The 72,089-nt window shown below is 42.7% G+C and overlaps 4 protein-coding genes across 5 annotated transcripts in view; all 4 read right to left on the bottom strand.

Annotated features, from left to right (window-relative positions):
- Positions 1-15,451: 15,451 nt before the first annotated feature.
- LOC311491969 (butyrophilin-like protein 2) lies at positions 15,452-17,027 on the bottom strand (the record flags this gene model as incomplete). Its single annotated transcript, XM_084550061.1, has 3 exons — positions 15,452-15,801; positions 16,318-16,665; positions 16,991-17,027. 3 exons carry the CDS (start codon positions 17,025-17,027, stop codon positions 15,452-15,454), a joined length of 735 nt encoding a protein of 244 aa, XP_084406187.1.
- Positions 17,028-31,887: 14,860 nt separating this feature from the next.
- Positions 31,888-34,975, bottom strand: LOC311491960 (uncharacterized protein; the record flags this gene model as incomplete). The annotated part of the gene is made up of 3 exons (XM_084550048.1): positions 31,888-33,807; positions 33,890-34,219; positions 34,627-34,975. 3 exons carry the CDS (start codon positions 34,973-34,975, stop codon positions 33,752-33,754), a joined length of 735 nt encoding a protein of 244 aa, XP_084406174.1. The 3' UTR covers positions 31,888-33,751.
- Positions 34,976-36,461: 1,486 nt separating this feature from the next.
- On the bottom strand, positions 36,462-57,126 carry LOC311489724 (butyrophilin-like protein 2). Of its 2 annotated transcripts, XM_084546945.1 has the most exons (7): positions 56,230-57,126; positions 53,209-53,556; positions 52,378-52,716; positions 51,742-51,855; positions 42,950-43,276; positions 41,417-41,743; positions 36,462-37,352 (listed from the first exon to the last, which is right to left on the bottom strand). In XM_084546945.1, exons 1-7 carry the CDS (start codon positions 56,264-56,266, stop codon positions 37,342-37,344), a joined length of 1,503 nt encoding a protein of 500 aa, XP_084403071.1. In that variant the 5' UTR covers positions 56,267-57,126; the 3' UTR covers positions 36,462-37,341. The 2 variants fall into 2 exon arrangements, with proteins under 2 accessions (XP_084403071.1, XP_084403070.1); XM_084546944.1 differs by lacking the exon at positions 36,462-37,352 and having other exon boundaries at positions 39,818-41,743.
- A 12,114-nt stretch (positions 57,127-69,240) lies between these two features.
- Positions 69,241-72,089, bottom strand: part of LOC311489745 (uncharacterized protein) — a 3,361-nt gene continuing 512 nt past the window's right edge. The window contains exons 2-4 of the mRNA XM_084546975.1: positions 72,042-72,089; positions 71,367-71,474; positions 69,241-70,703 (exon numbers count right to left, since the gene is read on the bottom strand). The exon at positions 72,042-72,089 is cut by the window's right edge and continues 36 nt beyond it. Coding sequence (XP_084403101.1) covers positions 70,315-70,703; positions 71,367-71,373 — 396 coding nt within the window. The 5' untranslated portion in view covers positions 71,374-71,474; positions 72,042-72,089 and the 3' untranslated portion in view covers positions 69,241-70,314. The remainder of the gene's footprint in view (positions 70,704-71,366; positions 71,475-72,041) is intronic.

The following is a 72,089-nucleotide window of genomic DNA, read 5'->3' as shown; positions in this document are numbered from 1 at the left end:
TTAGCTGGAGGGCAAGGAAGCTGGGGACGGTTACTGTTAGCTGGGAGGCTAGGAAGCAAGGAAGAGCTACTATATGATGGGAAGCTAAGAATCTAGGAAGCTACGAAATGAGGTTCAGAGCTGTCCTGTCCTGAATCACCTGATCACTTCTCTGTAGTCTCAGTGTCTCAGTGTCCTCCTGATGAGGTCCAGTACTCTGTCTCTTTTGGCTCTATGTTTGGTCTCCACCAGCTAAACACTCCCACCATCAGCTGATCTCTGACTGCAGCAGGTAGAGAGTTTCTTTTTCTCACCTGTAGAAACGTTTCATTTCTCACCAACTAAATAGAATCCAGTCGTAAACTGAAGTGATGTCTGTTGATTTTATTTTAAATACGATCTTGTTAGAATGAACCGAAGAAGAGTTGGATAGTTATCACATGAAGGAAAGAGCTCAGCTCCACCCACACTGTTCACACTGTTTGAAGGTTATTTTCATATTTTCGATATGTAAAATGTAAAAGTTAAAAAAAACAAAAAACATCTGATGACACACACACAGGTGGGTGGAGCAGCCAGGAAGCTGACTGCTACTTTACTGTGAGTTCAACCGATTCCTCAGTTTCTAGACGCTCAGTCTGAACATGTGATTTATCACTGAGTAAAGGATGTGTGTGGTTTCCTCATTAACCCTGTAATTATAACAGTAACCTCTTCACTCTCTCCTCTGCAGTCTTCTGCCTCCTGCTGGTGACCACGGCTCATTGCACACTTCATGTCTTTTAAATGTTTGTTTTGAAAGGCTCATTTAAATCTGTCCTCCGTCATTCAGTCCTGGTTTCATCAACACATCAGAAGTCACAGAAATGTTAAAAACCTCATGTTAACTTGTGTCTTGTTGAAGGTTTCAGTCAGGACTGCCCTCTGCTGGACAACTGAATGAAGTTCATTAGTTCCCTCTTCCAAACGTGTTGACTGACTTTGAGGGTTTTACTTGAAGCAGGAGGAGGTCGCTGACATGAACTCTGATCCACCAGCAGCTTTATCTTCTTTTAATTCATCATCAGATCCTTCACTGATCAATAATCAAAGATCAACAACCTGATCAAACTGACTCTTCAGCCATCAGAGGAGACGTTACATCCTGGACCTGGACTCTGACTGCAGAGGAGACACAAGACAGTTAGAGACAAAGAAAGACAGGGAGAAAGAAAGAAAGAAAGAAAGAAAGAATGGAAGAGACAGAAAGAAAGAATGAAAGAAAAAATGAAAAATGAAAGAGAGTAAGAAAGCAAGAGAGAGAGCAATAGAGCAAAAGAAAGTCAGAAAGAAAGCAGACAGAAGGAAAAAAGAAAGAAAAATAAAAAAGGAAAAAATGAAAGAAGAAAGATTGAAAGAAAATAAACAAACAAACCTTTCACTTTCAGCTCCACTGTTTTCTCTCTCAGGGTCTTTCCCTCCTTGTCGTAGACTGTACAGATGTATCTTCCACTGTCTCTCTCTGTGGGGTATTTCAGGGTCAGACTGAGGTCTCCAGTTTTCAGCAGGTCTTCATTCATCTTTGTTCTGTTTCTGTAAAACTGGTCCTGGTCTTCAAGCTGGTCAGAGCCGTTCTGATACACATGGACCGTCCTGTATCTTCTGTCAATCCACTCCACTTTAGCGTCTTCAGGCAGCTCTGTGGTTCTGAAGGGCAGCTGGACAGACTCCACCCCTGAATCCACCTCCACCTGACAGACTGAGAGGACAACAAATCCCATCATCAGCTGTAGAGACAGCAGCAGCAGCAGCAGCAGCAGGTTTTCATGACTTTATTGAATGATTGTAGAGAAAGCTGAAGGACAGAAGCAGATGAGAGCAGAAGGAACAGGACAGAGATCTAGAAAGGTGTTGCAGATGATCAGAGTCTTGATGGTTGGTTGTTTGTCCATGTCCTGCTTCACAGTAATGTCTCCTGTCAGTGTGGAGCTGCTGTCTGCTGCTTTTCTATCTGTGGATCTAACATGACAGTGACAGTGAAGAGAAGAAGAGTTCAGATCCTAACATGTCTTCAGTCTCTTTGTCTCTCTGTGGTGTCAATGAATCTCAGCTCCACGCAGCATTTCAAACACAGAAAGAAAGAAAGAAAGAAAGAAAGAAAGAAAGAAAGAAATAAATCAAATAAGAACAGAGACAAGTTAAGAAGTGTAAACTACTGATGTATTAAATGTTAAATGTTAATCTCTGGTTGATACACCAGCAGAGCAGAGATTCCTCCGGGGCAAAGGAGAGCTCTGCTTTGTTTGAAAACCATTTACTAGACAGGAACCATGTAGAACCACACACTGCATCACAGGTTGCTTTAGACCAGGGGTCACCAACCTGTTTGAACCTGAGAGCTACTTCAAGGGTACCGAGTAATTCGAAGGGCTACCTTTGATACAAACTGACTGAATAACATAGTCACAAAGTTCACCTTTAATAATAAGAACAGTAATGATAATAATAAGGCTGTCTGCTCAGGTTAGTGGTTACTGTTATATCATATTGTTGTTAGTGAAGCCTCACAATAAATATTAGTAATGATTGACATGGTAGAAACCTAATTACTTAAACATACAACATTTTTTGTTCCTATAATTCAGTTTCAACATTTGAGCTATCACATGTCTCTCTGACTCATCTCTCTTTCTTCACTGCTCTGGATCAATGAGCACATTTGCAGAACTTCGTTTAAAGTCACCTGTTTTATTTTTGTTCAAATTAACACCTTTATGACATTTTTGAACAAATCATTAACTTTGTCCCACGTCTGTACAAACTGCCAGTAATGTAATATTTAAAAAAAATCATTCTTTCACATATTTAAATGAATCGTATCACATTTGTACAAATCTGTAGCATTTTAACAAAAAGATTACATCTGTTAGACTTAGGGTTGCCCCCTTTCAGAAATGAAAATAAGGGACGCCCACCACGGCTCCTCGGGGCCATGACCACCACGGGACGACTCCTGTGGGCCAGGGGGCCCGCAGCAGTGCCATGTTTTATTTAGTGCTGGTGTTTTTAGTAAAGGGGTGATCAAGAAAGAAATTAGTCACATTTAAAGCTTGAAATGTTTTATTAACAATAAACACATTCTCTTATAAAGTGCAGTTAATTAAATCTTAAATGAAATCTGTACCAATTAACTTTTTAACAAAATGTATTTATTTATTAATTTATTTATTAACTGTTAATCTATTAGTATGATTTGTTTTTTTAAATGACCATATATAATATTTATATTGTCTAATTCTACTGTATATTAAATAAATGATCATTCATAAACCACACATGTCAAACTCAAGGCCCATAACTGTATCAGGGTAGATAATATTTATATCTATCACAACTGACTCGCAGGTGTTTCACGTGCGTCAGGTAGGTACGTCAATTAGCTCCTCCTCCCAACTTTATTGACAAACTCGTCAGTCTCATGGTTGCCTTGGCAACCTCTCAGCATATCGGTACGGCAGCGCGTCGCTCTGCTACAAGCATTAGAGAACTAAATACTAAAATATGTTAACGGAGATCCTGACACAGAGACGCAGTAACGCTGTACCAGTTAGCAGACAGTTAGCACACACGGCTAACAGGAAACTGACTATAAATGACAACACCACTGCAGCTAAACACCAGTCTGTTAGCATACATGCTAACATACAGACACACTGAAAGTGACCGTTAGCCAAACAACAGCAACATGTTTAACACGGTATTAGCATTAGCATGCTAACTTAGCCCCGTGGTTAAAATAGGCTATGCCCATGAACTGTCATCTTCTGGCAAAACCATTGACCATTATTGTTAGATTTAGTGTTGATGTGTGTGAGACAGACATGTGTTTTGGACATTTATGGAAATACGGAACAAATCGCACATTTAATTGTCAAATAAGGGACGATTCCGTATTTTACGGGAGGGGTGGCAACCCTAGTTCAATATTTACGTTTAACGTCGCCATGGCGTTTCACTAAAAACATCCGTTTAGCTAAATGATGCTTCCCTTACGTCTTTTGACTTCTTCGCCGGCGTCATGTAAAGACACTGTCTTTAACTCACAGCCTTTTCCCGCCCGTAGTGCGCTGCCAGGCGGGGAGTTAGCAGTTAGCATGGAAGCTAGCGGGACACGTCCTGAACTGAAGTGTCTCTCCTCATTGTGCCGCTTTGCCGTTGCCACAGTAACCCCATAAATGAGATATTTATTTTACTGTGGTAAAAAATAACGCTTCTTCCCACTCACTGGGACGTTCTACAACATGGTTCGTTATCTTTATCTTTACCTCCATGTCTTTCTGTTGTTAGACCCTCATCTAGCTCCTCAACGGAGCCGCGGTCGCTTCCATACATCGGTAAAAACAAAGATGGCGGTTTGTCTTGCGCGTGATATTGAACTTTGACATCAGAGGAGGTCAGAGTTCATATATACATAAAACATAACTTATAATTTTATATTAAATAATACCATGTTCAACTCTACAGTAATGCAAGTGTTATTGATATAAAAAGAACAGCGACACAATTAAATAACATTTTAGAGGCGCTCGATAAGTGCTATTTTTAGAACATCCCCTGCACTCACATGGTCCCTGCGGGCGACCAGGTGCCATGTTGGCGAGCCCTGCTTTAAAACATGTACAGAAAACACATGAAGTGGTGGATGTGTGAGGAGAAGAAATGGAGACAGAAGACAATACTAGACTCACACTAGAGATAATGTTATTTCTCTGGCTAGGTTGGATCGGTTTTATTGTTTTAAACATCATTTTAATGTTTTTAAAGACTGCAGAATGATGCCTATTGGTTTTACTGATCACTTGTTAGTTACTAGTAATGTTTTCATTTCTAATTTAAAGTCTAAGAGTGTGTACTGGCATTTTAACACGGCTCTGTTGGATGATTTCCATTTTAAAGATGTTTTTAGATTCTTTTGGAGATGTTTTAAGAACAGAAAGTCAGACTTTAAAGGGGTCCTAGAATCAAAACCACATTTACGTTGTTCCTGTTGAATTTAGGCTCCGAGTGGTGTCTAAGGACCAAACCAAAAACTTCACCGCCTTCTCCAGCCTGCTTTCGTATGCAAATTCAAAACTAGAAACGGCCGTGTTGAAATGGGCAAATCTGAACAGAGCTCCGATATTACGTAATAGGCGCCCAGCCCTTTTGGATACACCCGCTCTCATTTGCATGTTCCAGCCCACTGTAAGGGCGGAGGCGTTAGCTAGCTAGCCCCAGCGACAGCTAACCGCAGTTTCTGACAAGAGGGATACGGTATGTCGGACTATGCGTGTAATGTTCCAGGATGTTTGGGGCAGGTCAAGACTCTACACAGACTTCCCCAAGAACTCAACTGTCAGCGGGAATGGTTGATGTTCATTTACAACCGCGTTCCACAGAGCTTCAACCCGAGGTTGGTAGTTTGTTCTGCCCACTTCACCCCGGAGTGTTTCTCCAACCTCGGACAGTATCAAGCTAGCTGTGTTGCCGGGATAGCTCAGTGGGTAGAGGTGGCGACCCATGTGCCAAGGATGAGTCCTTGCTGCAGCAGCCTAGGGTTCGAGTCCGACCTGTGGCTTTTTGCCACAGGTCGGATTAAGCCGGCTTTGGCTCTAGCTTCAGCCCGGTGGATTAGGCCAATCAGCTTTCAGGATATGTGGGCCAATCAGCCTTTGGGTAAACTGGCCAATCAGCACGCAGCTCATTTCATTATTCATGAACTTGCTGAGTGGGCGGGAAAAACAAACTATTTCATTGCAGGGCTTATTTATGACCTTGTATTAGGCTCTCTAGCAGTGCTCCTGGGGCGTTTTCAGCCCCACAAATTTACATATGCCATTATTTAGGCTCAAAGATCAATTCCTAATGGTCAAAAAATGTGTTCTAGGACCCCTTTAAATCTTTGAGGCAGTGGTGGGATTATGGGAAGGTGGAAATAAAGCAGCTCTGTCAACAGTACACTTTCAGTGTCACACGTGACATCACCAGATCTATGAATGATCTGGAGACTGAAACTGTGGAGTTACAAAGTTTAGCAGATTCCACTGGAAATCGAGGTCATCTGCTGATATGGAGGTCAGATGACAACGACATCAGGAGACGGGCAACAGGTTTTTATTCAGAGCTGTTTAGCTCTGAGTACAGAGAAGATGGAGAGCTGTTCAGTTCTTCTTTTGGCTTTTGACCGGGTTGAGCACCTTTACCTCTGGAAGATCCTGGAGAGGTTTGGTCTCAGCCCTGGTGTCATAGCTATGATCAAGGTGTTGTACCAAGACACTGAAAGTGTACTGAAGATTAAAGGAGGTCTAAGTGCCCCCTTCAGAGTGTGTAGAGGGGTGAGACAGGGCTGCTCTCTTTCAGGTATGTTGTACACGTTATCTATCGAAGCTTTACTGTGTAAAATAAGAACCACCATGGAGGGGTTGTTTTTACAAGGCTGTAATGAGAAACATGTTTTATCTGCTTATGCTGACGATCTTATTATTTTTATTCAGAACCAGGAAGAGGCCAGAAAACTGGAACACACTCTAAATGATTTTGGTGTGATATCATCTGCAAAAGTTAACTGGAAGAAAAGTGAAGCTCTGGCAGTTGGTAACTGGAAGAGAGGACTACCAAGTCTACCAGGGAAAGTAAAGTGGAAAAAGGATGGTTTTTAATATCTTGGAGTAAATCTGGGAGACGAGAACAAAAAAACTGGGACTGAATCCTAAATGATCTTTTAGAGGCCGGGTGCTAGTTATTACTAACTTGGTTGCATTGGCCCTCTGGCACCAGCTAGCTGTTATAGAGCCACCTAAAGGTCTAACAGCGAAGCTACAAGCTGTTGTTGTTGATTTGTTTTTTTCCAGAGGTGGTGCTATGAAGACGTGATATGCTTTGTGTCTGGAGATGTTCTAACCTTTAATACTGTTTAAGTAGGTTCTGTTGATGAAGTGATGAACGTTGTTATTTATTGTTCCAATAAGATTGTCTGTAAATAATTATTTTAAGGTTTTTTAAAAATCAATAAATAAAATCTCTCTGGTGGAACTCATTCTGGTGCTTTGGAAATTAAATGTCAGCAGTTTTGTGCAAATGATTTCAGCTGCACTTTTCCACATTTGATCAAATGTTTGTTTCAGCAAAGAAAGTTTAAAAGGAAAAATATTGTTGCAGATGAGTTAAATGGAACTGGTTAATAGTGTCATATGGAAGGATCAGCTCTTTGTTTTTATACATTTTCACTTGTGTAGCAGCAGGATGAGATGCCCCATCCTGGCTCTCATGTAGGCGAATGTGCTGCTTGGCTCCTCTCTCTCCATTAGTGCATGGGGTTACCCTATATAGGGGGGCAGTGTTCATCATTTTAGCCTCTAGCTCTTTTGCTCTGAGGTCCGCCCACTTCTGGTTTGCCTCACTTCCTCCGGCTCACCGTCACCTGTGCAGGTAATGTGGCGGTCCCTCAGTTACGCGGCTTCGCACCGTTCAGCTTCTTGTCACTCCGCTGTGATTCGGCCTCTGGACGTCCTGCCGAATTGCTCGCTTCAGCGTTGGGTTAACTCCTTCAGTTTTGTTAATATGACTTGATTTTGTTTGTTTTGTTAATTTTGATTTATCAAGTTGAAGTTTTTTTTTTTTTTTTTCTTTAGTTGGACATAGTTTAGTTTGTTTGTTCAGCTTCCTGCCGTACGTCAATTTACTGCAGCTGGTTTCTATCATTTTCAACTGTTATATGTGTATTGTCTATTTGTTTCCTTTTTGAATTATCTTTTTCATTATTGGCGGCTAAGGTTTGGTTTGTGAATTTGATTGCTGCCACCCCTAAGTTGTTTATGATTATTGATTATTTTGTTTATTGGTTTATTCTTTTGGGTTTTTTGGTTGATTTGAGTTCACCCCTTTTAACATTTTCCCCTCTCCTTGCAGGTGCTGGTAGTTTACGGTGGTGGCCCCGGTGTCCTGGTGGTGGTGTCCCCTTACTGTGTGCTGTGACCCTTGGGTTTTCATTTTGTCTTTTCCTGGGATCCTTCACTCCTCGTTACCCTAACCTCCCCACTGGTAAACTCCAGCCCTGCCGTTGCACACCCTTCCCTTAAGTCTGTGTTTTAAGATAGATATTGTTTTAGTAAGATTTGTAATAAAGTGTATTTTAACTGGAACCACGTCTCTTGCTCCTTAAGAGAAATGAACCTGAGTGCATTTTGTTTGGTACAAACACTAAAAACTATTTCCTTGGGCGAAACTCCCAAGGTGGCGTTGTCTGGCTTGTTTAGATATTTACATCTACCCACAGTACCCCTCCCACTCGAACGTGTGTCGCCACACTTGAAACATGTTTTATCACGTTATGATAAATGTAGGATTAAAAAGGATTCATGATCTGTCATTTAAGTTTAATATATTATTACTGTTAAAAGGACATGGAATTAAAAGTTTAGGACTGGAGGACCAAGACTTGGTCCCATCTCTGGTATCTACAGTACTGACCTCTGACCTGTATCTACAGTACTGACCTCTGACCTCTGTCCTGTATCTACAGTACTGACCTCTGACCTCTGACCTGTATCTACAGTACTGACCTCTGACCTCTGACCTGTATCTACAGTACTGACCTCTGACACTGAGCTTCACTTGTTTCTTCATCAGGATGTTTCTCCACCTGTTGTAGACGGTGCAGGTGTAGGTCTTGTTGTCTTCATCTGTGGGGTATTTCAGGGTCAGACTGAGGTCTCCAGTTTTCAGCAGGTCTTCATTAATCTTCGTTCTGTTTCTGTAAATCTGGTGCTGGTCTTTAAGCTGGTCAGAGCCGTTCTGATACACATGGACCTTCCTGTAACTGTCCTTCCACTCCACTTTAGCGTCTTTAGGCAGGTGAGCTGTGGTTTTGCAGGTCAGCTGGACAGACTCCACCCCTGAATCCACCTCCACCTGGGGGACTGAGAGGACAACACATCCCATCATCAGCTGTAGAGACAGCAGCAGCAGCTCTGAGCACATTGAAGAGAAATATTTGGAGTGAAACATGTTTGACTGGTTCCAGTCTGAAATATGTCCCATTCTCCATTGAACAGAGACAAGTTAAGAAGTGTAAACTACTGATGTGTTAAATGTTAAATGTTAAACTATCTATTTATGAAGTGAATGAATGATTTCAGAACATTTCTCTGTGTCTTAATCAGGTTCATTCCTTTTCATTCTTATTTCCCAGCACCAGCAGCAGATTGTCTTTCTTGTGTTCATGTATGGTCGAGGGTCTTCTTACCCAAGAACAAACAGGAGCTCTCTAATTATTCATTAATGCCACAAAAGTTCTTCAGTTGTGTGTACGATCAGTTTAGGATCTAATCTGTGATGATGTATGATTCATGTAAACAATGATCTTCAGTTATCATCCTGAACATCATTAATTACCAACAATAATTCATATTAGCCTTTACTGTCATTATACAGTGACCTATACAAAAACCAATAAATAACCATGACTGAAAGTGAATTGTTCTAAATCCATCCACAGGGAATCAGAAGCCAGTGTACTTCTTGTGCAGGTCCCAAGGCATTGTACTTTAACATCAGGCTTGTGCACAATTCAGAATTTCAGAATTGGCCGCCATTCAATTCATGAGTTGGAATTTGAATTGAATTGACTCCGCCCCACAGGAAGTTGAATTTGAATTGGAGTTGGAATGACAGGAAGTGGAATTAAATTCATGGGAATTCAAAGAAATTCCACACAGTCAAAGAATGTGTTGAATCTCATATACAATTACATTCATTTTGTAATTTAATAGCAACAAAATATAGATAATGATCAAATTCTTGAAATAAATTACTCCCTCAATGTTTGATTAGTTTTGTTCAAAATGTTATTTTCATTTCAAAGTAATCAAATAACACAAAGTCGTTGTAAATGCAGTTGTCATTTATTCCAATGCAAAACTCATTGAGCAACACTGTTGCATCTAATTCTCAGCTCCTCAAATGTTTTATCATTGAGTCTGCACCGTTCGGTCCGGTGTTAACCATCAAATTGTGTAGAAAAGAAGCTTTCAAACAAATGTCCACCTCAAATTGTTTGGCAACCATTTTAAATACTTGGTTAAAGCAAAGCATTCTGGGATATGGAGTCACGTTCCATTGTGTTCCACAAAATTCCAATTCCAATAAATCAAACTGAATTATGTGTTCTGTGACTAGAGCTTTTAACATTCATTGCTGGGGGGAAACATTTCCTGTTAATGTAATCTGTACAAGTAGTTCAAACTAATATAATTTATAGAATATGTAATGAAATCATATCTGACATATATTGTAAAGCTTCATTGTTAAACACTTCACTTATGTATATGAATTTCTTTGAATCTGTATTGAATTGCAATTCTGCTTCCTTTAATTCAAATTCGAATTGTAATTCTAGATCCTGTTTTTGACATCAGTTCAAATTCAATTCAAATTCAAGAATTGAATCGGAATTTAGGAGTCATTCTCAATTCAATTCTCAATTGTGCACAAGCCTGTTTAACATTGTACCAAGTTCTTCTGGTCACACATCAGCAAACCTAATTATTGAAAACCCTCTAAAAGCATCAGAAGAGTATATAAAGACCCACTAAAGACCCTCAGAAGACAGAGTCATCAATGCACCAGTCAGGAATCTCTTTTTATCATTATTATTATCTTTTAGTAATCCTGTTTTTAATGAGGTGCATTGGTTAACACTGTCACCTCACATCAAAAAGCTGTGAAAGAACAACTTCTGGTGGATGACCGACCTGACTGAACAACTTGTCTAAAGGTAAACTACAAGAGACTGAAGCTGGAAACTGGACGAGACGCTCTGCAGCAGTAGATCTGAGTGTAATCTGTAATGAACATTAATGTAACATCTAATCACCACAGATGAGATGGAAACTGGAAGAACTACAAATACATTGGTAGAAAAAATACATTTTAACAATCAGCCTGAATCGTTTGGACAGAAAGATGGAAAATCACTGACCTCTGACCTCTGACCTGTATCTACAGTACTGACCTCTGACCTCTGACCTGTATCTACAGTACTGACCTCTGACCTCTAACCTGTATCTACAGTACTGACCTCTGACCTCTGACCTGTATCTACAGTACTGACCTCTGACCTCTGACCTGTATCTACAGTACTGACCTCTGACCTCTGACCTGTATCTACAGTACTGACCTCCGACATTGACCTTCACTTGTTTCTTCATCAGGATCTTTCTCTCCTTGTTGTAGACGGTGCAGGTGTAGATCTCGGTATCTTTCTCTGTGGGGTATATCAGGGTCAGACTGAGGTCTCCAGTTTTCAGCAGGTCTTCATTCATCTTTGTTCTGTTTCTGTAAAACTGGTCCTGGTCTTCAAGCTGGTCAGAGCCGTTCTGATACACATGGACTGTCCAGTATCTTCTGTCCTTCCACACCACTTTAGCGTCTTCAGGCAGGTGAGCTGTGGTTTTGCAGGTCAGCTGGACAGACTCCACTCCTGAATCCACCTCCACCTGGGGGACTGAGAGGACAACAAATCACATCATCAGCTGTAGAGACAGCAGCAGCAGCTCTGAGCACATTGAAGAAAAATATTTGGAGTGAAAAATGTTTGACTGGTTTCAGTCAAGTTTCAGAAATTAGAAATTAAAGATAAAATGCCAGATAAACAGTCATTGTATCCAAAATCAGTTTCTGTGTAAATGTTAAACACTACCCTCCACTTCCTGTCCATCCTCTCCTCCATCCTGTTTCTAACCACCTTTGTGTCCCTTCCCTGGGTCTCGTCTCCTTAAACTTCTCTCACAAGGACTTGAATGACAGTTACAGTTTGCTGTGGTGTTACTCTGGCAGACCCAAATATTTCCTGAGGAAGGTACTGATCTTCATCTCTATGTTTAGTCAATCAAGACTGGCGCCTTTTAGACCAACCTTTTCACAGCCCCGTTCCCCTTCAGACATTTGACCTCCAGCCATGTACCCCCTACTCTCACGCACTCGTAGCAGCTAGAAAAAGAAATGTCTGTGAACCTGATTGGTGGTAGCAGTTGAGGTCTCTGGAAGAGCAATCAATTAGTCTACTTAATGTTCAGGGGAAAATTTTCTTCAGTGTTGTGGCACAGAGGTTGTCCAGTTACTTGGTGAAAAACAGGCCCGGCTTCTCTGGATGCTTAGAGCACACCAGTATGATTTGGCACCAAATTCAGCAACGTCAACCGCTCCTTGTACCAGAAGATTGCTGGATAAGCTAAACAGCAACCTGCAGTGGGCTAGGATGAAAGTGAAGCCTAATGAATCTAGGAGTATTTCCATTGTTAAAGGAAAAGTGGTAGATAAGAAGTTTGTTATAAGGTAGTATAAGGAGGTAGTTCCCACAGTGCTGGCCAGTGAAGAGCTTGGGAAGATGGTATGATGCAAGTCATAGTGATAAGGCGCAGTTTGAAGGGTTGAGGCAGGAAATGATTCAAGGCATTTCAAGCATAGACCGGTCAGGGCTACCCGGGAAGCAATTTGGTTTACTGCCCCGGCTAATGTGGCCGCTGACAGTGTATGAGGTTGCCCTCTCAAAGGTAGAAAAGTTGGAAAGAATGATTAATTCATTTATCAGAAAGTGGCTTGGTGTCCCACGCTGCTTAAGTGACACAGCCTTGTATGGGAAAGGCATTCTGGAGCTCCCAGTTACCAGCCTAACAGAGGAGTTTAAGTGCGCTAAAGTTAGACTGGAAATGACTCTTACTCAGTCGAAGGATCCAGTGGTTAGGAGTGTAGCGCTCACTGTTAAGACAGGGAGGAAGTGGAAGGGAAAAGAGGCAGTGCAGCAAGCACAGGCAGCTCTTACGGTGGCATAGGGATATCATAGGCAATGTACAGCAAGGACGTGGAGGCCTAGGGCTGTGTGCAGGGAAACCTCTGTGGAGCAAGGCATCAGCAGTAGAAAGGAGAAAGATGGTAGTGGAAGAGGTACAGAAACAAGAGGAAGCAGTAAGATGCACTAAGGCAGTATCGCAGGCTAAGCAGGGTCAATGGGTGAACTGGGAGAGTGTGGAGAAAAGGAAGTTGAAATGGAGAGAGCTTTGGAGCATGGAGGCCAGCAGGATTAGATTGATGATAGGGGCTACTTATGATGTGCTGCCAACTCCCCAGAACCTAAACCAGTGGGTAGGTGAGGATAATGCCTGTCCACTGTGCACTTGTGTCTGCACGCTTAGCCATATTCTGACAGGTTGTAAGGTTAGTCTGTCCCAAGGACGTTATACCTGGCGTCAAAATCAGGTACTGAAATGTTTAGCTGCCGCAATTGAGTAAAAACGGGTGAATGTATGGCCATTAACAGAGTGAATAGATGCATTAAATTTGTACGGGAGGGAGAAAAGGCTAGACCAGCAGGCATCAGGCATAACACGGGACAGCTAAGAGTAGGAGGAGCCTGGGAGATGAGAGCGGATTTAAATGGACAACTGGTTATTCTAGCCGAGATAGGTAGCACCCGACTACGGCCAGATCTGCTGTTGTGGTCTGAGCCAGAGAAAGAAGTCTATTTAATAGAACTCACTGTCCCGTGGGAAGATAGAGATAGATAGAGTTGAGGAGGCTAACGAACGCAAGAGAGCTAAGTATGCAGAGCTAGCAGCAGACGCAGAGCAGAATGGCTACAAGGCTTATGTCCGCCCGGTAGAAGTGGGCTGCCGTGGATTTGTGGCAAAGTCGGTGATTGCTCTGCTGAGTGAGCTGGGCATACGAGGAAGAAGCCAGAGGACTGCGGTTAGCAATATGTCCCGGGCAGCAGAGAGAGCGAGCGACTGGTTAAAGGTGCGCAGGAAGCATGCTAGCTAGGGAACTAGCTAAAGGTAAGGCTGGCCGCATATAGGCCACGGTCGATTTGTTTGTTTATTACGTGATTAGTTTGTTTGCTACGTGTTTCGGGCCACATCAATGAGGCGAATCACGGTAGATTTCTTTGTTTGTTACGTGTTTCAGCCCGCATCAACGGGGCAAATCATGGTAGATTTGTTTGTTTGGCTCGTGGGTATTAGTTGCTATATTAGTTGTTGATAGACATCGAATGGTGAGGAAAACAGGGTTGTGTGGCAGTGTAGAGGGGGGTGACTGCAGCACTGTTAAGCCTTCTCGAGGTGTCATGGGCCTAACTTGACGAAACATCGGTGAAAGGAGGTGCCCACTCGAAAACCCCAATGATATGCTGCATACTGCTGTTGTCTTCATGGTACTTGGTAGCTATGGTTAGCTGCTGAGCGGGCCATACAAGCCAGCAGCGTTTAGTTAGTTTATGTTTTACAATGTTTGAATTATGCTGCTCAATGGGCTTACAAGCCAGCAGCAATTACTTAGTTTATGTAGATTATAGGTTAATTGTCATATCACATGAACGGAGGATTGGTAGGGTTTCTTAGTTGAACAGGACCTCTAAATGTGTTTTGCCTGGGATCTTGGCACAAGGGATTATAACATCTTATCCTGTGTATTACTGAATGCTCCTTATTTATTTATTTATTTATTGATTTGTGTCTATTGTCTTCATCTACTAACACTGTGAGAGATTAACACACACAGCATACCTTTGTTGAAGAATCTTCTCAAATACACTCCAAGACCCACAAAGACACCACCAACGATCATGACAATGATGACAACCAGGAGAACCCAGGCCTCGAATGGAAAAATGTACGGTTCTGTGGGTTAAAAACAAAGAACAGAATGAGCTCCACATGAACACCACTACTCTGGTCCAAACTCCTGAATGTGTCAGAGTTCAAACAGGTCTGATATTTTTCCCTGGAGTCCGAGTCGACTGAGTCCATGTTGGCCAGTTCGTACTATAAAGAGGAACTGTCTCTCTCATTAAACAGAGCTAAGATGTGACCATCCTGACGTATTCTGGTAGTTTTATTATTGATTAGAGAAGGTTGATGCTGTTAATAGTTATTGGAATCATGCATGTGCTCAGTAATGTCATTGCTGTTTTACTTCTGCAGTGAGACTGTGAAACTGAAAAGTCTCAATAATAAAAACATTGACAAGACAGAAAAGTAGTTTTAACTTCAATGAATGGATCAGACTTCCACTGACAGTAAAATAAAAATAATAAAGGATTCAACCTCTTAGTCTGACTCAGGCCAAAAGGCTTAGAGATGGTAAATGGTAAATGGCCTTGCTTTTATATAGCGCTTTTCTACCTATTGGCACTCAAAGCGCTTTACAGTCATAGACACATCCACCCATTCGCTCACACAAGCACACACACATTCACACACCAGTGCCACGCACTGGGAGCAACTGGGGGTTCAGTGTCTTGCTCAAGGACACTTCGGCATGTGGCACATTCCGGGGATCGAACCGCTAACCCTCTGGTTCGTGGACAACCCGCTTTACCTACTGAGCCACAGCCGCCCCAACCCTACAAATGTCAACTGTGTGTGATCATACAGTATACTGCTGTATACAGTGTTAGTATTTATTGCTGACCTTTGACCTCCAGCTGCACGGCTGCCAGTCTGCGTTCGTTTCCAAACGCACTGATGGAGCAGATGTAGGTTGCGCTGTCAGAGAGGCGGGGTTTCCTTAGATTCAGGCTGAAGTCTCCAGTTGTCAAGGCGTCAGTCTTCATGGATGTTCGGTCGCTGTAACGCTGGTTTTGGTTTTTCAGTTGATCACCTGACGTCCGACGCTGATGGACGGTTGAAGGACTGAGGTCGTAGCGGATCCACTCCACCGTGGGACCCCTAGGAACAGAAGAGTCTTGACAGGGCAACAGGACTGACTCCGCCCCGTCCACCACCTCCACAGCCAGGGTAGGCTGGGAAACTGAGAGAACACAAGAGACAGAAACATCAATCATCTGGTTTAATAATAACTGTCACATGGAAGAACTGAAGCACCCTAACATGTTTAATACATGGTCCAGAGTTCCTGGTGGATTTTGTTAAATATCTGTAGATTGTTCTTCAGCTCAGGGGCAACGTTCTGATATGTGACGAGACTGAACCAGAACTCTTCATCAGCTCACTTAAAGACCACAACTCACCTTCTTATACAGTTCTGATTTGATTATTTCCTCTGACTGAAGCTGGGGGTTCACATTTTTATTCAACATAAGCCCAGATAGACACACTGAAGACTGATGTGTGTGTGTCCTTGAGACTTCCTCTTGGAGACAAGAATGAAGTCCTACTTGTTGGATGAGATCAGAAATGTGTCTGTGACTCCAACAATAAAACAGCTCCTGATCACCACTTTGATTTTCTACTGGAAAGACCAGAAACTGTTTGGCCTTGAGTCTTTGTTTTTCTCTGAAACCACATGTTGAGGTTTGTTTCTGACCTTTGACATGTAGATGTACGTCTGTCACTCTCCGTTCTTCTCTTCCATCACTGATGGAGCAGGTGTAGTTGCCGCTGTCAGAGAGGTGGGGTTTTCTCAGAGTGAGGCTGAAGTTTCCAGTGTCTAGAGCATCAGGCGTCATCGATGTCCTCCCCCTGTAAACCTGGTTCTGACCTTTAACTTCACCTGTTTCTCGTTGTTTGTGGACAGATTTGGGACTGAGATCGTTCCTGGTCCAAACCACTGTGGGGTTGTCCACAGGTAAAAAACCAGAGTAGTTGCAGGGTAGCAGGACAGACTCCGCCCCCTCATTCACCTGCACCATACCTGCCAGGGCATGCTGGGAAACTGAGAGGACACACAAAGAGAAACAGAAATCAGCTCCATGATGTGGGTTTGACTTCACACATGACTGACTGTAGGTCACATTATCAGCAGGGACCAGAGAAATCAGTTTAACTGTCAGTCAGTCAATGAAAAACTACATTTCATTCACAGACTGAAGTCAAAGAACAGATCATTGAATGTGTTTTGACAGTTTTCATAGATTTGGTTGAAAAACTTCCTAATCAAAGTTGAAACAGGTCATCACTGACTTTCTTTAAAGAGACAGACGTGAGAGAAATGATGTCAGACTGAAGAGATAATCAGATCCAGCAAGAAGATATCTTACCATGAACAAGGACCACAAACACCACCAACGTCTTCATCTTCCTGTCAAACTAAGGGTCACAGCAGCTGATCATCTACTGACTCTCTGACAACACTTCTCTGCAGCCACGTTTGCTTCTACAGTGTCAGCTTTCGTCTGACAGGTGAAGAGAGGGAGCAGCGAGGTGTGTCTCTCTCTACATTCAGCTTCACTCTCATAAAGATCTCTGGATGAAGTCCAGAACGCCACAGATCACTTCTGAGGAAAGAGGAAGACGTTCAGTTTCCTCATACTTTCTCACCTGTTCATCCAGTTTGTCTCAGGTTCAGCTGTTTCGCTCTGAAAGTAAACTAAACTAAATCTAAGGATTTATTTTCACTGTTGTGATGGCCCTGGGCCATTTTGTGTTTTGCTGGCTTCTGTGCTCCTCCCTTCCCAGGTTTTCTGTCTGCTTCCTCCCACCTCGTTATGGAGATCCACCTCACCTGTGGCCATCTATAAAGGCATGGCCCTTCCAAGATGGCGGTCTCTCCTTCCCGGCTGGCTGGTGCATCCAGGCACCTTGGTGTAGATTTGTTTATTTGATTTGGTTGTGTTCTGTTGACTCTTTTGTTTAATAAATTTCTGATTAAATTAAGTGGTCGCTGTGTGTTCTCCCCGTTTGGTTGTGCTCTCCAACGAGCTGGGCATAACAAGTGGGGGCTCGTCCGATTTTGAACTTGGGAGTGTCAATGTTTGGCACTTGCGTGGCAGTAAAATTGGGAGGCTCACAGTGGCTTGGTTTTGTGTGTAGTGTTAACCAGTGGGGTAAATGGTGTGGTGCTCTCTGTGTTGTTAACCTGCATTCAGAAGAGTGGTTGTTTTAAGTTACGGGTGTAGCTGTGGGGAGGTTGTAGCTGGAGCAGTTCTGTCCCTCGTGTAGGTTGTAGTGGCAATTCTCTCACAAGGAGGGGTTGCTCTGTTTTTTTTTTGCAGGGCTGTTTGTTGTTTTTGTGTGTTGTCCGTGCGGTTAGCAGCAATTGTCTCGGGAGCACCCTGGAGTATTGGCTGGGAGAAGTTGTCTTCCCCAATACAGATGGTTTTAAGGTGCATAAATACCCGCCGCCAGTACGCACATGAAGACTAGGGTGCAGTTAGTTTAGTTTGGGTTAAAAAGCTAGGAGGGGCGCTCTTTTGTCACTCAATCTCCCTGTGGCTGTGTACTGGTGACTTGTTGTTTTCTTTTCTAGAAGACATCCATGAAGTTTGCACTGGTTATGGGTTAGGTTGATGGTTAACATGAATACTGAGCACAGTAATACACTGGTTTCGGAGTTCCTCCAGCGACCATCTCGTAGCACTTTAGGTCAGTTTGCTAAATCAGACCTGGTGGACTTGGCAGTACATTTGGGTTGGTCTAAGGCCAAGGAGGTGCCAAAAAAGGCTGAGCTACGACAGATTGTTGAGGGGTTGGCTGTGTCTGCCTGTCTTTTGGAGGTGGCTCAGGATCCAGCAGCTCTTGCTGGCCCAGCGGTTGGGGATGGGGCTTGGTCATTTGAGCAGTGCCTGCAGTTGGAAAGGGAAAAAGCAAAACTGGAAAGGGAGAGATTTCAGTTTGAGTTGGAGCAGGAAAAGCTGAGGGGTGCAGCTGCGGTCGAAAAGGAAAGGGTTAAACTAGAACGGTTGAGGCTGAAGCTAACAAATGAAGGTATAAGTGGGCCTACTGGGCTGCATCATGGCTTTGATGTTTCTGAAGGGTTGCGGTTGTTGCCAAAATTTGATGAAAAAGACCCAGATACATTTTTTATATTGTTTGAACGGGTGGCAGGAATCAGGGGCTGGTCCGATGCCCACCAAACTTTAATGCTGCAGTGTATTTTCACAGGCAAGGCCCAGAGAGCTTTCTCTGCCCTTAGTTCTGCTGATAGCGCTAGTTATGGCAAAGTTAAAGCTGCAGTCCTTAAAGCGTATGAACTAGTGCCGGAAGCTTACAGACACAGGTTTAGAAGCTGGAGAAAAGACCATCAAACCCATGTTGACTTTGTTCAAGACATTTCAACTCATTTCAGTCGCTGGTGTTCATCCTCCAATGTGGAGTCGTATGAGGATTTGTGTGATCTGATTGTGTTAGAACAATTCAAGAGTTCATTGCCTGCCCAGCTGGCCACCTATATTTCTGAAAAGAAGGTTAAAACAGCAGCCGCAGCGGCAGTGTTGGCGGACGAATATGTTTTAACGCACGGCAGTGGCTCAAGTGGTGGCCAGGTCCAGAGAGAGGGACAACAAAGGGAGAGTTTTGGGTTTAGGACTAACAGCCCTCCAGTAGCTCATGAGGTTTCTCATCCTTCTGTTAGACATGTTCCAGGGACAGATGGGAGGTTTGATCCAAGCAGAACTTGTCATTCCTGTAGGAATAAGGGACATTGGAAAGGGGAGTGTCCACTGGGTAAAGCTGGTCAGAAATCGGCAGATGCCAGTGTGTATGTGAAGTCAGCTGGCCTGGTGATCTCTGCGCGTCATGCTAACATGTCTGAGTCTGTTCATCCACCAGGGATTGTGCCATCTAAGAATGTGGATGAATTGTATATACCTTTTGTCTCAGATGGTTTTGTGTCTTTAGATGGACAGGAGAAGGTACCGGTTAAGATTCTGAGGGACTCGGGAGCTAATCAGACTTTTATCTTGAGTAGCGTGTTGCCTTTTTCAGCCCATACAGCTACTGGTGGGAAAGTTCCTGTATTGGGTGTTGGGATGGTTACACTCTGGGTTCCTGTTCATCGATTCCATCTTGATTCTGATTTGGTGTGTGGTGAAGTTGATATGGCCATCCGTTCTCAGTTGCCAATACAGGGGGTTGATGTCATACTGGGTAATGATTTGGCAGGGTCAAAGGTGTGGAAAGAGGGTCCACCACTTGTGTATGTGGATTCAGTTTTGCAGGTGCCCAAAGAGCCTGAGGAGTGTGCTAAAGAGAGCCCTAAGGTGTCTTCTTCCTGTGCTGTGACCCGGGCCAGGAGTAAAGCTCTGTCAGAACAGTCTGATCTTTCTGAACATGGTCAGTCTTCTCAGGTAGGTCTCTCTGAGTCACAGGACTTATGTAATTTTTTTTCCATTCCTTTACCATTTTCTAGGGATGAGTGCATTAAAGAGCAAGCTGCAGATCTCACACTGAGGCCTTTATTTGAAATACTTGGTTCGAACAGTGATTTCAAGAGTGTCTCTAGTGGTTATTTTCTCAGCGATGGGTTACTTTTGAGGAAGTGGGCTCGTGTAGTGAGTGAGGTACAGGTTGACAGTGTGGTCCAGGTTGTGGTTCCCTCCAAGTTCAGAGAGATGGTGTTGAGCACTTCACATGATGGGGTGGCAGGCCATCTGGGTGTAAAGAAAACTTATGATAAAGTGCTTCGCCATTTTTTCTGGCCTCGACTGAAAAGGGATGTTGCTAACTATTGCAAAATCTGCAAGACATGTCAATTAACAGGAAAGCCCAATCAGACACTGAAGCCAGCTCCCCTGTACCCGATTCCTGTTGTGGAGAAGCCTTTTGAATATCTGTTGCTTGACTGTGTGGGCCCGCTTCCAAAGAGTAAGGGGGGTCACCAGTACCTATTAACAGTGATGTGTAAAAGTACACGCTATCCTGCTGCTTTTCCGTTGCGCTCTATAAAGGTCAAACCAGTGCTAAAAGCGCTTACTTCCTTTATTTCAACTTTTGGTGTTCCAAGAATAGTGCAAACAGACCAAGGCAGTAATTTTATGTCCCGGACTTTTTCCCAGGTGTTACAACAGCTTAGGGTTGAACATCATGTTTCCAGCGCCTATCATCCAGAGTCTCAGGGGGTTCTGGAACGTTTTCATCAAACGTTAAAATCTATGTTGCGTTCCTACTGTACTGAACTTTCTCAGGATTGGGAAGAAGGCCTGCCATGGTTGTTGTTGGCAATACGGGAGGTGTCACAGACCAGTACTGGTTTTAGTCCAAATGAGCTAGTGTTCGGTCACTCTGTCCAGGGTCCACTAGCAGTTCTGGGGACCGGTTTGAAACCTAAGGAGCCGGAAAAGAATGTTCTAGATTATGTAAATGGTTTTCGGCGTCGGCTGTATATGACTTGTACTATTGCTCACAAAAATCTTGTTGGAGCTCAAAGAAAAATGAAGCAGCGCTTTGATCAAAAAGCTGAGACCCGGCTGTTTGAGCAGGGGGACCAGGTGCTGGCTTTGTTGCCTGTGATTGGTTCACCGTTTCAAGCAAGATTTAATGGGCCTTATACAGTGAAAAACAAGATGTCTGACAGGGATTATTTGATTGCCACGCCTGACAGAAGGAAAAAAGTGCAGTGGTGTCATGTAAACCTGTTGAAACCCTTTTTGACTCCCTGTGCCATGAAGGATATTGACACACTTCCTGTAGGTGATGGTGTTGATAAGCCTGTGGCCAAAGTTGGAGTAGGACCTTCGGATGATTTTGATATTCCCTCTGAGGCCATTCTGACTGGAAAGCTTAAGAATTCAGAGTATTTAAACAGTCTTTCCAGTCAATTTAGTTATCTTTCAGGTACTCAGCAGGAAGATCTGGTGAAAGTGCTTCAGTCTCATTTGTCTCTCTTTTCAGATATACCATCACGCACTACCATGATCGAACATGACATAGAGGTGGGGGATGCTCTGCCTGTGAGGCAGCGTGCTTACAGGCTGCCAGTAGAAAAACGTCAGCGTATGGAAAAGGAGGTGGAGTATTTGCTGAAACATGGGTTGGCAGAACCATCATGTTCAGGCTGGGCTTCTCCATGTCTGTTGGTAGATAAAGCGGATAGGTCGGACAGATTTTGCACAGATTTCAGGAAGGTTAATACAGTCACCAAGCCTGACTGTTATCCACTCCCTCGCATTGACGACTGCATTGATCAAGTGGGTGGTGCCAAATTTGTGACTAAACTCGATCTCTTGAAAGGATATTGGCAGGTGCCATTAACAACCAGGGCCAAAGAAATTTCATCATTTATTACACCATGGGGTTTGTTTTCTTATTCTGTCATGCCGTTTGGTCTCAGAAATGCTCCAGCAACCTTTCAGCGTCTCATGAACAAAGTGCTAGCTGGGTTACCAGGGTGTTCAGCTTATTTGGATGACGTCGTGGTTTTCAGTGATACGTGGGAAAATCATGTTCAGCAGTTGTGTGCAGTGCTTGACCGTTTGACTGAGGCAAATTTAACTGTCAATTTAGCAAAGTGTGAGTTTGCTAAGGCAACTGTAACCTATCTGGGTAAGGTGGTTGGTCAGGGAGAAGTTCGGCCAGTGCAGGCTAAGGTGGAGGCCATTCTCAACTATCCAGTGCCAGTGTCCAAAAAAGAACTGATGCGGTTCCTTGGTTTAGTGGGTTATTATCGAAGTTTTTGCCCCAACTTCTCCACTGTGGTGGCACCATTGACAAGCCTACTGAAGAAGAATACGCCTTTTGACTGGTCCTCTCATTGTCACTCTGCCTTTGAAAGTGTAAGAAGTTTGATATGCTCTACTCCTGTGCTCTCGGCTCCAGTTTTCCACAAACCCTTTAAAATCCAGGTGGATGCCAGTGAAGTTGGTGCTGGGGCTGTGCTCCTGCAGGAAGGTGAGGGGGGAGTCAACCATCCTGTATGTTTTTTCTCACGTAAGTTCAACCGTCACCAGCTGAATTACTCAGTAATTGAAAAGGAGACTCTAGCTTTGATTTGGGCCCTGAAGTTTTTTGAAGTGTATGTTGGGCCATCTCTGCCTGTGACCATTTACACCGACCATAATCCTTTGACCTTTTTGAGCAGTATGCATAATGCCAATAGTAGGCTCATGAGGTGGTTGCTATTTTTACAGCCTTACACTCTGAATGTATGTCACATCAAAGGTAGTAATAATGTGCTGGCTGATGCGCTCTCTCGGGCACCTTGCTGATTTAGCACAAGACCCTGTTAGTGGGGTCTTGTGTTTTATGGGAGGGGGTGTGATGGCCCTGGGCCATTTTGTGTTTTGCTGGCTTCTGTGCTCCTCCCTTCCCAGGTTTTCTGTCTGCTTCCTCCCACCTCGTTATGGAGATCCACCTCACCTGTGGCCATCTATAAAGGCATGGCCCTTCCAAGATGGCGGTCTCTCCTTCCCGGCTGGCTGGTGCATCCAGGCACCTTGGTGTAGATTTGTTTATTTGATTTGGTTGTGTTCTGTTGACTCTTTTGTTTAATAAATTTCTGATTAAATTAAGTGGTCGCTGTGTGTTCTCCCCGTTTGGTTGTGCTCTCCAACGAGCTGGGCATAACACTGTCTCCTTCTCACAAAGAGTTCAGGTGTCACAGCGTGCATGTCATGAACATACCCCCTGTCTCAGAAACACAAACAGACACACACACATACACACACACACACACGTAGAGTTGTCATGATACCAAAATGAGTAACTACGATACTATACCAGACAAAATAACACGGTATTATCGCGATACTGCGGCCTTTTTATTATCATTATTATTATTTTTATGAACTGCAATGTATTTGTACAATTTATAAATACTTCTGAATTACTTATAATGTTGTTTGGTTGTATAATGTTGACTTTTGGAGTTTGGTTTTTTGAGCAAAATTAGTGGTGCCACGATGACACCGCGACAGACTCGCCGCTCGGCCCGGTGCTTCTGCCGTGGTGAGTGTGTTGTCTCGTGTTTGTGACTGTAAGCCGTGCGCGTGTCTGGGCGAGACACAACTTTAGCTTGTTGTTTGTTCTGAAGCAAATTTCTATGGAAGCGGAGCTGCCTACATCGAGCTCGTTCTTGCCGGCAGAAACACACGAACAGCCAATCAGCTAACAGACGGGCGGACCCAGCGTGTGGAAACAGCCTATCATATCATCATACCTTGTCATATCCCCGGACGTCACCAGTAATGGACAAACAGCCAATCATTCAGCAGCTGTGTAGTTCAGTTGCAGTAGTTGCCATGTGGGTTTGTTTACAAGGGAGTAGCATGAAGTGAGAAGACGAGAGGAGAGTAGAGGCAGCCGCTATGTAGCGGAAACTGGCACCAGTACTATAGTAATCCACGGTAGTACCGTCGTGTAGAATTTCTAGGAACCATAACGATTTGGCAACGCGGGGTACCGTGGGTACCATGGGTGTCGTGCAACTCTACACACACACACACACCTGTATAGAGTACACTGTAGTTAGATTGTATGTTTACTTTTATTCTTGTTAATAAATGTCTTTTAAACATACCTGTCTACCAACCTCTACACTGTCAAGAACTCCAAATTCCTTCGCCTTAACTAGTTGTTAACGTGGTCATTTTGGTTATAGTTAATCAGAAGTCCAAATTCACAATTTAGTATATCTTATGAGACTGATTTGATTAACTGGTTATCTTTTCCCTTCCTAGAAGGGTGGTGCCCCAAGGTGATCTATAGTAATGCAGATCCAATTATTTAATAATAAATAATTATTTTTGATAATTATTAATTATTCATGATAGCCAAACCCCAATATGGAGTGCCTTAGTACACAGGCCCAACACTACTGACAGTAGCAGCTTGAGGAGCACTGGTAATGATGCTTGTTCTGTCAGTGGAAGTGAATGGAGGAGGCTTTGTAACATATACAGTTCTCTGTCCGTCAACAGGCGAAGAGACAACAGCGGACTGGATGTTAACAGGTGGGGTAGTAATAGCAAGGGTCACTGGCTGGGTAACAGTGATGTTATCAGCGGCTGTAAGGCTGTCGCTAGCTGATGTGACATGGCCACTGATCGCATTATCACCTCCCACATCTTCATCCTCGCCATCGTCATTATACTCTGTACTACCCCTCTTCATGTGCTCTGTTTCCTGTCGGCATGTCCACTCATCCATCAGTTGCTCCTTGTCCTCTTTCAATGATAAAGAGAGCGTCCATTTGTCTTTTCTGTGCAGCCGATAGTCTCTCCATGTATACACACAGTCTCTGAGTTCACGGAGCTTCCTATCCAGTTTCCCATTTTCGACCCCTTGCTGCGTCTATGACAGTACTTTATCTTTCCCGAATGCCTCAGCCAGGTCAAAAGCCTTCTTGAACTGTGTTATGAGAGCATCTACGTCTGGTGCAGCATACTTTGACAGCATGTCCATGACCGTGTTCTTCAAGCAACGTTTGCTCACTAGTGCCTCTCCTCGCCAGGGCATCTCGCAACTCACTGTCGTCGCCTTTTGGGTCTATCTGCCCCAGGGCGTTGATATATTCATTACTGGTGTCAAGGAGTTTATCATAATCGTCTCTCTCTCTCGTTAACTCTTGTGACAGATAATTTTCACGTAAATGTCCAGCACTGACACTAAGACAGTTTATCCGTGTTGTAAAGTTACATTGCGCAGTTGAACGCCTCTGCTTAAGGCTCTCTAGGTCTGGCTTGACATTTTGTTTCCCCCAGGTATCACTAGAAGGACTTCAGTGACAAAAAGAGCCGTTTAAAAGATTCGATGCGTTCATAGAGTCGCTCAAATGATCCGATCTTTTTGAACGGCACGTTACAGACTTCTTTTGTCGGCTGTTAGCAGTAAAGTTACAGTTCAGCCAGCGGTAGGTTTAAGCAGAACTAGGTCACAATATCACAGTTTAAATGTGGCTATTCAGTAACAACGCTAGCCTCCTTTAGCATAGCAAGTTAGCACAAAGTAGCACTTCAGCCCAGAAACAGTCACTTTATTAGCTCTGCAGCTCCACACAGCCTTACATACGGCTGCAGTAATTCTTCAACGGTCCCTTTAGCTCTTGGCTTCAGCTCCTCTGTTGTAGTGGCCTTATTTATGGCCTCTTTCTTTGCCGACACCGGGTCTCAGCGATGGCCGTTCTCCGCACGGGGCACACGTACCTCCATGGCACGGCTCCGACGGCAGTTTACAACTGTCCAGATTTTACTATCTTCTCTAGTAAACTTATCTGGAAAGTATGGCAGACACAACTCGTCTCTTTTTACTTTTTATTTCTCACACACACGGTAATGACGCACAGTTGGTCAATTACTTTCGTTTTTAAATTAGACAGTTAGGTTGTAAACCGACAGGGCGTACCAGTCCTTATGATCAATTGAAATGAGAAAAACACCAGACAACTGCGCACTGCAACAAACTGCACATGCTCCACCCACAGCCCGGAGGTCAAGAAAAAAACATCCCAACAATCAAGCTTATAATAATAAAGTAATAGTTAAAACTACTGGAAAGTTCTACATGCTTGTTCTCAGTGATGTGGCATCTGGATGAGGAAACTAGTCGTCAACATTTCCCCATGAAGAACTCACTAGCTGACAGTTTCACTTTAAAACACATTGACATTTGTAAATGTTTCTGTCCAACAGTGAAGTCCTGACCTGCAGCCAGATCATCAAGCAGTCGTTAGCTCTGAGCTCACGTTAAATCTGTTTGATTCTTTGTTTGTTGATGTGATTTTACATTTACAGCCGTGATTAGAAACAGTTCACATGAACACAACATCAGACTCTGCTTCTGGACGTGTCCCTCACAGACAAACTAATAACTAATCAAAGTTGAAACAGGTCATCACTGACTTTCTTTAAAGAGACAGACGCAAAAGAAATGATATCAGAATGAAGTGATCCAGCAAGAAGATATCTTACCGTGAACGAGGACCACAAACACCACCAACGTCTTCATCTTCCTGTCAAACTAAGGATCACAGCAGCTGATCATCTACTGACTCTCTGACAACACTTCTCTGCAGCCACGTTTGCTTCTACAGACGGCTTTCGTCTGACAGGTGAAGTGACGGAGCAGCGAGGTGTGTCTCTCTCTACATTCAGCTTCACTCTCATAAAAATCTCTGGATGAAGTCCAGAAGTCCATAGATCACTTATGAGGAAAATAACACACACACAAGCACGTGCACACACACACTGGGATTTGTTTGTGAGGCTCACGATGATGACGGGTGTGTGTGTGTTGTGTAAAAAGTTTGAAAACTGAACTTTGTTCCTGTCGCAGACATTAATGTTTCTCAGTTTGACATTTAAATGTTCCAACACATCAAACATCAGAAGATTTCTGAAGGTCGACTGTCACGTCCCCTGTGTCTGGATCTAAAACCAACGACCAGCTGGAGGACATAACTCTTCATACCAGCAGGTGGCAGTAGTCTGGATTCATCATTCAAAAGGGGAAACAGGAAGAGCTACTATTAGCTGGAGGGTAAGGAAGCTAGGAACGGCTACTGTTAGCTAGGAGGCTAGGAAGCAAGGAAGAGCTACAGTTAGCTAGGATGCTAGGAATCTTGGAATGGCTACTGTTAGCTAGGAGGCTAGGAATCTTGGAATGGCTACTGTTAGCTAGGATGCTAGGAATCTTGGAATGGCTACTGTTAGCTGGGAGGCTACAAAGAGATACAATTAGCTGGGAGGCTAGGATTTGTAGAGCTACTATTAGGTGGGAAGCTAAGAATCTGCGAAGCTAGGAAGCTACAAAATGAGGTTCAGAGCTGTCCTCTCCTGAATCAGCTGATCACTTCTCTTTATTCTGACCATCATGATCGGTTCTGGGTCTCTGAGCTGATCAGCCAATCAGAATGATCTGTCAGACCGACTCATTCTGCAGACAGAGGTCTGACTAGAACCAACGGAGCAGGACACAGCAGAAAAACTAGAGCCAGAGATGATAACCGACACCAGAAACCATCCAACAAGAGATGAAGTCAATGTAACGTCTTTTAAAGTTGATGTGATGAACAGCTTCCATCCTTCAGTGGAGTTTGTCTCAGTGTCCTCCTGATGAGGTCCAGTACTCTGTCTCTTTTGGATCTATGTTTGGTCTCCACCAGCTAAACACTCCCACCATCAGCTGATCTCTGACTGCAGCAGGTAGAGAGTTTCTTTTCCTCACCTGTAGAAACGTTTCATTTCTCACCAACTAAATAGAATCCAGTCGTAAACTGAAGTGATGTCTGTTGATTTTATTTTAAATACGATCTTGTTAGAATGAACAGAAGAAGAGTTGGATAGTTATCACATGAAGGAAAGAGCTCAGCTCCACCCACACTGTTCACACTGTTTGAAGGTTATTTTCATCACTGATTATTCTCTGATCTGGAAAAAGTTAAATAAAACATCTGATGACACACACAGGTGGGTGGAGCAGCCAGGAAGCTGACTGCTACTTTACTGTGAGTTCAACAGATTCCTCAGTTTCTAGACGCTCAGTCTGAACATGTGATTTATCACTGAGTAAAGGATGTGTGTGGTTTCCTCATTAACCCTGTAATTATAACAGTAACCTCTTCACTCTCTCCTCTGCAGTCTTCTGCCTCCTGCTGGTGACCACGGCTCATTGCACACTTCATGTCTTTTAAATGTTGTGTAACCCACATGGTTACTAAACCAATGTATGTTATTTGAGTGTAGTATCTTAGCCCCACCACAAAGTGGCGCACCAGCCCTGTGCGTAGTGCCGTGACCCCTGAACGTGACCTCACGCTGACCCGTGCGTGACCTCAGTCTGCGCCGAGCGCCATCTTACTCAGAGCTGAGCTGCATGTAAAAGCTGACGAACTGGGGCATGTAACGTGACAAAAACCACGTAAATCAATGATTAATCCTTGGGCAGCATCTTGATAAGTCTTCTGTTATTAAGGGAAGTCGTGTGAGAGAGAAAGGAGCCGGTTTCACCATGTTGAGCCTCTGTGAGAACTCCGCTAAGAAAGATGCTACATGCTACGAGGCTAAGCCCCGAGGTTAGCTGTTAGGGTTGCCACCCGTCCCTTAAAATACGGAATCGTCCCTTATTTGGCAATTAAATGTTGCGTCCCGTATTAAACCAATACGGGACGCGATTTGTTCCGTATTTCAATACATGTCCAATACATGACAATCCAGTACGTGACATGTCTGTCACACACACATCAACACTAAATCTAACAATAATGATCAAAAGCCTCCCCGGACTCCGCTCCTCTGTGTCTTTACCGGTCTGTACCTGGCCGCCTGCGCGTGGCGCTGTCACTGTTGCCTAGAGACAGACACCACACACAGCGCTGCTCACAAAACCTGCGCCTTTTAAAAATGTCCTCTACATCCCGATACTCCTCAAAAAACGTTCTTCATCCCCAATCATCTTCTGAGACTGATACGGTATGGGACATTATGATTGATTTCCTATCGGGTTGTGCTTTTACCAGAAGATGTCAGTTCATGGGCATAGCCTAGTTTATTAGACTACTGTGGTTTGATTGGTTGTTTAGGACAGTGGTGTCAAACTCAATCAGCGGAGCTAACCACGGGGCTAAGTTAGCATGCTAATGCTAATACCATGTTAAACATGTTGTTAGCATGCTAATGCTAACGAGTAATGAGCAAACACTACTTTTTAAAAGTAACTTCCCCAACACTGTCCACTAATAAGAATCAGTGTAGAAGGGCCAAGTCTGGAGGATTTTGATGCTAAGCAAGATAGTAAATAAAAACTACAAAAAGCCTCAGACAACTATTTTTTTTAACCATATATCATGTTTTCATGTCTGACCGACCATGCAGTACATCCCATTCTTGTTTTTGCTTCTGTTTCACAGATATGCAGAGTATGAAAGGACAAGAAACGGCAGCACTGATACTACACAGCCTGCAATCTCCCAGTTCCTCCAGTCTCGTCCTCAGGAAGCCTATTCAGTTAATCATCCAAGACAGAAGGCCATAACAAATGCCATTCTAAGAGACCTGGTGATAGGGTGTAGCATGCCTCTTTCAGTCACTGAGAATGGACATTTCCAACACTTCATGTCTGTGGCTGACTCCAAGTACCAGCCTGCCTGTCGTAGGACAATAACTTTAAAGATAGAATCCCTTGTTGCAGAGACTAAAGAGAAAATAAAAGCGCTTCTTGCAAGTGCAGACCATGTATCAGTTACAGTGGATATTTGGTCAGACAGGAGAATGCGTGGCTTTTTGGGAGTCACTGGCCATGTTTTGGCAACATCTGAGGGAGTTCAGCTGAAATCATACTTGCTTGCCTGCAGCAGATTCAAAGGAACCCACACAGGAGAACGGATATCAGAAGCCTTTGATTCCATATGTGACGAATGTGACATCAGACACAAACTTGACTTTGTTATCTGTGACAATGCCGCTGATATGAAGCGAGCATTCACAGTGTGCTTTCCAAAAGAGCAAGATGGTGAAGTAACCGATGATGACAATCTGGATGATGCAGAGTTGTGGGAAGACCTCTCCAGAGGTGAATGGGAGACTGTGGACCGCATGATCAACAGAGGAAGTCCTAAACGTCAGCAATGCTCTGCCCACACGCTGCAGTTAACTGTTGGTGATGGTCTCAAGGATGCACGGATCATGAACAGTACCTTTGCAAAATGCTCCAAGCTGAGCTCTCTCCTGCATACATCCAGCACCTTTAAAGATGCATTTGAAGATACATTTGGGCAACGAGGGATACCCGCTGCTGTGAATACACGGTGGAGTCCCGCTCTCCGCCAAGTCAAGGCAGTGCTCTCATTCAGTCATCAGGAACTGTGCAGTGTTGGTCAGGACACAGGCCACAATGAGCTGCTCTTCTCAAGTAGGGAGTGGAATCTGATGGAGGAGCTTTGTGATGTGCTACAGCCATTTGCCGAGGCCACCGATCTTACTCAAGGAGAGCAGATTGTGACAGTCAGCTCTGTCCTCCCCTGTGTATTGTCACTAAACCACCATTTGGGAAAAACTCAAAACAGCAAGTGCGCTTCCTGGGAAGCATGATCCATAGCCTGCAATGCTCTCTCAAGAAAAGATTCCGGGGGATCTTTGTTAATGTCAGAATGTTATGAGCAGCATCAGGAGAAGAGCTGCCATTTGCTGAGCCACTCTACATCAGATCAGCTGTCCTGGACCCAGCTTTCTCCATGATGTGGCTTCAGCATGATGTGCTTGTCACTGATGACATAAAGAATGACATTGTTGACACGGTGAAAGGTCAGTGATTTATTATTTTACATGATATAAAGTTAGGCATGTCACTGTTATCAAATTATGGAAATTAAATTCACAACAGTTGTATAAATAATATAATACATTTTTAGAGCTGATTTTGCGAGCATATCAAACTGAGCTGTGAAATAATGAATGAGGAAGTTCACTTTCTTTTTATTAGATCTGATTCTACGTGAGGTGCGACCTGACACAACATCCCCGAGTCCTGGATTCCAAGAGGTTGAAAATGAAAACCAGGAAGAAGAGAGCACTGGCTTATTCTCAGAGTACAGAAAACGCCGCAAGCAGGACACAACCACCAACCCAGAGACACAACTAAATAACAATATTTTGGTCTTTGTGGTGGGCAGGCTTGTCTGTCCTTCTGGGATGTAAACAGGGGTATCCTCCCTGCACTTTTTTCTGTTGCAATGAGAGCTTTTTCAGTGCCGGCCTCAAGTGCCACAGTTGAAAGGGTCTTCAGTCATGGTGGGATCATCATGAGGCCACATCGTGCTCGGCTTCCAGATACGACCCTCTCGAATCTTATATTTTGCAAGTGCAACACCTTGTAAAAAGGGAACGACTTATGGATATACTCTGAGTGTGTGTCTCTGTGAGAACTCCGCTAAGAAAGATGCTACATGCTATGAGGCTAAGCCCCGAGGTTAGCTGTTGATATTAGCATGATGTGAGAAAATTCATAAAACCAGTTGGAGTCCCCCGATATCTAATGCTAATCGCGGCTAACGCTGTTAAGCTAATTCAGGTATTACCTGTACTGGGAATGCTAATGGTGTAGCTGGTTAAGCTAAATGGCCACTACTGTAGCATATGAGAGAGAAAGAGATGGCACATGATGCCGTTGGGATATAAAAAGTTTTTTTTGGTTAATGTGCATAATGTGTTTACTGCACTGAACAATTTAATACTGTTAACTTACAGTTGAAAGGGTTAAAAAGATAAATGTTGATGTTTTGATTAATGGAGCTGTTTAAAAATATAAATAGTGTTTTGTTAAAATAAAGATGATGATTTGAAGTAGAGGGGCGGCACAGTGGCGAGGTGGTTAGCACTGATGCCTCACAGCAAGAGGGTCACCGGTTCAAATCCATTTCTGTGCGGAGTTTGCATGTTCTCCCTGTGTCTGCGTGGGTTCTCTCCGGGTACTCCGGCTTCCTCCCACCATCCAAAGACATGCTCATTAGGTTAATTGGTGATTCTAAATTGCCCGTTGGTGTGAATGTGAGTGTGAATGGTTGTCTGTCTCTGTGTTAGCCCTGTGATGGACTGGCGACCTGTCCAGGGTGTACCCCTGCCTGCTGGGATAGGCTCCAGCAGACCCCCGTGACCCTTAACAGGACTAAATGTAGGGTCTGGTCACTCTCCATAGACAGGGCTCAACCGGAGGGGTGGGATAAACGGTTGTCTTTCAAACTCCCTCTCCACGCAATAGGATAGCGCTACAACCAATCAGAGCAACGAAGAAGGTGACGTAGTCAGAGCGACGGAAAAGAGAGTTCCTTGCATGTGTTGTGGAAAAAACTTATCCTAATAGATATTAAATAGTTCTTGTTTCATCCTGTTTTTGTTTTTTTTATGAGTTCACCTACAGGTTGAGTTTCTCCTGCATTAATCATTTTTAAGCTGTGGATCAAACTTTTGCCGTATCCGGTTGGCAAAACTCCAAATACATCCTTCTTCTGTAAGAACGACCTCAGTGCAGTTTCTTGTTCTTTTCTCAGAGAAAAGCTTAACTTCAAGTCTTTCAGAGCGGCGGCCAAAGCCGATTGGAAAGAAAGTTGTTCGCTAGCAGCAGCCATCGCTCTGGTAGTTCTAGCAGGACGGGGAACTCACGCGTAATTCACGGAACTTATGGTCGCAGGTCAGTCGTCATCGTGTTAAGCCCCGCCCACCGACTCGTGATTGGCCCGGTCCATCTTGGATTTTTCGACATCTCAAGTCAACGGAGAGTAACTAGACTGACCCTGGAAGCAAATGTGATTTGCTGCCGCTAGGGGCGCGTCTAGATTCCAGGCTATGTGTAGACTGGTTTATTGCCGGATTAGAACTGATTCAGATTCTGAACCGAGGGGGTTCGGTGGCGAGACAGAGAGGACGAGTGAATCAGAGGGAACGGTGCACGGCCCGGCCAACCGTGGAATCCATTCAGAGGAACTTCAGACATCATCTCACTTCACTCGTGACCCAGATAAGAACATAACACAAAAATCTACCCGGGTAGTAACCACATGATCAGAACGTTGCACACATAAAACACAGAACTGAACTGAACTCTGCCCTTCTAGAAAGAAGGAGGAACATTTTCTTTTGAACTTTTTTTATTTTTATTTTATTATTTTTCAACCTTTTTTTTTGAAAGAGCTCTATTTTTTATTTTTTTTGTATTTTTCATTTTCATGCACTGCAAAAAACGCGTCATGGTGTTGTACTTGACTAACTATTACCAGCTCTCTGAACCTAGAGGGAATGTTAGTGTCATAGTGTGTTCTTACATCAGGCTAAAGGCGCTACAGTTGGTTTTGAAAGGCTCATTTAAATCTGTCCTCCGTCATTCAGTCCTGGTTTCATCAACACATCAGAAGTCACAGAAATGTTAAAAACCTCATGTTAACTTGTGTCTTGTTGAAGGTTTCAGTCAGGACTGCCCTCTGCTGGACAACTGAATGAAGTTCATTAGTTCCCTCTTCCAAACGTGTTGACTGACTTTGAGGGTTTTACTTGAAGCAGGAGGAGGTCGCTGACATGAACTCTGATCCACCAGCAGCTTTATCTTCTTTTAATTCATCATCAGATCCTTCACTGATCAATAATCAAAGATCAACAACCTGATCAAACTGACTCTTCAGCCATCAGAGGAGACGTCTCATCCTGGACCTGGACTCTGTCTGCAGAGGAGACACAAGACAGTTAGAGACAAAGAAAGACAGGAAGAAAGGAAGAAAGAAAGAAAGAAAGAAAGAAAGAAACCTTTCACTTTCAGCTCCACTGTTTTCTCTCTCAGGATGTCTCCCTCCTTGTTGTAGACTCTACAGATGTATCTTCCACTGTCTCCATCTGTGGTGTTTTTCAGGGTCAGACTGAGGTCTCCAGTTTTCAGCAGGTCTTCATTCATCTTTGTTCTGTTTCTGTAAATCTGGTCCTGGTCTTTAAGCTGGTCAGAGCCGTTCTGATACACATGGACCTTCCTATCCCACCAGTATTTGTTCCACCACTCCACTCCAGCGTCTTCAGGCAGCTCTGTGGTTCTGAAGGGCAGCTGGACAGACTCCACCCCTGACTCCACCTCCACCTGACAGACTGAGAGGACAACAAATCCCATCATCAGCTGTAGAGACAGCAGCAGCAGCAGGTTTTCATGACTTTATTGAATGATTGTAGAGAAAGCTGAAGGACAGAAGCAGATGAGAGCAGAAGGAACAGGACAGAGATCTAGAAAGGTGTTGCAGATGATCAGAGTCTTGATGGTTGGTTGTTTGTCCATGTGCTGCTTCACAGTAATGTCTCCTGTCAGTGTGGAGCTGCTGTCTGCTGCTTTTCTATCTGTGGATCTAACATGACAGTGACAGTGAAGAGAAGAAGAGTTCAGATCCTAACATGTCTTCAGTCTCTTTGTCTCTCTGTGGTGTCAATGAATCTCAGCTCCACGCAGCATTTCAAACACAGAAAGAATGAAAGAAAGAAAGAAAGAAAATAAATAAACAAACCTTTCACTTTCAGCTTCACTTGTTTCTTCATCAGGATGTTTCTCCACCTGTTGTAGACGGTGCAGGTGTAGATGTTGTTGTCTCTCTCTCTGGGGTATTTCAGGGTCAGACTGAGGTCTCCAGTTTCCAGCAGGTCTTCATTCATCTTTGTTCTGTTTCTGTAAAACTGGTTCTGGTCTTCAAGCTGGTCAGAGCCGTTCTGATACACATGGACCACATCATCGTCGCTGTCCTTCCACTCCACTTTAGCGTCTTCAGGCAGGTGAGCTGTGGTTTTGCAGGTCAGCTGGACAGACTCCACCCCTGAATCCACCTCCACCTGGGGGACTGAGAGGACAACAAATCCCATCATCAGCTGTAGAGACAACAGCAGCAGCTCTGAGCACATTGAAGAGAAATATTTGGAGTGAAACATGTTTGACTGGTTCCAGTCTGAAATATGTCCCATTCTCCATTGAACAAGTGTCCCACATTACAAACCTTCAAATCTCACCTCAAGCAGTGGTTGAAAGCAAACCAGTCTTGTAACCACTGACTTTTGTCTTCTCAGTAATGTCCTGTCTCATGTTGTCCTCTTATTGTGATCTATTGTCCTGTCCTATGTCTCATCATGTTTTTGTGTTACCTGCCTAGTGGATGTAAATTATCATTGTTGGTATAATCCATCATATTTACGTCTATTGCTGTCTGAATAGATGTTCATTAATGTGCACTGTCCCTATCAAATAAATAAATGAATCAAATAAGAACAGAGACAAGTTAAGAAGTGTAAACTACTGATGTATTAAATGTTAAATGTTAATCTCTGGTTGATACACCAGCAGAGCAGAGATTCCTCCGGGGCAAAGGAGAGCTCTGCTTTGTTTGAGAACCATTTACTAGACAGGAACCATGTAGAACCACACACTGCATCACAGGTTGCTTTAGACCAGGGGTCACCAACCTGTTTGAACCTGAGAGCTACTTCAAGGGTACCGAGTAATTAGAAGGGCTACCTTTGATACAAACTGACTGAATAACATAGTCACAAAGTTCACCTTTAATAATAAGAACAGTAATGATAATAATAAGGCTGTCTGCTCAGGTTAGTGGTTACTGTTATATCATATTGTTGTTAGTGAAGCCTCACAATAAATATTAGTAATGATTGACATGGTAGAAACCTAATGACTTAAACACACAACATGTTTTGTTCCTATAATTCAGTTTCAACATTTGAGCTATCACATGTCTCTCTGACTCATCTCTCTTTCTTCACTGCTCTGGATCAATGAGCACATTTGCAGAACTTCGTTTAAAGTCACCTGTTTTATTTTTGTTCAAATTAACACCTTTATGACATTTTTGAACAAATCATTAACTTTGTCCCACGTCTGTACAAACTGCCAGTAATGTAATATTAAAAAAAAATCATTCTTTCACATATTTAAATGAATCGTATCACATTTGTACAAATCTGTAGCATTTTAACAAAAAGATTACATCTGTTAGACTTAGGGTTGCCACCTTTCAGAAATGAAAATAAGGGACGCCCACCACGGCTCCTCGGGGCCATGACCACCACGGGACGACTCCTGTGGGCCAGGGGGCCCGCAGCAGTGCCATGTTTTATTTAGTGCTGGTGTTTTTAGTAAAGGGGTGATCAAGAAAGAAATTAGTCATATTTAAAGCTTGAAATGTTTTATTAACAATAAACACATTCTCTTATAAAGTGCAGTTAATTAAATCTGAAATGAAATCTGTACCAATTAACTTTTTAACAAAATGTATTTATTAGTTTATTTATTTATTAACTGTTAATCTGTTAGTATGATTTGTTTTTTTAAATGACCATATATAATATTTATATTGTCTAATTCTACTGTATATTAAATAAATGATCATTCATAAACCACACATGTCAAACTCAAGGCCCATAACTGTATCAGGGTAGATAATATTTAGATCTATCACAACTGACCCGCAGCACTGTAAAAAAGAAAAAGTTAGTTCAACTCGAATTTTCAAGGCAACTGACTGCACAGAATTTTTGAGTTGAAGGCATTAACTTATTTTTTTACGTTTTGAAGAACAACAATTATTAAGTTGTGTCAGCTACGTTTTTCAAGTTCTGCCAACTAAGTTTTTTAAATTCAAGTACTAGAACTTTCAAGTCTGTAAAAACTTACTATTCTGAGTTCAGATTACCATCCCCTGTAATAACTTACTATTTTGAGTTTAAATTACCCCCCACATTAAATCATCCACTGACAGTGAACCAGATCATTTTACATGTTTATTTGAAATGAGCCAAAAATGCAGCAAAAAGCAGGCTATAACAGTAGTGGTGAAACTTCTACCGAGCAATCAGTACTGTCTCTCTTGACAGTAATTTAACAGCTACACATAACATTTGTTTTTAAATCAAATAAAGCACTTGTGTCCAGAGCAAAAGGTACATGACAAGAAGTTGGGGAAATCAAAACAACTTAAACAAAATATAAGGTGGTCTAACATCAAAACAACTTAAACAAAATATAAGGTGGTCTAACATCAAAACAACTTAAACAAAATATAAGGTGGGACTAGGGTTAGGGTTAGGGTTAGGGTTAACTCTAACCCTACATACACAGTCACTGTAAACGCACGGCCAGTAAGCTCCTCTTCCGTGCCTGAGCCGATGGTGTCTGAGCAGACGCTCTTGACTGGCGCTGGCAAAGCTGCAGAATCAACACTTCATAGAAAACCTAGGACAGAAATACGAGGAGAAAATTAACACAGTGACACACATCGCAACCGTTCACGTTAATACTGTTGAGCTTAAGGGCTACAACACACAAAGATCGCATGCTATAAGCTATATCTATCTACTTAACTACCATATCAAACTGAAATTTTACATCATAGTTTTAGCACGTTAGTTCTACCCTAAACTACCTTGGTTGCAGTGCATGGTCACCATCAGCAATGTAAACTAAACACCGCCGGTGCTTCAGTTTCATGTCATTGAGCAAAGCAGACGTACATAAAGAAATTACATCGTTCATCGAGAGTTAAAAACATAACGGCAACACAAATCTTTCAATTAATATGTGGACAATAATTATATTGAGCTTAGCTCCTCAAAATAAGCTAGCTTCTAACCGATTAGCTAAAACCAAAAGCTAGCTTGTGGGGGCAATTGTATTGCCATAAACGCCTGGCCTGGTAATGATTTATCGATTTTGTTTCCCGCAATGAAATCTAATACAAATCCAAAATGCATTTTGATATTCATATGACTAGCTTACCCGTTAGAAGGAAAGTTTTTCTTTCTTACCCTTTCTTACGGCTGGCAGCGTATCAAAATGGCGGACGCACACTTTCAAACTTTCAAGAGAGCACGGAGAATCCTTGGAAACCCCGTTGCAGCCAGTTGCCATGACAAATTTCAAATGAGCATGCGCAGATAAGTTGACTTCACTCTATTTGGGTGTCAACTACAACTTCAGAATGAAGTCAACTCAATTTGTCAAATAAGATGAACTTTTTATCAGAAACTTCTGAAAGTGAGTTCAAGTGATATTGAACTTTGACATCAGACGAGGTCAGAGTTCATATATACATAAAACATAACTTATAATTTTATATTAAATAATACCATGTTCAACTCTACAGTAATGCAAGTGTTAGTGATATAAAAAGAACAGCGACACAATTAAATAACATTTTAGAGGCGCTCGATAAGTGCTATTTTTAGAACATCCCCTGCGGGGACTCACATGGTCCCTGCGGGCGACCAGGTGCCCGCAGGGACCATGTTGGCGAGCCCTGCTTTAAAACATGTACTGAAAACACATGAAGTGGTGGATGTGTGAGAAGAAGAAATGGAGACAGAAGACAATATACCTGGACTCACACTAGAGATAATGTTATTTCTCTGGCTAGGTTGGATCAGTTTTATTGTTTTAAACATCATTTTAATGTTTTTAAAGACGACAGAATGATGCCTATTGGTTTTACTGATCACTTGTTAGTTACTAGTAATGTTTTCATTTCTAATTTAAAGTCCAGGAGTGTGTACTGGCATTTTAACACGGCTCTGTTGGATGATTTCCATTTTAAAGATGTTTTAGATTCTTTTGGAGATGTTTTAAGAACAGAAAGTCAGACTTTAAATCTTTGAGGCAGTGGTGGGATTATGGGAAGGTGGAAATAAAGCAGCTCTGTCAACAGTACACTTTCAGTGTCACACGTGACATCACCAGATCTATGAATGATCTGGAGACTGAAACTGTGGAGTTACAAAGTTTAGCAGATTCCACTGGAAATCAAGGTCATCTGCTGATATGGAGGTCAGATGACAACGACATCAGGAGACGGGCGACAGGTTTTTATTCAGAGCTGTTTAGCTCTGAGTACAGAGAAGATGGAGAGCTGTTCAGTTCTTCTTTTGGCTTTTGACCGGGTTGAGCACCTTTACCTCTGGAAGATCCTGGAGAGGTTTGGTCTCAGCCCTGGTGTCATAGCTATGATCAAGGTGTTGTACCAAGACACTGAAAGTGTACTGAAGATTAAAGGAGGTCTAAGTGCCCCCTTCAGAGTGTGTAGAGGGGTGAGACAGGGCTGCTCTCTTTCAGGTATGTTGTACACGTTATCTATCGAAGCTTTGCTGTGTAAAATAAGAACCACCATGGAGGGGTTGTTTTTACAAGGTTGTAATGAGAAACATGTTTTATCTGCGTATGTCAACTATCTTATTGTTTTTATTCAGAACCAGGAAGAGGCCAGAAAACTGGAACACACTGTAAATGATCTTGGTGTGATATCATCTGCAAAAGTTAACTGGAAGAAAAGTGAAGCTCTGGCAGTTGGTAACTGGAAGAGAGGACTACCAAGTCTACCAGGGAAAGTAAAGTGGAAAAAGGATGGTTTTTAATATCTGGGAGTAAATCTGGGAGACAAGAACCAAAAAACTGGGACTGAATCCTAAATGATCTTTTAGAGGCCTGGTGTTAGTTATTAATAACCTGGTTGCGTCGGCCCTCTGGCACCGGCTAGCTGTTATAGAGCCACCTAAAGGTCTAACAGCGAAGCTACAGCTGTTCTTGGTGATTTATTTTTTTTCCAGAGGTGGTGCTATGAAGACGTGACATGCTTTGTGTCTGGAGATGTTCTAACCTTTAATACTGTTTAAGCAGGTTCTGCTGATGAAGTGATGAACATTGTTATTTATTGTTCCAATAAGATTGTCTGTAAATAATTATTTTAAGGTTTTTTAAAAATCAATAAATAAAATCTCTCTGGTGGAACTCATTCTGGTGCTTTGGAAATTAAATGTCAGCAGTTTTGTGCAAATGATTTCAGCTCCACTTCTCCACATTTGATCAAAGTTTAAAAGGAAAAATACTGTTGCAGATGAGTTAAATGGAACTGGTTAATAGTGTCATATGGAAGGATCATCTCTTTGTTTTTATACATTTTAACTTGTGTAACAGCAGGTTGAGATGCCCCATCCTGGCTCTCATGTAGGCGAATGTGCTGCTTGGCTCCTCTCTCTCCATTAGTGCATGGGGTTACCCTATATAGTGGGCAGTGTTCATCATTTTAGCCTCTAGCTCTTTTGCTCTGAGGTCCGCCCACTTCCAGTTTGCCTCACTTCCTCCGGCTCACCGTCACCTGTGCAGGTAATGTGGCGGTCCCTCAGTTACGCGGCTTCGCACCGTTCAGCTTCTTGTTACTCCGCTGTGATTCGGCCTCTGGACGTCCTGCCGAATTGCTCGCTTCAGCGTTGGGTTAACTCCTTCAGTTTTGTTAATATGACTTGATTTTGTTTGTTTTGTTAATTTTGATTTACCAAGTTGAAGTTTTTTTTTTTTTTTTTTTTTTTTAGTTGGACATAGTTTAGTTTGTTTGTTCAGCTTCCTGCCGTACGTCAATTTACTGCAGCTGGTTTCTATCATTTTCAACTGTTATATGTGTATTGTCTATTTGTTTCCTTTTTGAATTATCTTTTTCATTATTGGCGGCTAAGGTTTGGTTTGTGAATTTGATTGCTGCCACCCCTAAGTTGTTAATGATTATTGATTATTTTGTTTATTGGTTTATTCTTTTGGGGTTTTTTGGTTAATTTGAGTTCACCCCTTTTTAACATTTTCCCCTCTCCTTGCAGGTGCTGGTAGTTTACAGTGGTGGCCCCCGTGTCCTGGTGGTGGTGTCCCCTTACTGTGTGCTGTGACCCTTGGGTTTTCATTTTATCTTTTCCTGGGATCCTTCACTCCTCGTTACCCTAGCCTCTCCACTGGTAAACTCCAGCCCTGCCGTTGCAAACCCTTCCCTTAAGTCTGTGTTTTAAGATAGATATTGTTTTAGTAAAATTTGTAATAAAGTGTATTTTAACTGGAACCACGTCTCTTGCTCCTTAAGAGAAATGAACCTGAATGCCTTTTGTTTGGTACAAACACTAAAAACTATTTCCTTGGGTGAAACTCCCAAGGTGGCGTTGTCTGGCTTGTTTAGATATTTATATCTACCCACAGTACCCCTCCCACTCGAACATGTGTCGCCACACTTGAAACATGTTTTATCACGTTATGATAAATGTAGGATTAAAAAGGATTCATGATCTGTCATTTAAATTTAATATATTATTACTGTTAAAAGGACATGAAATTAAAAGTTTAGGACTGGAGGACCAAGACTTGGTCCCATCTCTGGTATCTACAGTACTGACCTCTGACCTCTGACCTGTATCTACAGTACTGACCTCTGACCTCTGACCTGTATCTACAGTACTGACCTCTGACCTCTGACCTGTATCTACAGTACTGACCTCTGACATTGAGCTTCACTTGTTTCTTCATCAGGATGTTTCTCCACCTGTTGTAGACGGTGCAGGTGTAGATGTTGGTGTCTCCATCTGTGGGGTATTTCAGGGTCAGACTGAGGTCTCCAGTTTTCAGCAGGTCTTCATTAATCTTTGTTCTGTTTCTGTAAAACTGGTTCTGGTCTTCAAGCTGGTCAGAGCCGTTCTGATACACATGGACCTTCCTGTTGTATCTGTCCTTCCACTCCACTTTAGCATCTTTAGGCAGGTGAGCTGTGGTTTTCCAGGTCAGCTGGACAGACTCCACCCCTGAATCCACCTCCACCTGGGGGACTGAGAGGACAACAAATCCCATCATCAGCTGTAGAGACAGCAGCAGCAGCTCTGAGCAAATGTCCCATTCTCCATTGAAGTCAAGTTAAGAAGTGTAAACTACTGATGTATTAAATGTTAAATGTTAAACTATCTATTTATGAAGTGAATGAATGATTTCAGAACATTTCCCTGTGTCTTAATCAGGTTCATTCCTTTTCATTCTTATTTCCCAGCACCAGCAGCAGATTGTCTTTCTTGTGTTCATGTATGGTCGAGGGTCTTCTTACCCAAGAACAAACAGGAGCTCTCTAATTATTCATTAATGCCACAGAAGTTCTTCAGTTGTGTGTACGATCAGTTTAGGATCTAATCTGTGATGATGTATGATTCATGTAAACAATGATCTTCAGTTATCATCCTGAACATCATTAATTACCAACAATAATTCATATTAACCTTTACTGTCATTATACAGTGACCTATACAAAAAACAATTAATAACCATGACTGAAAGTGAATTGTTCTAAATCCATCCACAGGGAATCAGAAGCCAGTGTACTTCTTGTGCAGGTCCCAAGGCATTGTACTTTGACATTGTACCAAGTTCTTCTGGTCTCACATCAGCAAACCACTAATTATTGAAAACCCTCTAAAAGCATCAGAAGAGTATATAAAGACCCACTAAAGACCCTCAGAAGACAGAGTCATCAATGCACCAGTCAGGAATCTCTTTTTATCATTATTATTATCTTTATTCTGTTTTTAATGAGGTGCATTGGTTAACACTGTCACCTCACATCAAAAAGCTGTGAAAGAACAACTTCTGGTGGATGACCTACCTGACTGAACAACTTGTCTAAAGGTAAACTACAAGAGACTGAAGCTGGAAACTGGACGAGACGCTCTGCAGCAGTAGATCTGAGTGTAATCTGAAATGAACACTAATGTAACATCTAATCACCACAGATGAGATGGAAACTGGAAGAACTACAAATACATTGGTAGAAAGAATACATTTTAACAATCAGCCTGAATCGTTTGGACAGAAAGATGGAAAATCACTGACCTCTGACCTCTGACCTGTATCTACAGTACTGACCTCTGACCTGTATCTACAGTACTGACCTCTGACCTCTGACCTGTATCTACAGTACTAACCTCTGACCTCTGACCTGTATCTACAGTACTGACCTCTGACCTCTGACCTGTATCTACAGTACTGACCTCCGACATTGAGCATCACTTGTTTCTTCATCAGGATCTTTCTCTCCTTGTTGTAGACGGTGCAGGTGTAGATGTCTGTATCTCTCTCTGTGGGGTATTTCAGGGTCAGACTGAGGTCTCCAGTTTTCAGCAGGTCTTCATTCATCTTCGTTCTGTTTCTGTAAAACTGGTTCTGGTCTTCAAGCTGGTCAGAGCCGTTCTGATACACATGGACCGTCCAGTATTTTCTGTCCTTCCACACCACTTTAGCGTCTTTAGGCAGGTGAGCTGTGGTTTTGCAGGTCAGCTGGACAGACTCCACCCCTGAATCCACCTCCACCTGGGGGACTGAGAGGACAACAAATCCCATCATCAGCTGTAGAGACAGCAGCAGCAGCTCTGAGCACATTGAAGAGAAATATTTGGAGTGAAACATGTTTGACTGGTTTCAGTCAAGTTTCAGAAATTAGAAATTAAAGATAAAATGCCAGATAAACAATCATTGTATCCACAATCAGTTTCTGTGTAAATGTTAAACACTACCCTCCACTTCCTGTCCACCCTCTCCTCCATCCTGTTTCTAACCACCTTTGTGTCCCTTCCCTGGGTCTCGTCTCCTTAAACTCTTCTCACAAGGACTTGAATGGCAGTTACAGTTTGCTGTAGTGTTACTCTGGCAGACCCAAGTATTTCCTGAGGAAGGTACTGACCTCCGTCTCTATGTTTAGTCAATCAAGACTGGCGCCTTTTAGACCAGTGTTCACAGGATTGTGGAGACAATGTCACGTTGGTGAAACTAAGTTTGCTTTGCCTCTGTTCAGGTCGCCTGACCACAGCCAGCCCTGGTGGTGTTCACTGGTTCTTTCAGTGAGGTCATCTAGATTAAGGTTTCTTAGTGACACCTATCATTATAGTTTTCTCTGATATTTAGTCGTCACATCAGCGTCAAACTGATTCCACAGTCATGTTTGACGCTGGACTGGTTATACCACTCTATATAAAATATAATATATACTACTGATTGTTTACAGGCAGATGTTAGGAAGCGGTTGGCAGCATTAAGAAGGGCGGAGAACATTAGGAAAAATAGGAAAAGGCCTTACGGTACCAAAAGAGAAGCTTGAGGAGTATTTGGAGGAGGTGCACAAAGATACGGACAGGTTTAGAAAGTTGGCACTACCCTCTGATATTCCACCTATTGGTGAAATAGTTAGCCAGTGTGATGATAGCCCACTAAAGTGGAAGGAGGTTCAAGATGTGGTAAGACGTGCAAGAGCCTCTTCAGCCCCGGGACCTAATGGGGTCCCCTACCGGCTGTATAAGAGTGCACCAGATGTGCTGAGGTTCCTGTGGAAATTGATGAAGGTAGTATGGAAGAAACAGGTTATTCCCAAGGCATGGCACGGGGGGGGGGGGGGGGGGGGGGGGGGGGGGGTTATTCCCAAAGAGAGGGACTCATTGGAAATAAGCCAGTTTAGACCAATTAGTCTGCTTAATGTTGAGGGGAAGATTTTCTTCAGTGTTATGGCACAGAGGTTGTCCAGCTACTTGGTGAAAAACAGACTAGTTGATACGTCGGTGCAAAAGGCTGGGATCCCCGGCTTCTCTGGATGCTTAGAGCACACCAGTATGATTTGGCACCAAATTCAGTTAGCAAAGCAAGAGAAGAGAGACCTGCATGTTGTATTCTTAGACCTGGCTAATGCTTTTGGGTCAGTACCACATAGTTTGTTATGGGAAGCATTTGACTTCTTTAGAGTTCCAGGTAGTATGAAAAACTTAGTCAAAGCCTACTTTTTAGACATTCAACTCTGCTTTACCACAGCAGAGTACACTACAACATGGCAGCAGCTGGAGGTAGGCATTATGGCAGGGTGTACAATCTCTCCACTAGCCTTTACAATGGCAATGGAGGTCATTATTAGGGCTTCCAACAGTGTTAATTTCGTTGACGAAGACTATGACGAAAAATATTCGTTGACGAACCTTTTTCACGTACGAAAACTAAATAAAAACTAAATAAAAAGTCAGATATGATGACGAAGACTGTGACGAATTATAACTGACACTTTAGTCAACGAATAAAAATAAGACGAAAATGTTAGGGAGGGACGAATGGAGAAGACATCCAATCAGAATTACTGTTTTTGTGGGACAAGTTGGGAAGAAATCCAAAAGAGCCATTGTAAAAAAAAAAAAACAATGCGGCAAATGCAATGCAGTGCACCGGGTCTAGTGTTTCCCAACAACAGAAATGGCAGAGCTAACGGACCCGGTGAATCTAGAAAGAAAAAGGAGAATTGACATCTGGTCACACTTCAAATATGACAACAAGGACAACAAGACCATCTGCAAACCGTGTGGAGCAAAAATCGCTGGCAAAAACACCACCACCTTGAAGCGACATTTGGAAAAGACTCATCCAGAAATACATGCAAAGGTAAGCATACACGCTAAGGTTATTTTTAGGACTGTTGTTAATTTCAATTAATTAATTACAGAAATAATAACGAAATGCAAAACAATCCAGAGGTAGGCTACTGTAGGTCTACGAGTTCGCACACCTCTTGATGAAAATAATGCTAGCCGCCAGCCAAAGGGAAAATTAATAGAGAGCGACTTTGAACTTTAAAGTCTGTAATGTTGGTTTGGCTCTTCATTGATTCACTCATCTGCCGAAGCTTTTTTTTTTTTTTTAAAGATGTTCATAGCATAAATGGATGCATGTGATTAATTTAGATTAACTAATCACAGAGTATGTAATTAATTCGATTTTTTTTTAATGGATTGACAGCCCTAGTTATTTTATCAGGTAAACCACCGTGAAATAAAATAGAAGCTAAAGAAAACCACCTCTGAACTGTATTGATTTGACGATTGTCTAGCTGAATTAATGAGTATAAATATTCACCCTCACAGATACAGAAGACATCTGATGACAAAGATGACCATGGGCCAAGTGGAAATAAAGCTAGTGCTGCTAGTGCAACCCAGCAGCAGGCCATCTCTACAGCTTTCCTAAGTTCTTCAAAGTACAAAACTGAATTGAAGGAACAACAGACCAAGGAGCAGGCCATAGCTAGATGGATTGGACGCACAGGTTTACCATTCACAACAATTGAAGACGAGGACTTTGTGCTAATGATGGAGATAGTAGATAGAAGACTAACAGTTCCAAAGAAAACTAAAATGAGCAATTTGATTGAAACACAGTATGAACAAGAAAGACAAAAATTTAAAGAGAGACTGGCTGCTGCCCGGAGAGTATCCATTGGCCTTGACTTGTGGACAAAAAAGGACTGACCGCCTCATTCCTTGCTATAAGCTCATGCTACTTTTGTGTGGAACAAAGTAAACCTGTACACATATTGTTGGCCCTTGAAGAAGTAGCTCACCCACACACTGCACAGTCTATTAAGGCATGTGCGGACAAATGTATGCAAGAGTGGGTCATACTCTTGTGGAGGTGGAGGTGGGTCAAGATCCTGACGGTAATAACAGACAATGGGAGTAACATGGTGGCAGCCTTTAAAAACACCACAGCAGAAGAAACCAGCTCTGAGGACGACTCTCCTGGGTCCACGATGGACAGTGACTCTGAAATTGATGACCAGCGGTGAGCCATGTTTAGTTTATTCTTTTACATGACAAGTCAATTATCACATGAATGATTTTCCCCCTGCCACACACTACATATATACAGTATATACAGACACACACCAGCCACTTTATTAGGTTTAGACTTATTTGGTTGTCTTTTCTTATTATTATTAGGTACCATCATGTACCATCATCATACCATACAACTTGTGGTCCACATGTTGCAGAAAGAGACAACTGTCAAAAGAGTCCTCGATAAAGCAAGGTCTGTGGTGAAGCTCTTTCGCAAGTCCTCAGTTGCAACACAGAGGTTATTGGACCAGTGTGGTGTTATTGTTGTAAATGACTGCCCCACACGCTGGTCAAGCACATTCAACATGGTCACACGACTCCTCACAGTCAAAAATGCAGTCTGTCAAATCACAAATGACATGGGATGGGACAGTTTGCTTACTAGTGAGTGGCAAAAGCTTTCATCATTGCATGACCTACTGCAGCCTTTTGCGGAACACACTAAAACCCTCCAGAGTGACACCACATCTATGTCCCTAGTGGTTCCTGCTCTCTTTGATCTGCTGAGCCACCTAACTGACTTTGCAGAGAACACTCGGTACAGAGACCTCGCCACTCTTGCAGAGAAAATGAGATCAAATCTGAACCTGCGTTTTGCTTGCCTCTTGGATTCAACCGATGAAAAGTTCTCACCACTTGCAGCAGCTACTTGCTTTGTCAACCCAACTGTCTGTGAAATCCTTGTTAATGTTGATGTGGCTGATGGAAATATCCAGGAACTGCTGAAACAGGCAAAAGACTATGTGGTCAAATGCACTTTCCCACACACAAGACAGGAGGACCAGTCTGAAGATGATGCAGAAGAAGAGGTTATTGAGGAACCAGAATCAGCGCCATCCTCAAAGCAACCGTTGTTTAGGTTCCTCTCAAAATGCCGCACCACAAGGCCTAAACAGAAAACCTCCACAACCAGCATCAAACAGCAGATCATCAAGTACAAGGAAGAACTTTCACATCCCATCACTGAGGACACAGGAACAGACTTTTGGCTGGCAAAGAGTGACAGTTTTTATCACAGTTTAAAACCTTTTGCATTAGACATCAAGCTTTTGCTGAGAGGGTATTCAGCATCACAGGTGACCTCACAAGAGGACGGCACAACAGAGGAAGGGTCACATTGGAGCAAAGTGCTTTCCTTAAAATGAACAGAAACAAATAGAACTGTTGTATTCACTGCTATTTACAGTATTTCCTGCAGTAGTACAGGCACAACTTGAAAGTTACTGATCTGGTATTTGTTTTTGTTTTTTGTTTAATATGAGAGCAGAGATTTTTTTTTTTTGTTCCATGCAATAATGGCATTACAGCTTAGCATGTAATTCACTTGTCTTGAGTTGAGCTCATTAATTATTAACAGAAGAATATTTCATTTTATGTGCAATGATATTACAACCAATGCATATTTTCTTTTACATGTTTTGTTTTGTTTTTCTTTTCAAATCTCTTTGATTTTGCACACAATGCACAGAGTAATAGATTAAGATGACGCCTACAGAGTTGTGTCCTTTTTAGTTTAATGTGGTATTTACCTGTGTTTTCAATGCTGAGAGAGCAGTTTTTTTATTTACTTGAACATTAAGGAGTATTACTTTGGGAGTGTGTGCAATGGCAATACAGCCAATACATCTTTTATTCTATATTTGAGAATTGCACTAATCTGTTCAAATTTTGTTGATTTTGCACAGAGTAGCAAGGCATTGTAAGGCATTCTAAGGCATTGTAGCCTAGCAGTTCTTTAACTTCTCTTGAGGTGCGTGAACATTAACAATAATGAGTTTCTGTAGTTAGATACCTTCTGCAGTGGCATTACAACTAGGGATGGCTCGATCCAACTTTTTCATGTCCGATACCCATACTGATACTGCAATTTGGAGTATCTGCCGATACCGATATCAATCCGATATCTTCTTTTCTCCTCTTATAGTTTGTATAGATGTACTTTGCTTAATATGGACATCTAAAAACACCATGGTCAAACTGTGCAACAAATATTCTGCTCCCCTAAGGGAAGAAATAAAACAGCCCACAATGTGCCTCAACCCATAAGCTCTCAGTGCAAACTGCAAACTTGAATGTTTCTTCTTTCACATGTAACCTCTGGGGTTGAACTGTATGTAAAACACCCATATCAAACTAGATATAGAATGGACTCAGTTCCAATGTTCCACTTTTTGGCTTGCGAGCTGCTTTTACAATGACCAAGTCAAGTGATCTACCCATCCTAAGTCATATTAATTGTTGCTACAGTGTTAAAAGCTCTATCCATCTTTGTTTTTATTTTTATCAAGAAAAATAGCGCTGTCTCTTTAAGAAAGACGGTAGTCTTGAGTTGTTGTTGAAGTTGTGCCACTGAACTGAGGGCATGTTGCAAATATAAAGTAAAATAAATAAAGATGAACGTTTGTCTTGCTGTTTGTTTTGGAGGTGCAACAGATAAATGTTAAGCCAGACGAACATCTAAAACATTTTATTTTTCCCAATGGCACGCGATCTACCCGCACCGGTCGATCGCGATCACGTAATGTGCCCCCTGCTATAGGACATGCTAACTTTAAATAACTGTCACAAACACTTGCGTCCAGTGCTGCTGCCACCCCTTGAGACACTCGCGTTGCACAAGTTGCATTTGGCTGTTTTATTTTTCTCTCCCTTGCGTGGAAAGTAACTCCACACAGCGGACATGATAAGAGCGCTAGGCTAATTCACTGTCACGAGGTTCTGTTTACACACGCTTGCAGCAGCTGCTCTGTTTACGGCATGTCGCGCAAAGTTAAGTTGAGCATTTGGGTATCGGATCGGACGGGCTATAGTTATTTTTTCCGATATCCGATCCTGAAATTTTGACCAATATCGGGCCGATACCGATCCTAAGTATCGGATCGGGCCATCCCTAATTACAACCAATAGTTTTATTATTGTTTTTGAGAATTGCACTTTATTTTTCCTTTTGTGAAAAAGCCACGGTCAGTGTTTTTGTATAAAATACACGTTTTGTATTACAGCCGTTAAATCTGTGTCTGTATTGCATATTCAAACCTTACCAATACCATTCCATAAGATATTAGTCAACTAAGTCCCCTGTAGATTTAGTCAACTAAAATCTGCTAATGTTTGGTCTACTAAAATTAGACTAAGACTAAGACTAAAAGACTTAAGACTAGACTAAGACTAAAATTCTTATGATATTTAGTCGACTAAAACTAGACTAAGACTAAAATATTTCAGATGACTAAAATATGACTAAGACTAAATGGTGCATTATTCAAAAGACTAAGACTAAGACTAAATCAGAATGTGCTGCCAAAATTAACACTGGTCGCAGGCTAAGCAGGGTCAGTGGGTGAACTGGGAGAGTGTGGAGAAAAGGAAGTTGAAGTGGAGAGAGCTTTGGAGCATGGAGGCTAGCAGGATTAGATTTATGATAGGGGCTACTTATGATGTGCTGCCAACTCCCCAGAACCTAAACCAATGGGTAGGTGAGGATGCTGCCTGCCCACTGTGCACTTGTGTCTACACGCTTAGCCATATTCTGACAGGTTGTAAGGTTAGTCTTTCCCAAAGACGTTACACCTGGCGTCACAATCAGGTACTGAAATGTTTAGCAGCCGCAATTGAGGAAAAACAGGTGAATGTAAATTCCATGGCCATTAACAGAGAGAATAGATGCATTAAGTTTGTACGGGAGGGAGAAAAGGCTAGACCAGCAGGCATCAGGCATAACACAGGACAACTAAGAGTAGGAGGAGCCTGGCAGATGAGAGCAGATTTAAATGGACAACTGGTTATTCCAACCGAGATAGCTAGCACCCGACTACGGCCAGATCTGCTGTTGTGGTCTGAGCCAGAGAAAGTAGTCTATTTCATAGAGCTGACTGTCCCGTGGGAAGATAGAGTAGAGGAGGCTAACGAGCACAAGAGAGCTAAGTATGCAGAGCTAGCAGCAGATGCAGAGCAGAATGGCTACAAGGCTTATGTCCGCCCGGTAGAAGTGGGCTGCCGTGGATTTGTGGCAAAGTCGGTGATTGCTCTACTGAGTGAGCTGGGCATACGAGGAAGAAGCCAGAGGACTGCGGTTAGCAATATGTTCCGGGCAGCAGAGAGAGCGAGCGACTGGTTATGGGTCCGTAGGAAGCATGCTAGCTGGGGAACTAGCTAAAGGTAAGGTTGGCCGCTTGTAGGCCACGGTCGATTTGTTTGTTTATTACGTGATTTGTTTGTTTGCTACATGTTTCAGCCCGCATCAACAGGGCGAATCACCGTAGATTTGTTTGTTTGGTTCGTGGTTCAGTCCGCATCAACGGGGCGAATCACGGTAGATTTGTGTGTATGTTACGTGTTTCAGCCCGCATCAACGGGGCAAATCATGGTAGATTTGTTTGTTTGGCTCGTGGGTATTAGTTGCTATATTAGTTGTTGATAGACATCGAATGGTGAGGAAAACAGGGTTGTGCAGTGGTAGTGTAGAGGGGGGTGACTCCAGGATGCTGGAATTCACTGTTAAGCCTTCTCGAGTTGTCATGGGCCTAACTTGACGAAACATCGGTGAAAGGAGGTGCCCACTTGAAAACCCCAATGATATGCTGCATACTGCTGTTGTCTTCATGGTACTTGGTAGCTATGGTTAGCTGCTGAGCGGGCCATACAAGCCAGCAGCGTTTACTTAGTTTATGTAGATTATAGGTTAATTGTCATATCACATGACCATAGGTTTGGTAGGGTCTCTTAGCTGAACAGGGCCTCTAAATATGTTTTGCCTGGGATCTTGGCACAAGGGATTATTTTTCGGACAGAAAAATGCGGACAATCCGCACTCTAGAGTGACAGAGATACGAACAGAGAGCAGGGAAAGGAAATGCAGCTGAACGAATACGCTGCGTGTTTTAAATAGCGTAAAAAAAGAATAACGAAACGCAATATGTGACGGTCGGTGTTGAATCTTTTTTTTTTTTTTTTTTGGTCGGTGTTGAATCTGTGGCGGTCGGAGTTGAATCTGTGGCACACCGCCACAGATTCGTCTATGTGTGGGAAACACTGTATAACATATTATCCTGTGTATTACTGAATGCTCCTTATTTATTTATTTATTTGTGTCTATTGTCTTCATCTACCAACACTGTGAGAGATTAACACACACAGCATACCTTTGTTGAAGAATCTTCTCAAATACACTCCAAGACCCACAATAACACCACCAACGATCATGACAATGATGACAACCAGGAGAACCCAGGCCTCAACTGGAAAAATGTACGGTTCTGTGGGTTAAAAACAAAGAACAGAATGAGCTCCACATGAACACCACTACTCTGGTCCAAACTCCTGAATGTCTCAGAGTTCAAACAGGTCTGATATTTTTCCCTGGAGTCCGAGTCGGCTGAGTCCATGTTGGCCAGTTCGTACTATAAAGAGGAACTGTCTCTCTCATTAAACAGAGCCAGGATGTGACGATCCTGATGTATTCTGGTAGTTTTCTTATTGATTAGAGAAGGTTGATGCTGAATCGTGCATGTGCTCAGTAATGTCATTGCTGTTTTACTTCTGCAGTGAGACTGTTAAACTGAAAAGTCTCAGTAATAAAAACATTGACAAGACAGAAAAGTAGTTTTAACTTCAATGAATGGATCAGACTTCCACTGACAGTAAAATAAAAATAATAAAGGATTCAACCTCTTAGTCTGACTCAGGCCAAAAGGCTTAGAGATGGCAACCCTACAAATGTCAACTGTGTGTGATCATACAGTATACTGCTGTATACAGTGTTAGTATTTATTGCTAACCTTTGACCTGCAGCTGCACGGCTGCCAGTCTGCGTTCGTTTCCAAACGCACTGATGGAGCAGATGTAGGTTGCGCTGTCAGAGAGGCGGGGTTTCCTTAAATTCAGGCTGAAGTCTCCAGTTGTCAAGGCGTCAGTCTTCATGGATGTTCGGTCACTGTAACGCTGGTTTTGGTTTTTCAGTTGATCACCTGTCGTCTGACGCTGATGGACGGTTGAAGGACTGAGTTCGTAGCGGATCCACTCCACCGTGGGACCCCTAGGAACAGAAGATTCTTGACAGGGCAACAGGACTGACTCTGCCCCGTCCACCACCTCCACAGCCAGGGTTGGCTGGGAAACTGAGAGAACACAAGAGACAGAAACATCAATCATCTGGTTTAATAATAACTGTCACATGGAAGAACTGAAGCAGCCTGACATGTTTAATACATGGTCCAGAGTTCTGGTATATTTTGTTTAATATCTGTAGATTGTTCTTCAGCTCAGAGGCAACGTTTTGTTATGTGATGAGACTGAACCAGAACTCTTCATCAGCTCACTTAAAGACCACAACTCACCTTCTTATACAGTTCTGATTTGATTTTTTCCTCTGACTGAAGCTGGGGGTTCACATTTTTATTCAACATAAGCCCAGATAAACACACTGAAGACTGATGTGTGTGTGTCCTTGAGAAGTCCTACTTGTTAGATGGGATCAGTAATGTGTCTGTGACTCTAACAATAAAACAGCTCCTGATCACCACTTTGATTTTCTACTGGAAAGACCAGAAACTGTTTGGCCTTGAGTCTTTGTTTCCCTCTGAAACCACATGTTGAGGTTTGTTTCTGACCTTTGACATGTAGATGTACGTCTGTCACTCTCCGGTCTTCTCTTCCATCACTGATGGAGCAGGTGTAGTTGCCGCTGTCAGAGAGGTGGGGTTTTCTCAGAGTGAGGCTGAAGTCTCCAGTCTCTAGAGCATCAGGCGTCATCGATGTCCTCCTCCTGTAAACCTGGTTCTGACCTTTAACTTCACCTGTTTCTCGTTGTTTGTGGACAGATTTGGGACTGAGATCGTTCCTGGTCCAAACCACTGTGGGGTTGTCCACAGGTAAAAAACCCAAGTAGTTGCAGGGTAGCAGGACAGACTCCGCCCCCTCATTCACCTGCACCATACCTGCCAGAGCATGCTGGGAAACTGAGAGGACACACAAAGAGAAACACAAATCAGCTGCATGATGTGGGTTTGACTTCACACATGACTGACTGTAGGTCACATTATCTGCAGGGACCAGAGAAATCAGTTTAACTGTGAGTCAGTCAATGAAAAACTACATTTCATTCACAGACTGAAGTCAAAGAACAGATCACTGAATGTGTTTCAACAGTTTTCATAGATTTGGCTGAAAAACTTCCTCTCTTACTCAAATTAATGAGTAATGACATTTAGATAGATTATACTTTATTTATCCCACAACGGGGAAATTCACCCGTTACAGCAGCAGAAAGTGTAATATACACCATGGAATTTGAAAAATAGAAAGGCAGAAACACAATAACAAGGAATAAACAACAATTTGTAAGATTGTGTTGATCAGGTCTGTCCTCTACTCCAGTCCTGTAACAGTTTAGAGTTCAGTCAACCAGAACTGATAAATGAACTCATGGTGCACCATCTCTCAGGACTGATCTCTGCACCACAATCCATCAGTAAAAGGCTTCCTCTGGTCCTGGTACTAACACAGAGACACATCTCTGCTTTAACAGCACCAATCTAAACCAGAAACTGTCTCAACATACAAACTCCAACCATGTTATTCATGTCAAGTATTGAGAGATGGCTTCTTGCTTTCAGGCTGAAGTCTGGAACACAAGGAAGCTGACATGCAACAAACACAGAGAGAAAATCTACTGATTGGAGCAAGATGTTACTGAGAAACATCCTTCCTGTTCATGGTCTGCTTGTCCATAAGGTCCAAGGAGGGCTGGGTCCAAAGTCAATGCTCTGTTCTCTTGTCTTCTTTTTAGCATTTCTAGTTAACATGGCCTCATTATACAGATTATTGTCTTTATGTCCACTCCAGGACACCGTACCTCACTGTGTTTGTGTTTGATAGTTAACCTCTGACCTGTTGCAGTTCTCAATGTCAGGAACAGAACACTGGACCAACTGTTCTCTGATCATCTGATACATCCAGACATGTGATAGTCAACGTTCTGTCCTCTGTGGTGCTCAGAAAGCTTTGGATCATTTGTGTTAATTCCAGTTAGAACCCATTTGAAGACTGACCTGTTGTTAATGTGTCAATGTTCAGACTTTTGTCTAGAGACAGAAATAAACAGGACGGAGGCTGTGAAGTCCAGACCAGGACTTTCAGTTTGTTACAGTCACTGAAGACCTGTCCCACATTCACCACTGGAAACATTAGGATAGGGTCCCCCACCCCCCACTGATTTCAGAAGTGGGGGGTGGTGGGGCACAAGTATTTTTAATGAAACTCTAATCTTTCAGTTCACTGTGTTTTCTAGTAGTTCTTCTAGTTTTCTATTGCTACTTTTAGATAGATGGATAGTTTTTTAATTAATCCCAAACTGGGAAATTGCTCTGCTGCAGCAGCAATGTACAGGCATTCAACACCATACATAAATATAACAAAAAGCTAAAAATCAACAATAAAAGATAGAGAACTAAAAAAGAACAAAAATCTATACACAATATTTACAAAAATGTAAGTTTAATGTTCCCTTTTTTGGTTTGACTGGTTGTAAAGCATGTAGAAAAACATTATCACCCAATTCTGTGTTTGACCTAGTTAGTCAACTTCACTCCAACTCAGTACCACCAATTTTACACTTATTTATGGGATATATGGTAAACAGAGCTCATTTACATAGCACCACCCAGTGGTGGGCAGGTCAAACTGGCATCACAGGTGGAGAGAAACTGAATCAAATGTCAGCACGCACATACGCACATGGACACCAATTCAAACGTTAATGTAAATGAAACCTCTGATATTACAATCCTTCTAGCTGACGTGACCCAGGCAGAACAAAGGAACAATTTACAGTAGCAGGTTAACAAGGACTCCTGACCAAAGACTGGCAGACCGGTGTGACTGACAGCAAGGTGGAGTGACAGCGGGGACGGCCAATCACACAAGAAACGGCAGAGCCAATGGAGGAGCTTGTGGGCGGGGCTAAACTAAGATAAACAGGCGTCAGCTTGAGCGGCCGTTTACCGCTTGGTCCTAGTGCTTGACTTTTCTTCGTTTACTATAGTAACATTGTTAAAACGGTAAAAAGTGCAGGGGACCAAAACGGCCTTTTGAAAAAGTGCAGGGGACACGTACCTGTGCCCCCCCCCCCCAAAAAAATAATAGTAAGGCATCTGGATGAGGAAACTAGTCGTCAACATCTCCCCATGAAGAACTCACTAGCTGACAGTTTCACTTTCAAACACATTGACATTTGTAATGTTTCTGTCCAACAGTGAGACAGCCAGATCATCAAGAATCAGAATCAGAATCAGCTTTAATGGCCAAGTATGACACATACAAGGAATTTGACTCCGGCAACTTTTCTCTCTGGTACAGAAGCAGCTTAAATAAGTGAAATAAAATTAAAGTCGTCAAGCAGTCGTTAGCGCTGAGCTCACGTTAAATCTGTTTGATTCTTTGTTCGTTGATGTGATTTTACATTTACAGACGTGATTAGAAACAATCGACGTGAACAGAACATCAGACTCTGCTTCTGGACGTGTCCCTCACAGAAAAACTAATAACTAATCAAAGTTGAAACAGGTCAGACGTGAGAGAAATGATGTCAGACTGAAGTGATAATCAGATCCAGGAAGAAGAAGATATCTTACCGTGAACGAGGACCACAAACACCACCAACGTCTTCATCTTCCTGTCAAAATTTCAAGAACTCAGTTGATGTGTTTGGACTCTTCTTCAGATCATGAGACACTTCTGACTTCCCTCCTCTCGTCAGCTCAAACTGTCCCCACTGAAGTGAAAGTGTAGACTGTAAAAAAAAACAGGAAGAACAAGTTTCTCGGCAGCATCCACAACTGTAACTGACTGCTGAAGGTGTCGGTTTGGTTTTGACGAGGGAGCACGGAGGTAATTGGGGGGGGGGCACAGGGGACCCCCTACACTTTTTCAAAAGGCCGTTTAGGTCCCCTGCACTTTTTACCGTCCAAAAACAATGTTACTATAGTGAACAGAGAAAAGTCAAGCACTAGGACCAAGCGGAAAACGGCCGCTCAAGCTGACGCCTGTTTCTCTTAGTTTAGACCCGCCCACAAGCTCCTCCATTGGCTCTGCCGTTTCTTGTGTGATTGGCCGTCCCCGCTGTCACTCCACCTTGCTGTCACACCGGTCTGCTAGTCTGCGGTCAGGAGTCCTTGTTAACCTGCTACTGTAAATTGTTCGTTTGTTCTGCCTGGGTCACGTCAGCTAGAAGGATTGTAATATCAGAGGTTTCATTTACATTAACGTTTGAATCGGTGTCCATGTGCGTATGTGCGTGCCGACATTTGATTCAGTTTCTCTCCACCTGTGATGCCAGTTTGACCTGCCCACCACTGGGTGGTGCTATGTAAATGAGCTCTGTTTACCATATATACCATAAATAAGTGTAAAATTGGTGGTGCTGAGTTGGAGTGAAGTTGACTAACTAGGTCAAGTAACAACAGAAAACTAGAAGAACTACTAGAAAACACAGAGAACTGAAAGATTAGAGTTTTCTTAAAAATACTTGTGTCCCCCCCACTTCTGAAATCAAAATTTAGTCCTTGCGAGGGAGGACAGGATATCTGGAAACGTCAGCTGTTTGTCTTTAAATATCAGGTGACAGGTGAGATCTGTTGCTGTTGTCGTAGAGATCATTGTCAGTGACACACAGTCTGTTCACTTTCCTTTTGTTCTCATCACATTTCTTATTGATTTGACTACTGCCCATCCCCCATCACTCCAGCTTTCATCTCTCTGTTCAAACTTCTTGTGTACCAGGAAGTTTGAACAGAGGGATGAGTTATTGCTCTAGAGCCACATGCTGTAACTAAAACTCTGACACATACATAATAACAGACTCTTTGGATTCATGTCTGTCTGAACCCAGTTTGATGTATTAAATACAGATGGATCTGTGACTTTGTCTCTGTCAGAATGAACTGAACTCAACACTCTAAATGTGATCCACATCTGCAGTGTGGACACATGAACATTTCATGGCTGCAGCTGCTGCCAACATGTTTGACTTCCATTCACGTCATACGTTTGTCATTTGACATATTAGTCGAAAAATCAGAAGTCTGTCAACCCCTATCACAGACATTTAAAAACATCACGGATGAGAAAACATTTCTTACACCTTCGGCTGTAACTAGTAAAGGAACATGTTTGAGGGTTTTATACGTCCAGAGTTGATCAGAAATCACCTCTGCAGTCACTGATAGTCAGTCTAACAGCAGCCTGCTAAACAAAGCCTAGATTTAGGATGTAATCTGGATTTGGAACTGAAGGATGACTTTTTAACAGGAACATGAATTAACTGACTGAATGAGGCCCTGGACAGACTAATATTAGAAGTAAAAGTGCATAATGTCTATAATAATCTATCAATCAATCAATCAATCAATCAATCAATCAATCGATCTTTATTTATAAAGCACTTTAAAAACAACGAGGTTGGCCAAAGTGCTGTACGCAGACAATCTATAATACGTGGGTTTTGGTTGATGGATGGCATATGTTGCTGTTGTCATGGAGATCATTGTCAGTGACACACAGAGCCTCTATTTACTTTCCTTTTGTTGTCATCACATTTCTTTATATTTTGACTGCCACCCATCCCTACGTTCCTTCATTCCTCTACCTTCCTGGTTGATTGAGTGCTGGCAGCTGAAAGACAGATGAGTTGTCAGCGTCAGAGACTTTCAGCTTTATTTCAGCTTAATTTCAAACTTCCACTGACTGTGATCTAGTCAGGCTGATAGATTCAAGTCAGGAAAGGAGTGTGAGTTCAGTTTTAGTAGACGCCTAGAAACTGTTTGCAGTACTCAGTCTGTTTCCTGTAACACAGTAACCAGCGTTACAGGTCACTGTGTTTCACATCCAAATACAAATCCCAGCTCATATGAACCCAATCATTGTTTCATCTGGTTTTATTTACGTTTTACTAAACAGGGTTTGGGCTCTGTGCTACAGGGGGAGGGAGGTCACTTCTCCATATAGGATATAGACATCTGCTGTAAACTGAGTCTGCAGTTGATGTGTCCCTGATTTATTTTTATTGGTTTATTGGTCACTTGGTTGCAAAAACCACGCGCGCGTTGCGCACGAGAATCAGCGAGCACAGGAGCAGCATTAGAACGGGGGACGAGCGAAGTCCCGTAGCTGCCCATTTTAAGCGAGCTGGCCATAATGTGAGCGCATTGAGATATGTTGGGGTGGAATATGTAAACAGCCCTTCAAGAGGGGGCAATCGTGATAAAAGGCTTCTCCAAAGAGAAACTTTTTGGATGCATTTCCTCAACACAATGTCGCCAGGGGGCTTAAATGAGGAGTTTGACATAAAGCCTTTTCTTTAATGTATTTTCATGTAACATACAATGTAATTTGGTTACCTTCTAAACAGGGTGTTGGTCTTTTTTCTTTCTTTCTTCTTTTTCTTTTTCTTTTTCTATATTTATCTACTCTGTGTTTAGTGTGGTAAAACTGTATATGTACTTTTAACACTAATTGTCTTATGTGGTGGCACATGTGTGACGAATGAGGTGATAGTTTGGCCTTCAAGGCCTTGTTAATCAGTATAAATGGACTGATGAATGATCAGCTGAGCAGGTATATGCTCTATATATATGCTTGAGCCACTGCTGTATACCATTTGCCTGAAGAAGACCCAGCCGGGTCGAAACGTTGCAATACAAATAAATATATGGGAGTTTTTGAGTAGAGTGCGGGCATTTTATTTCCTTTTTTGAGTTCTAGTTACACCTCACCGGTGGGGATGTGCACACCACTACAGCTACTTCACACATTTTATTTAGCCTGGACATCATCACATTCTACCATTGTGCACATTATACAATCCATAAGAATATTGATATTTCCTCCCTATGGCTAAAGCTAACTGTCACTACTATATGACTGTAGTGTTTGTCATGTGTAGTACCACCATTAGCCCAGTAGGTGGAGGCAAAGGTATGATGTATGAAAATGAAGCAGGGATCATTCTGCCAGGAAGTCACAATTATTTGACTAAATATTAAAACATAAGGGGAAATGACATGCTGACTGTGAAATTCAAAGTTTGTCCGTGTGTTTTCTCTGTTTGCAAAAAGGTATTTAATTAAAAAAAAAAAAAAAGACAAAGCCAAGAAAACCAAAGGTGCTGCAGACAAGGCAGGAAAACAATATGAAAATAGGAAAAAGACATGAAAAACTATGACATGGAAAGACGTGAACGTGGCAAACAAACAGTATGACACGACAAGGACCAAATCAATCAATCTTTATTTATAAAGCACTTTAAAAATAACAAGGTTGACCAAAGTACTGTACACAGACATGAGAATATAAAAACACATAGAAAAATTAAGAATTAAGAACAAGATTAAAATCATAAAACCTAACAAACAATATAAACAATAAGAACCAACATCTCATGCTGTGTTAAAAGCCTAAGAGGGGAAGGCAGGGTTATATATACACACGGGGAACAGAGGGGTGACGAGACACAGGTGAAACAAATCAAGACATAACACAAGGAGAAAGCAATGACCTAATCAAAAGGGAAAACACAGGGAGTAACACATAACAGGATATCAAGAATTTAGCAAAATAAAACAGGAAACAGAAAACCGAAAAACTAAACACTAAACCATGACCGTAAAAAAACAAGAACTTAACAAAATACAATAAACAGAAACCCAGGAAAACTAATCACAAACCTTGACAGAAAACCATGACACTGCATAAGCTCATGATGTTCAACCTGCCTCAGGAGCTGCTGCTCATTTTCTACACTGCAATAGTCCAGTCTCTCCTGACCACGTCCATCACGGTCTGGTTTGGATCTGTCACCAGACATGACAAGGAGAGAACAATCAGGTCTGCAGAGAAGATCATTGGTACTCACCTCCTCTACATCCAGGACCTGTACCGATCCAGGATCAGGAAGCGAGCTGGTAAACTCTCCACAGACCCCTCACACCCCAGACACAATAGGCGCGTTCGACTTCATGCAGATCTGTGCAGATCTGACTTGATGTGATGCATGCTGGGTTGAACAAGTTCATTTTAACCAATCATATTCGAGATCTATGAGCATGACAACCCAGCATGCATCACGTCAAGTCAGATCTGCACAGATCTGCATGAAGTCGAACGCGCCTATTCTGTTTAGACTCCTCCCCTCAGGCCGGCGTTACAGAACACTGTACGTCAAAAGCACCCGCCACAAAGACACTTTCTTGTTGCTCTGATAAACTTCAAGCAGTCACAGAATGTGAGACCATCCACATGAACAATGATAATACTCAGCATTAATTGTATATACTCACTGTACAAACTCTGGGATCGCTATATATAGCTGCCCTTACCCCTTATTTTGCACTGGAAAAGATGATCAGCGATGTGTCGATCAGAGTTGCTGAAACACATGAAGTGATGTGAAGTGGGTGGTACCTGGCTGAAATAATATTGACCAATGGGAACAACTAATCCAGTTGATTGACATATGACTCAAACACAGAGTTCCCTAGACTTTAAGCTGGAGGAAACACCGTTCATCACTTTGGTTCCCACCAACAAATCCACCATGATGATAACGACTTGGAGCAGCGATGGACTTGACGGTATTTGCTTTTTAAACAGAAGAAGAGCTCGCTCTGCACATATGCCACAAACATTTTTATGTTCTGCTTGATTTACTGGAAAATATACAAGTGGGTTAACTAAGCAACCAGAGTCTGGGGCGTCACAGACAGGCACAATGAAAGGATGAATCAGGATCAAATGACACTGTTCTTTTCTTCACCGCAGTGACACAATGAAACCATCTGGACATGATGGAAATCCACAAAGACTGATATGAAAGAAGAAGAAAACTAAGAGCTGACAAAGCGTCCTCTTCTCTTCATCCATCGTCCATCAGATCCTTCACTGATCAATAATCAAAGATCAACAACCTGATCAAACTGACTCTTCAGCCATCAGAGGAAATGTTACATCCTGGACCTGGACTCCGCCTGCAGAGGAGACACAAGACAGTTAGAGACAAAGAAAGACAGAAAGAAACAAACAAAGAAACAAAGAAACAAACCTTTCACTCTGAGCTCCACCATCTTCTCTGTCCTGATATTTCTCTCCTTGTTGTAGACTAAACAGATATACACTATATTACCAAAAGTATTCGCTCACCTGCCTTTACTCATTCTATGAACTGAAGTGCCATCCCATTCCTAACTCATAGAATTCAATATGATGTCGGTCCACCTTTTGCAGCTATTACAGCTTCAACTCTTCTGGGAAGACTGTCCACAAGGTTGAGGAGAGTGTTTATAGGAATTTTTGACCATTCTTCCAAAAGCGCATTGGTGAGGTCACACACTGATGTTGGTCGAGAAGGCCTGGCTCTCAGTCTCCGCTCTAATTCATCCCAAAGGTGTTCTATCGGGTTCAGGTCAGGACTCTGTGCAGGCCAGTCAAGTTCATCCACACCAGACTCTGTCATCCACGTCTTTATGGACCTTGCTTTGTGCACTGGTGCACAGTCATGTTGGAAGAGGAAGGGGCCCGCTCCAAACTGTTCCCACAAGGTTGGGAGCATGGAATTGTCCAAAATGTTTTGGTATCCTGAAGCATTCAATGTTCCTTTCACTGGAACTAAGGGGCCAAGCCCAGCTCCTGAAAAACAACCCCATACCATAATTCCTCCTCCACCAAATTTCACAGTTGGCACAATGCAATCTGAAATGTACCGTTCTCCTGGCAACCTCCAAACCCAGACTCGTCCATCAGATTGCCAGATGGAAAAGCGTGATTCATCACTCCAGAGAACGCGTCTCCACTGCTCTAGAGGCCAGTGGCGGCGTGCTTTACACCATTGCATCCGACGCCTTGCATTGCACTTGGTGATGTGTGGCTTGGCTGCAGCTGCTCGGCCATGGAAACCCATTCCATGAAGCTCTCTGCGTACTGTACTTGGGCTAATCTGAAGGTCACATGAAGTTTGTAGCTCTGTAGCAATTGACTGTGCAGAAAGTCGGCGACCTCTTTGCACTATGCGCTTCAGCATCCGCTGACCCCTCTCCGTCACTTTACGTGGCCTACCACTTCGTGGCTGAGTTGCTGTTTTTCCCAAACGCTTCCATTTTGTTATAATAGAGCTGACAGTTGACTGTGGAATATTTAGGAGCGAGGAAATTTCACGACTGGATTTGTTGCACAAGTGGCATCCTATGACAGTTCCACGCTGGAATTCACTGAGCTCCTGAGAGCGGCCCATTCTTTCACAAATGTCTTGTTTCACAGTCTGCATGCCTGAGTGCTTGAATTTATACACCTGGGGCCAGGCCAAGTGATTAGAACACCTGATTCTGATCATTTGAATGGGTGAGCGAATACTTTTGGTAATATAGTGTATCTTCCACTGTCTCTCTCTGAGGGATATTTCAAGGTCAGACTGAGGTCTCCAGTTTTCAGCAGGTCTTCATTCATCTTCGTTCTGTTTCTGTAAATCTGGTCCTGGTCTTCAGGCTGGTCAGAGCCGTTCTGATACACATGGACCTTCCTTTCTTTTTTATCCATCCACTCCACTTTAGTGTCTTCAGGAAGCTCTGTGGTTTTCCAGGTCAGCTGGACAGACTCCACCCCCTCCTCCACTTCCACCTGGGGGACTGAGAGGACAACAAATCCCATCATCAGCTGTAGAGACAGCAGCAGCGGGTTTTAATGACTTTATTGAATAATTGCTCTGATCACATGTTTGCTGCTGATGGATCACTGTCAATGACTGCGTTTACATGGTCTTTAGTATCCCGAATTTGAGGCTTATCCCGGCTTTGAGCATATTCGGGATATGGTGTTTACATGGAACACAGAGAAACCCGGTTATTCATATCCCTGTATACATGATAAATAACAGTATCCCGTTTTCCGATCGCTGCATCCTATCTGCGCATGCGTGTTTTACGTCTTTTTCAATGTTTTCCAACGCGACCTAACTTGTTCAACGGAGCGAGGTGGAAAACCAGCGTCACGTAGCTTTTCCGCAACAGATTTGAATACATCAGCATGTCGGTGTTTTCTGCCATCTAAACACGTAGTTGTGTTTAGTTCTTTCATTACTTTAAGGGAAGATTCTGTCTCTTCGTCGCTCCAAAAGTGAGACGTTCTCGTTGCCGCCATGTTGTTTGTATATCTAGTGCGTCACTTGGCGTCACTCGCGCCTGCGCAGACAGTGGGCAGCCGTCAGAAATCGGGATATGGTGTATACATGCTTCAGTATCCCGGCTTCTATCGGAGTACTCCAGGTAGCAAAGCCGGGTTTCTTGAAATCGGGAAATGAGCATATCCCGATTTCTGAATTCGGGATATGGTGTTTACATGGACAAACACGAAATCGGGATACTTCAATATCCCGATCAAATTCGGGATACTAAAGACCATGTAAACGTGGTCAGTGTTTCTCATCTTCTCTCGTTGATCAGAAAGTCTGGCTCCAACACTGACTGGACATCAATCAAACACTGCAGCTACTGCACCAGACTCCATTCACAATCCTCTCGATTCAAGCAGAGGAGCCTCTAGATCAGAGAAGGAGCTTTCTAGGCTGGGTTCTTCAGAGAGCATTTAGGATGAGACTGGAATCAAAGTCTGATCCAGTTTACTGAGAACATGAATCCAAACCAATGACCTCATATCTGCTGGAACTGATCTGAGAACAGTAGGATTTGGAAAAGCTCTCTGGTCTCTTTAAGGAACATTTGAATAACACAGACCTCTGACCACTGACTTATATCTACAGTACCTATAGTATCTTCACCGACATCCAAGATGGCGCAGCGGACGGACGCCTCGGTACTGTGCTCTCTAGTACTTGTTGCTGTTTTACTTTTTAGTGTTGTTTTCCCTCTGCTATTAAAATTAGCAGAGAGGAACTCTTGAACATAGGGCAATCAAGTGCTGGACTTTTTTCTCCAGTTTTCACTCAGCCAGATTGTATTTTGGAGGTTGTGGTCGGAGGAGCAGCAGTGCTCTGTGGATTTAGACGGAAACACCGGCGCGGGAAACGAGCTGGAGCGCTTGTCAAGCTGCAGCAGTGGGGATTACGCATCGCTCTCCCGTCCATACACCTGGGAAACGTCCGCTCTCTGGCTAAAAAAAATGGATGAATTGCTCCTTCTCCTAACCAAGAACTCAGACTTTGGCTGTTCAGCCGCCCTGTGCTTCACTGAAACCTGGCTCAGTGAACACATCCCGGACAGCGCACTACGGCTGCCGGGCTTCCAGCTGTTCCGTGCGGATCTCTGCACGGAACTGTCTGGGAAGTCATAGGGAGGAGGAACGTGCCTCTACATTAACGAAGGTTGGTGCACAGATGTCACAGTGTTAAAGAAGACATGCAGGAATCCTTCTTGATAAACTGTAGACCATTTTATTCACCATGGGAGTTCTTCTTGTTTGTGCTGGTTAGTGTGTACATTACACCGAAAGCGTGTGTAATGGAGGCGTAGGAGACTGATCACTACCTGGTCCACCTCATCCCAACCTACAGACAAAAGCTGAAATCCTACAGGCCTACAAAGGAGATCAAGGAAGCAAAGAGGCAGGGCCGGTTTTTGCTATGGGCAATGTGGGCGACCGCTGGAAACAAAACTCGCCAGTTTTCTAGACCACCGCTCATTTCCATGTCAAGTTAGTGGAGTGGGCGCTGGGGCGCCCTCATTGTCACGTCAACTTGCTGCTGAGAGTCACACAGGTTGTGTGTGTGTCAGAAGAGGCAAGAGGGAGGGAGGCGGGGGATCAACTCGCGACTGCCGAGGTTGGCAAGGAGGAGGGGGGTGAGGGATAGACTGATCCCAGGCCACACAACACAAACTGCTTCCAAATAAATTGTATTTCATTCCTAAAAATAACATAGACCCATAGACCCATACCTACATGTAATTAATTAGTTATATGAAAAATGACCAAAAAAATAAAAAAAATCTGTGCAGTCATCTACGTGACTCACGTAACTCCGGTTGACGGGCGAACGGACAGTGTTGGCAAAAAGTAATGCAAAAGTTAATGATGTTGAGTCTTCATCTTCATAATGGATCAAAGTAAAAGACCAAAGAAGCATCAGGTGATCAGTTAAGAAAAAGAAGAAAAGAAGAAGAGGACAAACGGGCAAAAGACAAAGGTATGCAGATTTCTATGAGTGACGTGAGTGACAGTAGGCTACAGGTTATTTATTTGCCTCTTGCTAATATGTTGCTATTAGCCACAGAAGACAACTGTATTTGGTTTTCAGTTTTACTGAACTAGCAACTATTAGAATTGAGGCAATTGCACTTCACACCTGTTGTTAATGTTAATGCCAGTTGTAAACAGGGTGAAAAACCCAGGTTGAAAAATCTGCTACAGTGTGAGCAGTCAATTCAGATTATGTTAATTATCTGTGGTATGTACAAAACTGGTGTGTTATCATAACTGGAACTGTTAATATGGTATTAGGATGATGCAAATCAAAACTACGTAAAATACGAAATAGTTGTATTAGTGCAGGAATCGTTTTTTATGTAGTTTTGTATTTATTTATTTAGCTTTCTTCAGGGATTTTTCAAGCATGGTTATTAGATCCTGTGATAAAGGATTTGTGCAATTTACATTGGTGTTTATATACTGTATTTCATTTATTTATCTTGTTGTTTCTCTGTTCTTGTTACCTTTTTGTATTTAAGATTATATATAATAAAACAATACAAATTATATATTATATTGTTGTGTTGGTGGCGGCCTTTTTTTTCTGGGGGGGGGGGGGGTTCGCCCAGGGCGTAAATCTAGCCAGGACCGCCTCTGCAAGAGGAACTACACTGAATCATCCGCCACAAAGACGTTTCTTTCCCCAGGCTGTTGCTCTGACAAACTCTGAGCAGTCACAGAGTGTTAGACCATCCACATGAACAATAAACAATAACTCTGCACTATTGTATATAGTATTGTACAAAACCTTGGTTTGGTGTATATGTCTGCTCTTGTCCTATATTTTATGCAGTGGTGTGCAGTCAGGTGAGGCAGGGTAGGCAGTGCCTCACCTAGGCTAATGAGAAAAAAGAAAAAGAAATAAAAATAATATATATACATTTTTAATATTTTTATAATTTTGTTTTGATTGTTGATTTATTGTTTTAAAATTAAAAAATGAAAACGTGAAATGTGTTGTTTTAACGGTATAAGGAATGCCACTACTCAGGAGAGCTTGTTTTCAAAGCTGGCGTATGTGAATACAGGAGGCTGAGGCAGACTCAACCTCTGCCTCTCTGCTCTGTGTGAAATAAACGCAAACGGTTTAGGAGGTTCGCTCATGCGTAGGTTGTTCTCACGCTGTCTTCAATGGGCTTCATTGAGGCACAAAGCTTCTCTGCCTCCACAGTCCGACTCGGGATATGTCGGGAATCTCGGCGGGAATCCTGACATGTCCCGAATCCCCCCAAGGTGGGGGCCTTAGACGCCATAGAAATATATACATAGACGCCTCATTGAGCACTGCCGCCTACTGGAGCAGCGTGCCTACAGGGCGGCCATCTTGGAACAGGGCCACTCGCTCCTACAGTGCATCACATCTATGGATGAATGGTGTTTCTACAGTTGAAGTCCGGCATCTTTTCTTTACAATCCTCTGTCAGAAGCTAGTCTGCTGATAACATGAAATAGAATTTGTATTTGGGTTGTAAAACCATATTTTTTATCATAGCTACATGTGTGACGTTTTAACAAATCATACGTTTGGAAATCGGTCCAAAATTCAGCGAATAATTCTACTTTGAGATTGAGGAGTACCTCTTTCCTTTGTAGGTTCATGCACCGCTGCCTCTGCTAGCCCTGTACCAAGATGGCGGCGCTTTAGGCACGTCCCTCCACGGTCGATGCGGCGTCTGTGTATATATGTCTATGGTCACCGCTGTGCAGTGTTTTCGGCTAGCGAAGATGTTGTGCTCTTATGTGAGTGATGTCATACAATAGCTATGTTATTCTTTCCAGACGTATTTTTGCTTAGAGGTTTAATGGTATGTGATCAAGAGCGAGCAGAGTTTATAATGTTGGACTTATCGATGCGCTGGAGCTGTAAATCCTGTGTTGTTGAGATACAGGTGATTTCTTGTTGTGCTCTTGTCTTTGGGTGCTCCTGTGTTCAGCTGTAAATCCTGTAGAAATGCAGGTGAATGTATGTCTCTGAAAATGAATTGGCAGTAACTGTGTGCGCGCTATAATCCGCTGATGTCAGTAATTAGCTACATTTCTGACAGCGGCATTTGACTGACTTTGCAGTGGTTTTGATATTGAGTTCTACATAATATATATCTTTGTATGCGATTTAAGCTCTGTCTGATCGTGCCTACCCAGCCATGGACCTCACTGCACGTTACTGATTTTATGTGTACATATTGAGATTTATTTTATTTTATTTTTATATTTATTTTTATTTCACTTATTTAAGTTGTTTCTGTACAAGAGAGCAAAGTTGCCAGAGTCAAATCCCTTGTATGTGCACATACTTGGCCATTAAAGCTGATTCTGATTCTGATTCTACTGACCTCTGCCTCTGACAATGAGCTTCACTTGTTTCTTCATTAGGATGTTTTCCTTCTTGTTGTAGACGGTGCAGGTGTAGGTGTCTGTCTCTGTGGGGTATATCAGGGTCAGACTGAGGTCTCCAGTTTTCAGCAGGTCTTCATTCATCTTTGTTCTGTTTCTGTAAATCTGGTCCTGGTCTTCAAGCTGGTCAGAGCCGTTCTGATACACATGGACCTTCCGGTAACTGTCCTTCCACTCCACTTGAGTATCTTCAGGCAGGGGAGCTGTGGTTTTCCAGGTCAGCTGGACAGACTCCACCCCTGAATCCACCTCCACCTGGGGGACTGAGAGGACAACAAATCCCATCATCAGCTGTAGAGACAGCAGCAGCAGCTCTGAGCACATTGAAGAGAAATATTTGGAGTGAAACATGTTTGACTGGTTCCAGTCTGAAATATGTCCCATTCTCCATTGAACTGAGACAAGTCAAGAAGTGTAAACTACTGATGTATTAAATGTTAAATGTTAAACTATCTATTTATGAAGTGAATGAATGATTTCAGAACATTTCCCTGTCTCTTAATCAGGTTCATTCCTTTTCATTCTTATTTCCCAGGACCAGCAGCAGATTGTCTTTCTTGTGTTCATGTATGGTCGAGGGTCTTCTTACCCAAGAACAAACAGGAGCTCTCTAATTATTCATTAATGCCACAGAAGTTCTTCAGTTGTGTGTACGATCAGATTAGGATCTAATCTCTGCCGATGTATGATTGATCCAAACAATGATCTGTGATATTTCTATTAATGTCTCTGACCAGGAGCTCCATGTTTCTGACCTGTGGTCCTTCCTTTGATTTCTAAACTTGTAGTTAAAGTTGTTGCTGATCCGTTGTGTGATCATTTAAACCGGTTTGTCTGAAGAGTTTCAGTCAGATTTTAAAGTTCATCATAGAACAGAAACAGCTCTGGTTAAAGTTACCAACAATCTCCTCATGCCTTCAGATAATGGACTTCTGTCTTCTGTCCCAGACCTTAGTGCTGCATTTGACTCTAGTCATCACAATACTTTACTACACACACTTGATTAAATGTTTGAATCCTATCTATCAGACAGATTCCAACAAGGATTCTTCTACTAAAGTTAGTTATGGAGTTGCTCAGGGTTCTGTACTAAGACCAATATTCTTCACAATAAACATGCTTCCCTTAGGAAATATTATCAGGAAACACTGCATCATCTCTATGCAGATGACACGAAGCTATATGTATCTATCAGCTGGTTGAACTCCTTAAAGACATAAAGGATGACCTGGAACTTCCTCCTCTTAAACTCAGACTAAACAGAAGTAATTGTATTTAGCCCTAAACATCTCAGAGATTCATTATCACTTAGTTTTTCTGGATGTCATCACCTTGGCCTCCAGCACTACTGTGAGAAACCAGGATATGTCCTTTAATTGTCCCACAAAGCCACTGACCAGGACTGTCTTCTTTTATCTGCATCAACTTGGTCAACATTAGGAACATCCTGTCTCAGAGTGATGCTGAAAAACTAGTTCATGCATTAGTGTCTTCCAGACACTTAGTGTTAACCAGAGAGATCATATTACTCCAGTTTTAGCTTCAAATCCAGAACAGAATTTAAACTCCTCCTCCTTCCATCCAAGGCCCTTAAAGGCCTAGCTCCATCGTATCTTAAAGACCTCCTTGTACCAGATCATAATAGCTGGGTGTTCCTTCATTCCCCTCCTCCTCCATCTTTTTGTGTATGTCTCTGGCCTAGAGTTGTGTGGTTCTGATCTGTGGAGCTTCATACTACTCTTTTACTCTCTTCTCTCTCTTTTTCTGTCTCTACCTGAGTGGCTCCCTCCATATGAGCTGGTTCTGCTTATGGTGTATTCCTGTTAAAAGGGAGTTTTTCTTGTCTATACTCACCTGTCGTTGGAGGACACTGTTTGACCCTGTTGTCTTTTTCCAATTCACTCCAAAGACAAAACATGCAAAAACAGAGCTATGTAATTTATGCTATTAAGTGCATTGATGAATGAACCAAATTGAACATTGGGGGAAATGACAAACAAACAACCAAAACAACAGTTGTATCTACAGTACTGACCTCTGACCTGTATCTACAGTACTGACCTCTGACCTCTGACCTGTATCTACAGTACTGACCTCTGACCTGTATCTACACTACTGACCTCTGACCTGTATCTACAGTACTGACCTCTGACATTGAGCTTCGCTTGTTTCTTCATCAGGATGTTTCCCTCCTTGTTGTAGACGGTGCAGGTGTAGATCTGGGTGTCTCTGTCTGTGGGGTATTTCAGGGTCAGACTGAAGTCTCCAATTTTCAGGTTTTTCTTCATCTTCGTTCTGTTTCTGTAAATCTGGATCTGGTCTTTAAGCTGGTCAGAGCCGTTCTGATACACATGGACCACAACATCTCCACCATCCTTCCACTCCACTTCAGCGTCTTTAGGAAGGCGAGTTATGGTTTTGCAGGGCAGATGGACAGACTCCACCCCTGAATCCACCTCCACCTGGTAGACTGAGAGGACAATAAATCACATCATCAGCTGTAGAGACAGCAGCAGCTCTGATGGTAACAGGACGTCTCTGTCCATCCTTGTCTATGTGTCTCATGTTGGTGGAGGACTCTCAGTGTTCAGTTTGTTTGAGGACGTGGATCAACCAGGTGACCTGAGCTCACCTGATGTCTGTCACACCTCTGACACAAACCAGTGGAAACTAGTTTGTGACTGAATGCCCAGTTTCCTTCTTCAGGACATTTGGAGAAGTTACCAAAGAAGAAGTCAGGAACTAATGAGGAACCAATCAGATGAATGGATGAGGAAGAACCCTAACCCTCTGCTCTGGTTTTCCTGGGACTGGGAGAGACCTGGACTCATGAACTCAGCTCAGGTCCTGATTGAGGACGTCAGGAGCTTCTGATTAGAGCTGGATTGTGTCTCTGTTTTTTTCCTGATATCTTCCTGACTCATTCCTTGGTAACTAGTCAAAGCATCCTTTAAAGTGCTGCAGACATGTTTGATGAAGAATTTCTGACTTCTGGAACTAAGCCTGGAAGTTTCTCTTCAGCTCTCTGCAGTAGCTGTTTGAGCTCTGAACTCTTTCAGCAGCTGGGACAAGTCTCCTCCACAGGACACATGTTACCATCAGCATTATGGGTAGTGTAGTAGTAGAGACTCACCCGACATGGAGTAGTGTTGGAAATAAAACAAAAGACCCCCAGCGACACCAAGAACAACCAGGAGAATCAGGAGAACCAGGAGAACTATGGCCCAGGTTGGAAACTCTTCTGTGGAGAAACATAAAGAACAACATGACCTCTGACCTTTGACTGGTGTCTCCAGTACTGACCTCTGTCCTCTGGCCTGTATCTATGTCTGAGAGGACAATAAAGCAGATAAACTGTAGAGGCAGGTGTTTGTTTCCTGGATGAGAAGCTGGACGTGTTCAGTCTGCAGCTCATCATCTAACAGCTCACTGTGACTGCTCCCTCTTCTTCCATTACTCCCCGAATATTTCAAACTGATCCATACAATCATTGGTGTCTCGTGAGTTCTACATTCACTGACAAACACAGTGAGTCTGAGATTAGTACTAGCACCTCTCTGCTAGAACTAAGTTATCTGCATTTACTGTGGATGTGAGTGGAGTTACCATTAGATCAATAACACAGCTGAGAGCTGAGACTTCTCTGCAGAGCACAGAGCTTTCTGAACAGCTGAGATCTTGAGAAGTGTATTAAAAACTTTAAAATCTACCTTCCAGGTATATCTGAAACAGACTTCTAAAGAATGTGTGATTATTTGAATTTAACCATGGAAATTAAATATTTGAATCTATTGACAGCCCTAATTACCTGCAATAGACTGGCAACCTGTCCAGGGTGTACCCTGTCTCTCATCCA

This window comes from Chelon labrosus, assembly GCF_963514085.1.
Source record: "Chelon labrosus genome assembly, chromosome: 1".
In the NCBI taxonomy this organism is placed as follows: domain Eukaryota; kingdom Metazoa; phylum Chordata; class Actinopteri; order Mugiliformes; family Mugilidae; genus Chelon; species Chelon labrosus.
Note: the sequence above shows the minus strand (reverse complement) of the source record. Positions and strands in the feature narration are given on the sequence as shown.

Excerpts from the sequence above, each read along its gene's own strand:
- LOC311489724 (XM_084546944.1), bottom strand. The coding sequence starts at position 56,266 with ATGAAGACGTTGGTGGTGTTTGTGGTCCTCGTTCACG. Across the intron at positions 53,557-56,229 it reads GTTTGTGGTCCTCGTTCACG|TTTCCCAGCATGCTCTGGCA; the intron begins GTAAGATATCTT and ends GTGTCCTCTCAG. Across the intron at positions 41,744-42,949 it reads AGTGATGCTCAATGTCGGAG|TCCCCCAGGTGGAGGTGGAT; the intron begins GTCAGTACTGTA and ends TTGTCCTCTCAG.